This window comes from Miscanthus floridulus, unplaced genomic scaffold, assembly GCF_019320115.1.
Source record: "Miscanthus floridulus cultivar M001 unplaced genomic scaffold, ASM1932011v1 os_2412_1_2, whole genome shotgun sequence".
NCBI classification, from domain to species: Eukaryota; Viridiplantae; Streptophyta; class Magnoliopsida; order Poales; family Poaceae; genus Miscanthus; species Miscanthus floridulus.
In genome coordinates, this window is record NW_027098287.1 from 5,553 (window position 1) to 77,641 (window position 72,089).

The 72,089-nt window shown below is 43.6% G+C and overlaps 1 long non-coding RNA gene and 1 pseudogene across 18 annotated transcripts; one reads left to right on the forward strand and one right to left on the reverse strand.

The window, feature by feature from the left end:
* Positions 1 to 27,622: 27,622 nt before the first annotated feature.
* On the forward strand, positions 27,623 to 36,197 carry LOC136534929 (uncharacterized). Of its 18 annotated transcripts, none has more exons than XR_010778853.1 (8): positions 27,624 to 28,465; positions 28,569 to 31,568; positions 32,321 to 32,401; positions 32,668 to 32,781; positions 33,148 to 33,273; positions 35,359 to 35,438; positions 35,531 to 35,784; positions 35,868 to 36,197. It is a non-coding gene; the product is annotated as an uncharacterized lncRNA (long non-coding RNA). The 18 variants fall into 18 exon arrangements; XR_010778865.1 differs by having other exon boundaries at positions 27,625 to 28,465; positions 28,569 to 30,799; positions 31,496 to 31,568; positions 32,668 to 33,273; XR_010778850.1 differs by having other exon boundaries at positions 27,623 to 28,465; positions 32,668 to 33,273.
* A 3,565-nt stretch (positions 36,198 to 39,762) lies between these two features.
* On the reverse strand, positions 39,763 to 41,505 carry LOC136534937 (uncharacterized; annotated as a pseudogene).
* Positions 41,506 to 72,089: the final 30,584 nt, after the last annotated feature.

Genomic DNA, 72,089 nt, shown 5'->3' on the forward strand with positions numbered 1-72,089 from the left:
GAAGATCTCATAGAAGACGATTGGCAAGCAAGAGCTGAGTAACCTACATGAATTTGTGGTGGAGACACAAAATCAACTGGAGATGTATTTACCTCCTGCTTTTTTTGATATAATGCCACATCTCATGATTCACATGGTTCATCCGATACAGGCGCTGGGCCCTTACTACTTGCATGAAATGTGGTCCTATGAGCGGTTCATATCGGTTCTAAGTCGATACGTGCATAATCGAGTATACCCAGAGGGCTCCATGATAGAGGGTTACAGTACTGAAGAAGTCATCGAGTGCTATTAAGAGTACCTTAAAAGTACAGAAAGGGATTGGTAAACCCGATTCTCGTCACAAGGGTAGGCTGGCTGGGAAGGGCACCAGTGGTAGAAAGGAGTTCATCGACCATGATTACAAAGAGGTGAGTCGGGCGCATTACAGTATCTTGCAGAGTACACAACTAATGCAACCGTACATTGATGAACATTTGGCTATCATTATGGTGGAGAGAAATAGTCGTTTGGATGATTGGGTCATGAAACAACACAAGCAACGACTAACTACATGGTTGAAGGACCAAAACATACCGCCTGGGGAAACCATAGACTCTATTACCATTAGTAGGTTAGCAGAGGGGCTATCAAGACAAGTGACATCTTGGAATGCTTATGACATCAATGGATATACGTACTATACCCATACAAAGGATAGTAAATATGTGAACCAAAATAGCGGTGTTCGAATAGAGGCTATCGATGGATTAGGGTGAAAGATCCAATACTTTGGTATCATTGAAGAGATATGGGAACTTGACTATGGAAGGGATATAACGGTGGCCCTATTTTGATGTCGCTGGATCAAACAACACCAACTGAATGAGATCGGATTGAGAGTCCTGAACCTCGAGAACCTAGGCTACCAAGATGACTCTTGGGTGATCGCTTCACGTGTCGCATAAGTTTTCTATATGTCTGACCCACAAAGTAACCTCCCTCAAAGAAGAAGACAAAGTACGTGGTTGCCTCTGGAAAACAGCACATTATTGGAGTTGATGGCGTGGATGATGCTGAAGCTTACAATAACTACGATGAGATGCCGCTATTCACAGACTTTCCTAAAAGAATTAGTGTTGTGGAAAAGAACCTCCCCAAAGACATAATGCCATGTGAACGAAAAGGTGTTAAGGAGAAAGTCGTTACAGCGGGCTAGCTAGTTGTTGAACATGTAGTGTTTGTGTAAGTGTGTGTTTGTAAGACTTCGTTTATACATGCGTGTGAGACTATATATTACTACTAAAACTTTATGAGATCTTGATGAGTTATACAACTTTTATATCCATCACCTTTACAGCTGAAATCATTTAGTATTTGAAAATCAGGTTTGAAGCTATCATTTTCTAAAATTTAAAATTTGAATTATTCAAAATTAGTGACAAAGATAGATGACTAGACTAAAATGATAGAGCATGATTTTAGAAAATTTTAGGGAAAAACCATCATATTTGGAGTTAGTATGAGGGAGAAAAACTAGTTACAAGTTTCAGCTATAGATTAAAAAGAGAAATCACACTTGTTTATCATTGATCATCATGAACAGCTGTGATTTTTCTTTTTAATCTCTGGTTAAAATTTATAACTAGTCTTTCTCCCTCATACTAACTCCAAATGTGATGATTTTTTTCTAAAATTTTCTAAAATCTTGCCCTATCAAGTTAGTGTGTTGATTTGATCATTCTTTTCATTTGACAAAGTTTGAGCACTTCAAATTTTCAAATTTAAAAAAATTATAAGTTCGAACGAGATTTTCAACCATTAAATAATTTCAGCTAAAAAAGTGATGAATACCAAAGTTGTATAACTCATCAAGATTTACAACTTTTATTTTAATCATTTCTTCATCTGACAAAGTGATACTAAACATTGTTCATAAATCAACATGTTTCTCGTATAGTTCATGAAACTATAAGTCATATGTGAATTTATGAACAATGTTTATTAATACTTTGCCACATGAAGAAGTGACCAAAATAAAAGTTATAGATAGTGAGGATTTCAACAACTTTTATGTTCACAACTTTTATTGTTGAAATCATTTAAGGTTTTAAAATCTTGTTTGAAATTGCCATTTAGTGAAATTCAAAATTTCAACTGTTCAAATTTGGTCAAATGAAAATATGATCAAAATAAAAGTTGCACATATTGATGAGTTCTACAACTTTGATATTCATGAGTTTTTCATCTGAAATCATTTACTCTTTCAAAATATTTTTTCAAGTTGAAATTGTTTGAATTTCAAATTTTGAATCATTCAAACAAAGTCACATGATAAGATGACCAAAATAAAAGTTGTACATGTTGATGAGTTATACAACTTTTATGTTTACAACATTTTCATTTTATTTCATTTAATGTCATAAAATTGTAGTCGAAGTTTTAAAATTTAAATTTTTTATTTTTGTTTTTTGTTTTTTATATTGTTTTGACTACAAAATATAGAATTTATAATTTGTGCATATATAGAATAATACAAAATATTATATTTGTGCATATACATATTTTTTTATATTACTTTGTGTTTTTATGATATAAAAAATATAGAATTTATAATTTAAAAAACCGAAAATATTTGTAGGGGCGGTTGGATCAGAAACCGCCCCTAAAAATACATTTGTAGGGGCGGCTGGATCAGGAACCGCCCCTACAAATAGTACCGAGTATAAATAGCAAGAAGCGCACGGGAGTCATCGTCTGGGCGTTGTCTTCTTCCTCTAACGCCGACAGGCTGCCCGCGCCTAGGGTTTCCGCCGCAGGCCCCGCGCCCGCCCACACCAGCCCTCGACGCTCTCGGCATCCCGCACCCACGCCCGCCCCCGCGCGCCGACCTCCGGCGTCCCGCCCCCGCATGCCCCCGGCGCCCGCCCCCGCGCGCCGACCCCCGGCGTCCCGCGCCCGGCCCCCGACGCTCTCGGCGTCCCGCACCCGCACCCGCCCCCGCACGCCGACCCCCGGCGTCCCGCCCCCGCACGCCCCCGGTGCCCGCCCCCGCGCGCCGACCCCCGGCGTCCCACGCCCGGCCCCGGCGCCCGGCCCCGCGCGCTGACCCTCAGCGTCCCGCCCAAGCACTCCGGCGTCCCACCCCCACACGCCAGTGCACATCGTCCATCTGGACCAGTAAGTATCAGATCTTTGGTAATTTTTAGTTGATACATGTTAATATGAAGATGATGAGTATTACGTGCTATGCATTTAGTAGTACAAGCACACATTTGAAAAGCTGATATTCTTTTGTGATCAATTTTGTTAAATACTTTTACTATCATTATGTATATATTTGTGCTATATTGCTATTATGGTCCGTAGAAAATTATAGAGTGACCGATGTTGTTGACCTTTACTCCTACACCATTCCTGGGAGGCTTCGTCCAAAAAGAATGCACATCTCAAGTCAATTTTTCTTAAGTTTCATTAGAGATATATACACAAGAGGTAATAATAATTACAGTGCTTAACACTTAATAGTATCGATGGATAATATACAGATGTTGGTAATATTTTGTATAAATATATACCTTAAAATGCGACATGTATATTGTTTTTTGGCCGTAGGAAATAGCGTGTGCTAGTAGCTATAGCTAGGAAAAACAAACAGAAAGGAGTGGGATGCAGTTTCGGGCCATAGAAGGCATGATGTTCCCTGTGTCCCCATGTCTGTAGGCTTGAGATTCCAGGCAATGCAGTGCATAAGGAATTTTTACTGGATTCCTTGCTGTTGCAGCCACTACCTTTGCCCTTTGCTTGCTTGCTTGCAGTGAAATCCATATTCCATTATTATTCCCGGCAATGGCAGCTAGTAGTAGGCTTTCTCTCCCATCTGGTCATCAGGCCATGGCCATGGCCGACCATCCATGACATGAGCGAGAAGGCGAGTGCGATCAGAGTCCAAGAGGTTCGCACTCACAATATGATATAAATATTGTTCTCTCTCTTCCACGTTTACTAGCAGCTCCATGATAATTTATGAGCTAGCTAGCTCTAAGTATATTTTCTTCGGATTTTGATAGGAGAGAGAAAAGCTCGTTCTTCATCAAGAGCGAGGCTCATGTGTACATTTTAAGATTACACAAGAATGCCTTGCAGAACTATTCAGACGATGAGTCATGTGCTATTATTAGAGAAATTATGTTAGAGCTAATGTTATTAGCGTACCATCATCTGGCGTGACATGTGACGGACAGCCTACCTGTCACTGGCTCACTGCATGAGCTGTTGGGTCTACACGTGGGCCTGGTGCAGGCTCACGGCCCACCTGTCAGTGGCCCTCCCTTGTTGCCTTGTGTCGACCTTGATGCATGATGGAATGATGGATGGATGGGGCATGGAGCTTTCTGAATCCTGAGTGGGTAGATCAATCATCATGCTGTATTATTAATTCCAGCATGAAACTTAGATGGCTCTTAAACTCTTGAAAATAGACTATTTTATATATGCCAACAGTTTTAATATATGCTTATATATGCCCACTGTTTTATATATACACAGTGAGTCTTCTTGTTGCTGCTCTACTGCTGCAGTCCTCTTCTCTATACTCTTAGAAACTACTACTACTCTGTTGCTGTCCTCTTCCCTATACTCTGCTCTACTACTACTGCTGTCCTCTTCCCTATACTCTTAGAAACTACTGTCCTCCTACTGCTGCTGCTGTTCTATTACTACTCTATACTACTCTAGTGTTGGCTGCTACTCTGCCCTCTTCCCTATCTTTCATTATAGCATCTACTACTACCACTCTACTGCTACACTTACTCTACTCTACTACTTTCTACTCACTACTACTACTTGCTACTCCTAAGTGGCTGCTGCTCTTACTCTACTACTACCACTCCTTCTTTGTTTTTTTTTGCTTATATATTGCTGGTGTGTAGTGGCTGCTGCTACTACTACTCCTCCTCCTACCACTCCTTCTACTACTACTCCTCTTACTACTCCTATTACTCCTCCCTGTACTTGCTACTCCTAATGCTGCTATACTTTCAGTGATGCTCCTACTACTACTCCTAAGTGGCTACTGCTCTTACTCTACTACTATCACTCTACTGCTACACTTACCCTACTCAACTACTTTCTACTTACTACTCCCAAGTGGCTACTTCTAGCTACTAACTGTTGGCTGTTGTTGCTTTTTTTGCCAAATCTCCCAGGACTCGCCTAGGACTTGTTGTCCTGTCTTTTGCCATCAGCTGTTGCACTTTGTTTGCTAAGCAGCTGTTGGTTTTTTTGCCAAATCTCCCCTCCTCTCCTCTCCTTTGTTTTGTCGATGATGAAATTGTCCAAGTCCATACATTATATGAAATATGAGCTAATGATCAAGAACTTGTGAGGAACTTGGCATCATTAGCAGTCGCCCCTACATTACCTTCTCCTCTCTTCTTTGTTATGATGCATTGATGCTCCATGTTCAAGATCAGATGATAATTGACATGTTTCTGAGGCCTCTACCACTGCTACTACTCTTTTTTATATATATAATCTTTCATTATAGCACCTACTACTATCACTCTACTGCTACACTTACTCTACTCTACTACTTTCTACTCACTGCTACTACTTGCTACTCCTAAGTGGCTGCTGCTCTTACTCTACTACTACCACTCCTTCTCTGTTTTTTTGCTTATATATTGCTGGTGTGTAGTGGCTGCTGCTGCTACTACTACTACTACTACTCCTACTACTCCTCCTAGTGGCTTACACCACAATAATAAGATACCTCCGGACTACACTAGGGTTGAGGTGCATACAGTGAAGCCCGAGTTCATGCAGTGGAGGATAGACTACGCAACTCCCGAGGGACTGGTGTTACTCGGAGACGTTATGGGGCAGTTCATCCTCTAGCATAAACGGGACATTATATTAACTGCTTCTTCGCTGCCTCTCCCTCTCCCAAATTTGGAGCGAGTTGTTGAGGTCAGGGAGATATTTTCACCGTCTCGTGACCCCCACATTCCTGAGATGCCACATTCTTCCCCACCTCCTAGCGAGCATGTGCCTGATGAGATGCCACAACCTTCTCCAGCTCGTACCGAGCAAGTGCATCATGAGATACCACAGTCTTCTCAACCAGCACAGCCGATACATGAACAACAAGTGCCTCCTAAAGAAGCTGCAGCACAAGAAGATGAGGACGTGCCTAAATGGGAACTTCGAAAGAAGCATCCAATCACCATAAGGCCAGTTTATGTTCCAATCAAAGACGTCTCGTCGGTGTCCAAGTGGTATTCCCATGACCAGTTCAAGCCTGAGAACCAAGTTAAAAAAGTCCCATCACGGGGTTCTGAGGAGGCCGTCACTAGCAAACTCCACCAAATTACAAAGCAGTATCCAAATGTTGATGCCATTAAATGGTCAAAGGATTGCCCGAAAACATATGAAAGAGGCAAGGCTTTCCTATCAAACCGGGACATCTAGCGCCTACCACTTGGAATGAGAAGGTTCCATGATTGGTACTTGCGTGTTCTCTCAACGAGCATAGATATCATACAAGCATGCTTTCCCACCGGCATATTTGGAAGCCCAGCCGGGAAAATTGTCTTTGACTTCAATGACATGCAAACATACTTTCACCTGGGAGAAATGGAGATGAATCTAATTCACACGTGGTGCCTGTAAGTCCTTGTCATCTCGATATGATATGAATGTAATCTTTGAATTTTATTGTAACTAACCCACGCCATGATTTGTAGAATGCAAGTGCACATTGTCAAACAAATGCCAAGTGTAAAAGTCAGGTATGTGGACCCTCAAGCTATAGACCAAACAAATTTCAATTACCCTAAATGGTGGACACTTGATGCCAAAGAGCTAGCTGCCACAAAGACTCTTCGGGAGAAAGCGCACATCCGTACGGCGAAACTAAGGGAAGAGTCCCTTAAGGTTACGGCATACATTGCCCTGGCTTTTAAAAATCTCCAACAACACTCTACTATATGGCTACCATACAACTTCGAGTAAGCTCAACTCTATACTTAAAGCTTTGTTCGATATATTTTATTCAATGCAAAAGAGCTTATCTAGTTCTATGATTAAATCCATGCAGCAACCACTGGATTTGTATAGCTGTCGATGTCGGGAGGAGCATGGCATGGGTATTTGATTCATTAGATAAGGACCTGGCGACATACAAAGACTTCATATCGATTCTCAAGACGTATACATATCGACAATTCTCATTAGCTTATATGTTTATATACATACTTGTAACGTTCACTTTTGGATACTAACAAGTTGTATTTGTTAAAATAATTCGAACAGGGCATTTAGGTTCTATGTCACTAATCATCATGGAAGGCATGATCCAGCAAGGAAGGAAAAACTAGCTATAAAAACACTATGTGTGGTAAGTGTAACTTACTTCTTCAGTACTCCATTACATGGCTATCAAAAGCATTACTTAATATTTTCATATGCAAAACACACAGTGCCCCAAGCAGAAGCCTAGGAGTGTACATTGTGGATACTATATATGTTCTATAATGAGTAACGCCGATGCCTACAGGAGACACTCCTTAAGGGTAAGTTTGAACCTCTTCACCCGTAGTATAAAAACTTCGTAAATGGTATGAAATACTAAACCGAAACTTGTTCTCTTATAGTGGAGAGAAGAGAAAGGAATGAAAAGAGACCCATACAAGGATGACCAACTCTTAGAGCTCGTCGGTGACCTTTGCAACTTTATATTGGACCTAGATTGTACACGTCAGAGGCGCCTACCATGACCGAGAGTCTGAGTTAGGTACAAATCCTCAGTACCAACACCTTCGTGAGACTGAAAGACTAGCTCTAGGACGTTGATAACAATGTGTATGAAATTTATATATTTAATGATGGATTGTATATATTCTTGTGAATTGGACTTGTAATTGTAGTTTATAGAATACTCTTGTGCTTGTAGTCGCGGTTGCGGGGCGTTCGGCAACGCGAACACGGTTCGGAACGCTGGTTGCGGGGCGTTCGGCAACGCGAACGTGGTTCGAAATATTGGTCACGGAGCGTTCGGCAATGCGAACGCGGTTCGTAACGTTGGTCGTAGCACGTTCGGCAACGCAATTTCGAATTGTAAATTTGATTTTTTTTTTTTTGCGGAAAACGTACTGTAGGGGCGGTTCTAGATTGAACCGCCCCTATAAATACCTGTTTGTAGAGGCGGCCGGTAATACGAGCCGCTCCTACAAATCTATTTGTAGGAGCGGCTAGTAATACGACTCGCCCCTACAAATCGATTTGTAGAGGCGGCTGGAAATACCAGCCGCCCCTAAAAATCGATCTGTAGGGACGGCCTGAAAACCACTCCTACAAATACATGATTTGTAGAGATCCTTGCGTAGGGGCGGTTGGGCAAACCGCCCCTACAAATGGTCTACAACCGCTCCTAAAAACCATTTTTGACGTAGTGACAGCTCGTGAATTAGTGTACTTTTCCACATAAGTATAGGCATCTGCTGAAACTGAAAGAGCCTGAAAGTCCTTGGAACTCAATGCAGTGGTGCATGCATGAATATATAGTGCTAGCTATATATCTAGCTGCCATTTCATCATTTCTGCATTATTGTATTATTTGTGAAAAGTGACGTGTGAAAAGGAGACACCGCGGCCTTGATATCCGTTGGATGATACCGCATGAACCGGCGCCCACAATACTCACAGAATAAAGAAGGGAATATGTTCATGCATACTCCTATATCATATATCTCGTATACTGCTTTGCGGCTCCGTTCGAGCATGTCCATGCATGCATCATGGAATACTTATACTTATCTTTTCTGATCTGAAAATATATGCATGTTCCTTACTACTTTTTAATATATCTTTTCGAGCATTTTCTTTTGTTTCTTCTTTTTTATTTTTTGCAATATAGAAATGCTCAAAACCATCACGAAAATAATGTGTGGCAATCAACCATCACGCAATAAAACCGCACATGGTGACGTCCGTCCAAGTGCATCCCTCTGGACTCCGGTTCCCGGGCCTGTGCAGCTATCGTCGGCCCCTATAGGCCCGCTCTGCTTCACCATCAGCATGGTTTCTCAAAAAAAAAAAAAAGGTCAGCGACATTTCCTTTTTCCGCCGCTGCACGCATGCAATCCTTCCCCTACCTCCGCAGGCATGCAACCACCGCGAGCTCCTCCATCTTGCCACATGCATACGACCGCCACGGGAGCCACCATCGCGGGGTCCACTCTCCGCGGCCTTCTCCAACGTCGCAGCGTCGCACCTGGCCCCATCCCGCTCTGCTCCACACCCCGTGTCCCTTCCGTTACTCCTGCCGCCTGCCTCGCCTGCTCCTGCTCCTGCTGCGCCGTCACTGCTCCTACCGCTACTCCGCGTGCCTGCCTCAATGCACCTGCCATGGCTCCGTCGCCCGTCCCGCTGCTCCCGCTCTGCTCGCCTGATGATGCCGATAGCCACTGCCAGCGCAAGGAGAAGGATCGGACCCTGGCATGAAAGCCCTCTGGCCTCACTTTCTGCTATGGCTGCGGCGCCCCGATGCAGACGGCGGAGGATGCTGCACCAGAATACGATGCATGTTGCAAGCGCATAGTTCAAATGTTTTAGATGTTTTAAAGGTATGTTGCAATTATTTCATACGGATGTTGCAAAACTAGATCACGATGTTGCATATGTTGCAAGCGTTTGAATGTTTCATTTGTTTTTTAGACGTATGTTGCAAGTGTCTTTATTTGGATGTTGCATATGTTCCACACATGTGTTGCAAAGTGTTTTATCTGGATGTTGCGTAAGTGTTTTTCAAGTGTTTCAGACGCATGTTTCAATTATTTCATCTCTCTTTTTTGTATGTTGCAAGTGTTACATCTGAATGTTTCAAAAATAGATCGGGTGTTTCATATGGGATGAAGTGGGAGGGGGCGCAAGAGGTCCCCGCGGACGCTCGGTGAGGGTGATGTTCCGGCGGCGCGGGCCTGTCAGTGCGCGAGATGTAGGCGCGGGCGAGCGACGTCCGGACGATGCGGGCCCACGCGTGGACGTGTGAAAACGGACTGCCGCCGTGGACGTTCGGACACAGGCGTCCGTCTGCACGCTAGCAGTATCTTATCATTTTTGTTCTCATATACTCCCTCCATCCAAGTTTGATCGTCGTATAAGCATAACTGAAGAATTCAGCAATGGTACGCGTATAAGAATTGGTGGAGCACGTTTCTGGTTGAGCAGGGGCGAATATATATTGTAATTGGGCTAAAAAAGGAAAAAGATAGTTATCTTAACTAAAATTTCATCATGTATGCACCCTGTGGCACAAGTCATCCTCCTTGCAGTTTTGGAATGCGGTGCAAGTTCCAACACAGCAAGACTGGCCGGTGCAGGCACTCAAGGACATATCACCACCTGAACACATACCAAGCAAATACTTCAGTGCCTTCCTTCTCATATGCTCTTGGTACATCTGGAAGAGAAGGAATGCCAAAGTCTTTGGATCCGAAAGGACTTCGCTAATGGCGACATTGGCGGCGTGTAAAAGCGAAGCTTATCTATGGGGTAGCCGACTGCCGCGGGACGACAGGGCGATTGCTACAGTACAGAATGGTGTTCAATCTTGGCTAACGCAATGTAACGCTTTAGGCGACAATTGAAAACAAACTTTGTAACCATCATGGCTGTTTAAGAGCCAAATTATCAATATATCAATCAGGTGGGGGATTCCCCCTCCCCCCACCCCCCACCCCCGGTCGATTTATCAAAAAAAAAAGTCATCCTCCTTTAATTTTGTCCAGCTTCGCCACTGTAGTTGGAGTGGTACAACACGCTGGAATTAATGTATCTCCCTCTCCTGACCCATAAAGCCCATGCACACGACGATTTCTTCTTTTTTCCGCGATCAGGTCTGAGCCTGTTTTTATCTCACCGTGCCCACTCCACCGAGGCCATGTTTAGTTCTCTCCAAAACGTCAAATTTTTCAAGATTTTCCGTCACATCGAATACGAAAACGCATGCATGAAACATTAAATATAAATAAAAAATAAAACTAATTACACAGTTTAGACGAAATCCACAAGACGAATCTTTTAAGCCTAATTAGACTATGATTGGACACTAATTGCCAAATAACAACGAAAACGCTACAGTGTCGTTTTGCCAAATTTTTCGCAATCTAAACTGGGCCCAACTCAATCCGAAGCATCAACGGATTCTCGCAAAAAAAAATGAAGCATCAACGCAGCTCTTTGCATGTGGATTAAATGCGCGAGCGAGCGAGGGAGCCTTTGTTTTATATATATGGCCATGTTTAATAGAGCTCTAGCTCAAATATGTGGATTTCTTAGAGTTAGGTATTTGTAGCTATGAAATTCGGGATCTAGAGCTGGAGACATGTCAGTGTATTTATATGACTCATTTCACTTATAGTAGATTAAATATAAACATTTAAATCACTCTAGTTTATTGTACAAACTGGATATCCACACTGAATCCAGAGGTGGAGCTGTGTCAAACGGTCCATTAATATGGAGTATGCACTAAAACCAATTGGAGCTGGCTGTGCTCTTACTGAAGAACCTGGAACCTGAATTGTTCATGAATACTGTCCTAATGTAATGTAAAACAGGCTGGGACTAGGGCAAGGCCCTCTTCTAGCTCTAAATTAAAGGCAAAATATATGAATAATAGGAAACCTAAGGTGCAGCGACCTCGATCTGGACAGCGCTGCGCGCATGCACGCATATCAGCAAAAGGGATTTGCCGGGACTCATCCTTTCAAAGTTTCAATCAAGAAGGTTCTTCTGGCTCGCCGGCCTCCTCTCGTGACCTCGCTCACCTTGGATTCACCGTCATGGTGAAGAAAATAACCACTCATATCAAATATAATTCTGAGTTGAAAAGGACAGAATCATTGGTGGTTAGGAAGGAGTAGAATGCAGGGACACAGTACTCACACACTTACAATCCCAATTGTCAGTTTTTTTTCAGATAATGACAATCCCAATCAGTTGAGTTATTAGGCTAATCACTTACTTGAAAACAAGATAGAGATGCACATATATACTGAACTGCAGTACATGCATCCATGTTTTGCATCGCCGGTGACATACTGAACTGATGAAGCATCACACTAGCAGGTCACTAGCTAAGCTATAGTAATCTGTGTACAGCAGCACGAGAGAGATGCAAAGGCTAGCATGGGCGATAAGAGTGAGTCAGGGCTAGCCAAGGAGACTGCCCGTGAGACCACGTGCACCCAACAAGGCTCATCATCGATCATCGTCTCTGCTAGGCGACGACGACGACGATCGACATGATGATCCTTGAGGGAGATCGAGGCCGGCACACAGGCAAGTCATCCTTTGGCTACCAGAGCTACCACTCTGATCGCCATGTAAGCCTCGCTCTCTTTTCATCTCTCCTTCTTCTTCGTGGATCTTCTTCGTCCTCATCATCTTCGCTGTTGATTTAATTTTAATCATGTTGGCTGCGCATGCGTGCATGCATCGGTTGGTATGTACTGTAGTCTGTAGGAGTAGAAGCTTACTTATAGCAGCTCTCTCCTTGTTTGTTTGGGGCCTGGCAGTGGTGCTTGCATCCGGTGCTATTTATAGCTAGCTAGACACAGTACAGGAACTGCTGGATTCCCCGAGTGCCCGTTGCACTCGGGGAAGGCCCAGTTGCACTCGGGGAAGAGCCTCCGGGTCACGGGAAAGTCACCTTCCCCGAGTGTCAAAAATCGTGCACTCGGGGAAGGCTTTGCCGAGTGCCGTGCTGGCACTCGGGGAAGACTTGACGCCGTTGGCCGACGGCCGACGTCATTTTCTTTTCTTTTTTATTTTCTTCCCCGAGTGCAACACTCGGGAAAGATTTTTGAATTTTTTTTAAATACTCTTTGCCGAGTGCCGTAGTTCAGGCACTCGAGGAAGAAATTTGTTTTTTTTTAAATCCCTCTTCCCCGAGTGCCACAACGGCACTCGGGGAAGCCACCTCTAAATTTTTTTTTGTTTTTTTGCTTTTCCATGTAAACAACAAAGCATATATATATATATATATATATATATATATATATATATATATATATCACAAACCACAAATCAACACCAATATGTCACAAACCACATTTATATATCACAAACGATCAAATTTGTCCGAAATCCACAATATATTACAAACCACACGTTCAAAAGTACACACTATTCCAAGTTTACAAGTTCAATACAAAAAAAACGACTCCGAAGGCGGCTCACGGCGATTGTGAGGGGTGGGATGCCCCAGCGTGATATCCCGGCAACGGTCCAGGTGGGGATGGCCCGACGTGCGATGCCGGCGACCCTTCGACATGGTTCGACGCCCCACCCGATTGATGCTGCAAAAAAGAGAGGAGATTACACGTGAGTGACAAGATAAAAATGTAAGGAGTGTAAAGAAAAGTTGAAAATTCCTGTAGCATCTCCCCTGCACGGGGAGGTTTCCAAAACCTGCAAGAAAAACGTCGGCACGAAGGCCGACAACCACATTTCCGGCACGAAGGCCAACACATCAACAAATCCGGCACGAATGCCGACACATCAACAAATCCGGCACGAAGGCCATCACCAGGTTTGACACTAAGCATGAGCAAAGAAAGTAAAACATCCGTACTCATACTCACCGGAGTAGACTCTCGACGATATGGTGGTGGTGGTGCAAGCAGCTCTGCTGGGATCTCCCAACCTTGTTTCTGCCCAAGTTGTTGCACGAACTTGAGCAAACCATCTTGCTGGGCCTCCAAAGCTTGTACCCTCTGACGCTCGGACTCCCGCTCGGCCCGCTCAGCCTCCCGCTCAGCCAGCAAACTCTTTTGCTGAGCCCGAAGTTGCTGCAGCTCGGCCTGCAACATTTGACCCCAATGTTTCAATAATGCATAGCTAAGGAACGTAAAAATGAAAGAACGACGAATGAAACTAGAATACTTACCTGGATTGAAGCCACCGTTGTCGGCCGTTGGCTTATGGGCACGCTAGAGCTCGTGCTCGCTACTCGTAGGCGGTTGAGAGGAGGAGTATAGCCCGTCTCGAGGATGCCATCGCCCATGTAAAACCGTCCATGCTTCTTGCCTTGCCCAATCCTCATCACTAGCTCAGGATCAAGGCGCTCCTCGATCCTCGGATCGTAGTCCGACCCGTGGACTAACCTTGACGCCTCCATGTACGAACTGAGGCAGGTGTGGACGCTGGAGTTGGTGTATGCCTCTGGGCCCGCATCCGGGTTGTACTCGATGTTGGACTTTGTCGGGCCCATGTGGGCCAAAGCATACGCCGTGAGTTGGCCAATTGGCTGGCCACCGTGCACCTCCTCCTGCGAGAAAGACAACAACATGTGGTTAGGAATCATGCAGAATTGAGTGTGGCTAGATTAGACAAGTGGTGGAGACTTACATATGTCTTTTTGTATTTGCTGAGGGTGGCGCTGCCCTGATGGTGAGGTACACCTGGCATCAGCATACGGTGCTTGCTTTTCTCTTGGTGCGCCTTCTGCCAGTCCGCGTCCAACCATTTGTCCACTATAGCAGCCTAGCAATCGGGAAAGGTGGCGCACCAGCTCAGAATCACCTACAAGCCATCAGAAGATCAAATTAGGCATAGTTAATCTAAAAAGAGATCAATAGGAGATGTTTTCTATTTACCTGTAGGTACTGCTCCCTTGTCAGAATCTCTATCTCTCTTCTTGCCTGAGTTCTGTTCATTCTTCTATTACGGTAGGTGGCGTTGTAGTCAATGTGCGCCTAAAGGCGGGACTCGTGATACAAATCCGAGACACGCCTTCTACAGGAAGCGGCAGCCACCTCATGCGCCCTTAACTCCTGTCCCGGCTGGCATCTGAAGAAGTCCTGCATAAAGACACGAGGTATCCATTATTTTATTTCAAGAATGTCCAATGAATACAATGAATTGAGGGTCGTGGAGCGAGAAAGGCTTACCCACAACTCCGTAAGCACCTGATCCACCAAGTTTAGGTGCCCAGCGACGGGGAAGAGGGCGTAGTGGTCGAACAAGGGTATCTCTGGGTCCTCATCCTCCGACGTCTACACCAGGCCAGGGAAGTGTTCCCTACACAGAAGTCCTAGGATCCCATTGACATTGCGAGCCGGGACCCCCTCCTCCACAAGCATCCAGTTCCTGCACAAGTGGTTAACAATAGTTATTATTAGCTCTTATTATGATTTTTCAACATATCAAATGAAGAACATATGAAGTTACTTACCTATCCCCCTCGGGTGCAATCAGTGGGCGGCGGTCAACAAGAATCGGTCGCTTCAGGAGCTGGCTGGGACCTCGCTTATAGGGTTTTGAGGCTGCAGAGGAAGTCGAACCCCCTGCCCCCTCCTCGGACGTGTGCGGAACCCCCTCCTCGGACATCGTGTGGAACAGTGTCGTCGTACATCTGTGGAATGGCATCCTCGCCCACCATGGGTAGAGGTATGTCATCAGCCCTAGCAGAGCGCGAGGAGCCAAGGTCGTGGTCAGTCGGCGGTGGGGCCCCCCACCTAGGCCTGCCCCTCGGACGCCTCTTCCTCTTTGACGGCTCCGTCTCCATCTCCTCAGCCGCTGATGTGTCCCTCGGTCTCGAGTAAGTCGAGGGACAGCTCCTCCTAGTGGGTCCCATCACCTGCAATTAAAAAGAATAAACCATTATTAGTCATGATAAACGAGAAGTACTTAGCAAGGGATGCAAAATAAAGAAAATGTAATTACAAAATAACATAGTATTACATGTATTTCTAATATTCTTCATGATCGGGATTATCTGGACGATAGGTATCGTCATCACTATCAAGAGCCTCCAAATCGTCAACAGCCTCATCCTCATCGCTGTCTAGTTGTAGTCCGTCAAGCATTTTCAAGTCTCTCGGATCATGCACCTCATCTGCAGCTTGCTCGTCAACAACCCATTCCTCGTCTACTTCCATTTCAATCTCCCCGGTTAAGTCTATGTCAAGCATCCCTGGTAGTCCCTCGTCTTGTTGATAGAACTCCCCGTCATGCGTGGGTGGGTTCAAGTTGTAATCATCATCGTTTGGGCGAGGTAATTTACCATGTGGTGATACCTTGTGCACAATATACCAACCCTGAAGACGTGGGTCGGTTTTGCACGCATATGGACAATAATAAACTTGCCTGGCTTGTTGAGCCACAATATAGACATCATCTCCTTCATAGAAGGAATCCTGTCTAGTTTTGACTATTCCAAGTTTAGGGGATTTTCTCTGTACTGCATGTTTAAACCACTGGCATTTGAATACGACAAGCTTAGGTGCATTTTCACCATGGTATTCGAGCTCGTATATTTCTTCAACTATGCCATAATAGTCCTCTTGATCAGCGTTGGGCGTAACTACTCTGGGCGTAAATACTCCGGTATTCGTGGTCCTTGCATTGGCCCAATTCTTCTCATAGCCTATTGTGTGAAAGCGATATCCATTCACGTCATAAGCGTTAAATGACGAGACCTTACAGTAAAAGCCTTTGGCCACTTGTCATAATTCAGCACTTATAGACAAATCACTTTGGCACTACAAGATCAAGCAGGAGAGAAATGAAATTAGGCAACTAGGAATGCCAAACTTGGAACGAGCTAAGTTGGTTAGAAGGTACCTTTCTTTGGAACCATGTAATGAAATCAACCTTGAAATCAGGCGAACCATGTTGAAGAAGGGTATCTCGTTCATGGTCAGAAGGTGGACTTGGATGATGCCAGTATTGATTAAAAAATTCCCTACACCGACAAGCAACAAGGTTGTTGGATGTAGAAAATTTACAGAGTATGTAACAAGTTCATTGAGAACTTACCCCTAATACTTGTCGACTTCCTCAAGGTTCGTCAACACGTAGAGCATGATCTTGCGCCACTCTTCATTGGTCAATATTTTTTGGGCGCTCCACTTGATCTCCCACATTGCCCTTTGAATAGGCTAAGGGTCGATTCATTTTCGTCCTCATTGTAACGAGGGGGTGGATTATGCACGCTTGGAAGGTTCTCACTATAGTATGATGTTGTGAAGTTTGACACCTCCTCACAAATGAATGCCTCTGCTATGGAAGCCTCAATCCTGCCTTTGTTTCCACATTTCTGGTGAACAGTCTTTAGACATCTCTCTATTGGATAGCACCAACAGTTCTGCACAGCCCCCCCCCCCCCATTCGTACCTCATTCAGGAGGTGCAAAATCAAATGCTACATCGACAAGAAAAAGGCAGGTGGAAAAATCTTCTCCAACTTACAGAGCAACTCGGGTGCTATTTTTTCCAACTCCTCAACCACTCTCAGAGATATCTCCTTGGTACAGAGCTGGCGGAAGAAAAAGCTCAACTCTACCAGCACCTTCCAGACATGCTCAAGGACATAGCCTCGAACCATCGACGGAAGAAGCCGCTCAATCCATATGTGAAAGTCATGACTCTTCATCCCTAAGACTTTGCCAGTTTCTAGGTTCGCTCCCCTCCTCAGATTCGCTGCAAACCCATCAGGGACACTTAACATCTGCATCCATTATATCACTTCTGTCATGTGCTTCTTTTCCAAGACGTAATCAGCCTTAGGCCTTTTCCATGGTTTGTTGTCTCTTAGAGGCAGCATTTGTAGCTTAGGTCTATCGCATAGTGTTGCCATGTCTACTCTGGCCTTAGGGTTGTCCTTTGTCTTGTCAGGAATGTCCATGAGTGTTGCCCAAAGTGCTTCGGTGACATTCTTCTCAGTGTGCATTACATCTATGTTATGTGGAAGGAGAAGGTCATTAAAATAGGGAAGCCTCTCCAATCCTGGCTTATGAGTCCACATATGTTCCACACCATAGCCCACAAAGCGATCTTTCTTTGGCTTATCTTTCTTTGGATTACCTTTCTTTCTTTTACCCTTCTTTGGATTATCTTCCTGTGCTGGGACCACGAGAGCATCTATCTGAGCATGAACCTGGGCACTAGTCATCTTCTGAGGTGCACTAGTCATCACTATGGCACCTTTCGTGAAGTTCTTGGTGTCTCTTCTGAATGCATGGTCAAGAGGGAGGAACTATCGATGCTTGTCGAATGACGAGAACTTGCCACCCTTCTTCAACCAAATGAACTATAGAGCTACCTTACATACTTGGGCATGGATACTTCCCATGGACACACCAGCCGGCGAATATCCCATACGCCAGGAAGTCATGCATGGAGTATTGGTACCAAACATACATTTTGAAGTTCCTCCTTGTAGCTCGGTCGTAAGTCAATACGCCTTCATTCTAAGCCTCGATCAATTCATCATAAATAGGCTCCATGTACACACCCATTTTGTCTCCCGGGTGTCCAAGAATTATCAACGTCAAGAATATGTTTTGTCGTTGAAGTAGGTCCTCGGGGGGGGGGAGATTGAGGGGGATAGCGAACATGGGCCAACAAGTGTATGGGGCCGACATCATTCCATAAGGATTGAACCCATCCGTTGCCAGCGCAACACGTACATTACGGGCCTCTTCATCTTTTCCATGATGCTTGGCATTAAAGCTTTTCCATGCTTCACCATCTGCTGGATGTATCATCTTGTCTTTATTGTATCGAACACCATTCTTGTGCCATCTCATATGTTTTATGGACTCCTCTTTCATGAATAGCTGTTGGAGCCTCGGTATGATCGGAAGGTGTCATAGGACTTTCATGGGGATCCTCTCATTATGCTCCTTCTTGCCATCACCTTTGTCTACCTCCACATATCTAGAGGATTTACACTTTGGACTAGTACTTTGCATCCTTGTGTTCTTTCCTAAATAGGACGCACCCCTTTGGACAATAATGTATCTGGTCATACGGCATCTTCAGTGCCTGAAGGAGTTTCGTTGACTCGTACAAGTTTGGAGGCAGCTGATGACCCACCGGAAGCAGATCCCCAATAATTGACACCATATCATCGAAGCATTTTCGAGTCATGTTGTGCTGTGACTTCAACCCCAATAGGCGCCTAATGGCATCCAGTTGAGAAATCGTTGTCTTCTCATGTAGGAACTTCTGTGCTGATTCCAACATGTCCAAGAACGCCTTAGCGCTTGGCTCTGGCTCCTCCTCCCCATCCTCTTGCTCGTCCTCCGTAAGTCCTTCAGCGAACATCGCATCCGCATAGTCACCTAACCATCCTGCTACCCCGCCATCACCATCAAATGCCTCCAAGCCTCGTCTCACGACCTCCTCTCTAGGACGGTAGGGTTCACCATGATGCACCCACCAGGTATAGTTTGGCATAAATCCATATTTGCAAAGATGCTTCATTATGACTTCCCTTGTTCTTCTTTTCTTGTTTTCACATTTGCTGTAGGGACAGAACGTGTCTCTCGCTCCCTTAGCTACCTTAAATGCATGGTCCAAGAATTTCTCGGTCTTATCCATCCATTCACGGGTGATTTGAGACTGACTTGGGCGTCCCGTGTACATCCACACACAGTTATCCATCCTCTAGCATATACACATAACAGAGTAAAGTAACCATCAGTCGCATCTGCACAGCGTGCCTACTGTCTAATAGGTGAGGATAGGTCCTAATCCCACCCGCGGATGCGTAGATGAGATTAGTTTTCATGCTCTACTCCTGATCCTGAGACAGAATTTTGGCAGCACCTACCCGCTGCTCTCCCGATACATGTCCTGGAAGGGAGAGTGTGTATCCAGAGAACAACAGGGAGGTGGTGCCAAAACTCCATCTTGAATCCGAGCAGAACATGGAAACTAACCCATCTACGCATCCACGGGCTGTCCAATTACACCTGGACAATCCGAAATAGATACGGTCATAGATATGCGGAGATCCGCATACCTTCCAATCGTATCTGTTTTGGACGGGAGACGCCTAACTGGGCTACACCGATCTACGTACGACAACGGTAAGGAAAAGAGCTTAATTATACCTAGGGTGGCGGTGGAGAAAGGCTAGCGATGCAGTGGTGAGTTGGGGCAGTGGCGAGTCGGCGCTGTGCAGGCAGGACTGCAGCGCCGATGAAGACGATCGGGGTCACCTAGGTGCTCCTGATTCCCCTGTGACAGGTCCTGCTCTGCAAAAGAAGAAAAATAGCACTATAAGTACAAAATTTTGGTAGAACCTCCCCTGGATGGGGAGGTTTCGATAACCTGCAAGAAAAACCATCGGCACGATGGCCGACGTCCACATTTGGGGCACGATGGCCCACACATCCACAATTCCGGCACGAAGGCCGTCAACACATAAATGGCGCGATGGCCGACAACCAGAACAGGACGGTTCGTATACCTTGGGCATTGGCGGGACGTGCACGCGGAGAAGAAGATGCCGACAACGGGATAGGACGTGGCGACGGAGGCACCTCCTCCCCTTCTTCTTCCTCCTTCTCCTCCCCTTCCCCTTCTTCGTCTCCTTCTTCTTCCTCCTTCCTCCTCCTTCCTCCACCTACCTCCCCCTTCTCTGCTCCCTGACCAGCGCTAGGGGCCAGGCTCCACACGGATAGACGAACGGACAGGGGCTAGGCGGCTTGCCTCAGGGCCGGCCGCAGGGGCCAGGGAGGGGGCGCGCTGGTCGGACGGGCCCTGACGCGCAGGGACAGGGGCGCGCCGGCGGGGCCGCGCCACCGTCTCGGGCTACAGGGGTGCACCGGCGGGGCTTGCGGGGGTGCGCGGCGCTGCGGGGGCTGTGGGGGCGCGCGGCGAGGGCTGCGGGGGCGCGGGGGCGCTGGGCCGGTGAACGTTGTGGGGGCGCACGGCGAGCGGTAGCGGCGGAGGGAGTTGGCGGCGGCGGGGTAGCGCACGGGCGGGCGGGCTGGCGGGTGTGGGGTGGCTGGTTAGGTTTAGATAAGGCCTGCTGGCCCTTTTTTAAGTCTTCCCTGAGTGCCCTGTCCTGGCACTCGGGAAAGGGCCTCTTCCCCGAGTGCCAGGGAAGGCACTCGGGGAAGAATTTTTGTTTTTTTTTTGTTTTTTTTACCTCATTTTTTTTGTGAGGCCTTCCCACATTATTTAGAACTGCCTGTTCAAATTTGGGACAATTTTGACTTTTTCTGTTATATTTCGTTAGTTTTTTTGTTTCGTTGAATTTTTTTGCATACTTCGAATTTGAACTGCAGGTGCATTAAATAATGGAATTTGGTGATTCAAAAAATTATATTAATGATATTTGGTGTATGTTGATGCCTTATCTAAGAACTCGCATGAAATGTCGAGCATCTTGTTAACGTAACATGACGAACAACTTGCGGGAAAAGTGTATTTAAATTATATAAAATCTGAACGAAGTCCAAAAATCACGAAACTTGTCTCGACGTCGTGTTATCGCATGTAGAGGCTATGATAAAATATCGAAAGATGTCTGGGTTTTAGGCATCCGACATCGCAACTTCGTCGAAACCTTCTCGATTTTTTATCATAGCCTCTACATGCGATAACACGACGCCCAGACAAGTTTTGTGATTTTCGGACTTCGTTCGGATTTTATATAATTTAAATACACTTTTCCCACAAGTTGTTCGTCATGTTATGTCAACAAGATGCTCGACATTTCATGCGAGTTCCTGGATAAGGCATCAACATACACCAAATATCATTAATATAATTTTTTGAATCACCAAATTCTATTATTTCATGCACCTGCAGTTCAAATTCGAAGTATGCAAAAAAAATCAACGAAACAAAAAAAACTAACGAAATATAACAAAAAAAAGTCAAAATTGTCCCAAATTTGAACAGGCTTTTTTAAATAATGTGGGAAGGCCTCACAAAAAAAAATGAGGTAAAAAAAAACAAATCTCCGAGTGTCTTCCCTGGCACTCGGGGAAGAGGCCCTTTTCCGAGTGCCAGGACAGGGCACTCGGGGAAGGCAGCCTCTTCCCCGAGTGTCCTGTTCTGACACTCGGGAAAGGGCCTCTTCCCCGAGTGCCTTCCCTAGCATTCGGGAAAGAATTTTTGTTTTTTTTAAGTTTTAACAGGCGTGGGCGGGGTGAACCGTCAAGTAACATGTTTCTTTGCCAAGTGCCGATCTTCCCTGAGTGTTGCACTCGGGGAAGAGGGTCTTTGCCGAGTGCTGCTCTTTATCGAGTACCAGGATCTCTGCGGCACTTGGAAAAACCTCTCTTCTCCAAGTGCAATTATTCCCCGAGTGCAGTACTCGGGGAAGATTCTCTTTCCCGAGTGCCCGATTTTTGGCACTCGAGGAAGCCAGAGACACTCGAGGAATTTTGCCTCTCCCATAGTGACAGCGGCTAGTAGCAGGTTGCAAAATAGAACTCGTCGAACGGATGCATCAACGGGGCCATGCATCGTCTGTATCCATGCATATAGAATCTTTCATCATTGTCGCCTTTTTGTGGAGAACATATTCAAGATAATATCAACCCCGACATGCTGAATCAAATCAGGTCGGCATGCATGCTTAATTAAGCTTACCCAATGTAAGGATCAAAGAAAAAGGAAAAGTATTTTTGCTCCTTCGATTCTAGCTCCCTCTTATTTATAAAACCATATTTTTAACTTTTCAATTTTTGAAATCATTTGTTCCTGCACCTTGGACGGTTTTGGAGGGTAGTTTCGTTTGATGTGGCACTGCACCCCACGTCAACTGTCAAGGGGTAAATAGAACTTTTTTTTTGGCCTCTCTTATCTAGGTACAATTGTAATATCTGTTCATGAATCGAACTTTTTGTTGATAGTGGTAAACTGGACTACGAAATATTTTTTGAAAGTATATCAATTTTTGTATGCAACAACAAAATTCTAAAATCTAGCGTAATCTTAGAAAAATTGTAGAACATTTGTTTCAGCTTAGAAAATTATCAAACCATTTTTTTTTCTAAAATCATACTCTATGTTAAGGTGCCTAGATTGAATATTCCATGGACTCGTTTTTATGTTTATTTTCTAGCATTGTGCTCCTGTGTTATCTATTACAACTAGTCGATGTTGACCAATCGAACTACACAGAAATCTAGCTAATAAGTGACACAGACTACTCTCGCTTGTAGATACTGGCCCTGTTCGCTTGTCTTATGAGCCGTATGATTTCAGCGAACGAACAGTGTTTTTCTCTCACAACAAATCAGTGAACAATACTTTCAGTCATGGCTTTTCAGCAAAGCGAACAGTGCCACTCTCGCTAGCTATTAGCTTTTTGTTTTTTTTTCTAAATTTTGGTATTGTATTGCAAGTGTTTGTGGAGTGATACGGGTTATGCCATCGACACTTCGACAACAACACTCCATGCTTTCTAGTACTAACACAGTCATAGATAGAATCAAGTGACACTAACATGATCAAGTGACACTTGTGTTCATAGTAAGGGCTTTTTGGTGCAGTTTACTAGCTACTTATATATGGTCAAAAAAAACTAAATCACGAAGCCAAATGGCATGTCTTTTCGTAGCCTTTTTTGGCCACGCTTCTCCCCTAGCCCCATTTGTAGTAAAGATGCAGAAAATAGATCAAACTAGCTTATTATGGCTATTATTTTTCTCCATTTGTATAACTTCTGAGGGAAGCGCTTACTCCCACTTGTACCAACAAGGCCTAAATAGGATAAGTATGATATGGTTACATGACAATTGTGTTTTTTTCAAAGACACCTGAACTTTTACGTACTCCTGATCATCATTGAAGATTAATTATAATATATATGGTTTCTTCTACAAGCAATAAAAAGCAAAATAAGTCCATAGAAGACTCAAATACTTCCAGTCTAGGCGACAATTGTGTTGTCATCTGTAGCACCTGGTTTTAAGAATAAAATCAGATACACACCATATATGAGCCTTGGAAGTCAAATCTCACATATAGCTACAAATAAGGATAATATTAATAGACAATGCTCAATATATAACATACTTAGTATAAAGAATATAACCTTAGATAGCAAACAGCGGAAAGATAACTCCGATCTTCAGGTGAAGACTCTAATTCCACAAGAACAACTGACTGGTTGATCACAAGCCTAATTACTCTAAACTCTAGCAATCTGGTACCCATTCAGGATTTTTATCCAAATAATTGAAAAAGTAAAGTTAGTGTAAGTACATGTCGTACTCAACAAATATAACATGGGGTTCATGAGGCTCAAAAGGCTGACACTGGTTTAACTGCGATTAGCTTTTAATGAGTCATGATTTTAGCAATTGAGTAGCAACAAGTTTATCACAAGCCCATATAAACACATGATCAGGTAAATATGAATAATGAATAGCATAAACAGTAATCATTAGTAAGCATCTTTATCATCAGTATCATCAGTGTTCATCATATATTCCATAAGGGTCCAAGGCCGCTCGTGACCGTGAGCACAGCTGATATACCAGTTTTACACTCTACAGAGGTTGTACACTTTCACCGTGAGTCATGATTTACTCTTTCGCCCGAGGTAGCTAATCTCTTGACCCACTTCTAAGAAAGGTCAGCAGGGTTCACTATGAAGCCTCTCAAAGGTTCGTCTAACAAGTTATGGCCACTAGATTCACTTGGCAAATAGATGTAGAGCCCCCCTTTCCGATGGCACAATAACACGTAGCCTATACACAAGGGGACAGAAGCCGCACTATACCCGATTCGGTAAGCCATTCTTACGCCATAAAGGTAACCACTAACAAGCTAGACAATGTCCTCATACTAAGCTAAAGCCAGAGCCATGTAGCCCTCACAGCTGTATTGTAAGTCCCAGATGTTCGCTTACAGATAAGTCCTTAGGAAGAGGAATCTAGAGCACCATAAAACAGTCCAATGCTCTAGCCCCTTGTTCCATGTTGCTAAAAATATCTTTTAGTGTTTATTGCATAATCCATTAGTCAAGTTACAAGATCAGGGTTTCAGTTGAGCACTAGCAAAGCTACCCAATGCATATCCCATAGGAATCAAGGTACAAGATAATAGAGTACTAGGAAATCCTTAGTGGTAGTCAAGGTAGACACATACAGCATAAATTAAATGATTAAAGATAAATAGGACAACAAGGAAGATCTCATGCTATACTTGCCTTAAAACTCAGATCCTTCTTCTAGTCCAAACCTTCAAAGAAACTCCTTCTTGATCAACACGTAAAGCTCACCGACTGGACATGATCATAGAACACCACACAAGCATCCATACAATCATACACAAAGCAAATAATAGAACTAAATTAGAATAGTACACCAAATATAATAAACAGTAAGTAAAAAGATTTTAAAAATGTTCTACATGTTGCTACGAACACACAAACGCAAAAAGCACTCTAATCGGAGCTATAACGAAGAAGTTATGAATTAAACAAGATTTCCTTTAATAAAATAATAGATTAAATCTAACCTTGAATTTCAAAAGTTGAAAACATGTTTAATAGCAAGATAAACATGTAGATTACGTAATTACGAATCTAACAAAACTTGAACGGATCAAATCGGAGTTAAAACGGAGAAGTTATGGCCTAAACAAGGCTAGTGACAAAACTGTAAATAGATGAAAATGTATTTTGAATCTAACCGAAGGAGACTACGATTTCCAAAGAAAAAGACGTATTCTGGAAATATGCCATGGATTGCGGGTTCTATTACGCGAAACTATAGGGGCTCTTATGCAAAAGTGACCGGCCAAACCGATACGGGTGAATCTAGGTCGTCGGATCAAGATTGAACAACTGCAAATAGACGGGAGGGGGAGAGAGAGAGGCGCCATGGCCGGAGGTGCTCAGCTCCTCACCGGCGATCGTTGATACAACGATTAAGGCCATCATTAGGCACAGGAAGACCACGAGGAGAGAGAGGACGGCGAGGCCAACTCACCAAGGTAGGTCTTAGCGACGTGGAGTGGACGGAGGCGGCGCGCGGCGCGGCGGGGCGAACGGCGAGCACGGCGGCGGTGACTAGGGTTTCACAGCGGCGGTGGCAGTAGCTAGGGCATGGGGTGGCTATGCACGAGGCTAGATGGAGGCGGTGGGTGCTCGGGTTCGATATTTAAGGGGCGAAGCAAGTTGGAGCGCACGGCACGACGCGGAGGCGGGACGGCAGCGGACTCCAGCGGTGGTAGAGTCCGTGGAGGGGACGATGGAGGTAGGAGACGACCGACCGGTGGGTCCCAAATGATAGTGACTCAAGCGAGGAGGGAGGAGAGCGTGGGCGACTCGGCTGCTTGCTGGGCCGGCCCAAGGCGGAAACGCGAGGAAGGGGAAAGGAAAGAGTGGGCCAACGGGAATGGAAAAACAGAGCTGGGCCGCGGCTTGCTAGGTTTCAACGTTGGACTGGGGAGAAAGGAAGCGGGAGTAGGCCTTCAGGCCGAAGCCAAGAGAGAGGGAAACGGGCCTACGTGGCTTGGGCCACGGGGTGAGGGGAAGTAAGCAGGCCGGCTGGCCTACGGGCCGGGATGGAGGAAAAGGGAATGGTTGAGCTGGGCCTGCGCGAAATGGAGGGAGGAAAGGAGTGAGTGGCCTTCGGGCCAAAACAGAGAGGGAGTTTTTTTTTCTTTTCCAAAAGCCCTTTTCAAGTCATTTAAAAATGTTTGAAATCTTTTTAGACTTTGTTCAAAGCCACCCATTACAATAAATCCAATGCACCAGCATGTATGCACAAACAAGTTGCTAAACCTTATATTTGATTTTAAATTTTAACAAAGTTATCATTTTTTTCTAAATTTGCATGCTCACAAAAATGCATAATTAAATCATTTTAGCCTATTTTTAAAACATACAAATTTTAGGGTGTTACATCATCAAATTCACCTGAGCTTTTACATAGTTCATTATATCATTAATGTATACTAATTATTATAGATAATGTAGCTTATACTAGCAATGAAAAACAAAATGAGTTCATAGAAGACTTAAATAGTTCCAATTTAGGCATCATACGATAGAACATGATCTTAGGGAACTGTTGAACTAGTTTCATGATTTTTTTTGAAGTAAAACATTGTTTCTATGAATTTTATAAGATAACAAAACAAGATGTAGATTTTTCATTACATAAACTTTCTAGAAGAAAAATGAAAAAAAAAAAGTTGTTGTCCAATCCACCTCCCTAAACTATAAAGTCTAATTTACCCGGATGCCAAGTTACAGAACCACGTAGGATGCAAAAACAAGCGGTTTTAAAAGTTGAAGGGGGTTTTAAAAAATCCGGTTTTATAAATAAGGAGATCATACTCAAAAGGATTTTCTTTTTTGGCAAAGAAAAAGTTCGCACTGGCTGGCCGCTCGCGGATCGATCGGTAACGAAATGTAGAGCCCATGTTAGGCCTAGCGTATGTACAATTCAAATTGGGCCGGCTGGCACTGATCTTCTCCTCAAAACAGAAGGTGGCCCATATCCGAAGCAGGGCCAAGCCCATGCACGCGTGCATGCATCGCACAGTCTCAGTCTCACAGACTAATCACACAAGCAGATGCTTTGCAGCGTGCCCTGATGATGCTTGCTTCAGCCTGTCATCAGGCCAGGCCGTCAGTGCTGTCTCTTTCTCCTCTCTCTCTCTTTCTCTCTCTCTGGGAGTATCACAGCTGCTTAAAAAAGTGATATATCATTATCATGGTAGAGCGGTCGACAGGAGGACTTTATTTAATTAATTTCTGGTACGTGAGATTGATGCACTATATATATATATATATATATATATATATATATATATATATATATATATATATATATATATTTAAAAGCCAAAAAGATGGCCAGCTCCTCGACCGGAGCCACCCTCCACGTCGCCCCAGATCTTCGCACACGTTAGATCTTGTGATGGACGGTCCAGATCGTTTGGAGCGGATTTGATGGGAAGCGGCTTCTCGTGCTTCTCCAATTCTTCTGCTTCTATTCAGCTTCTCCGGCTTCTCGTCCGAATCCAGCCAAACAAATATATACCCAGCTTCTGCTTTTCCTTCCGACGCTTCTTCTCTCCCCCTCCGCTCTCTCCTCTTCGCTCTCTCTCTCCCGACCTCTCCCAACGCGGCTAGGGCAACGGCCACCTGCGCGAGCGGGCCGCGGCAGCGGCCGCCCTCCTCCTCCCCCAGCGTGCTGGCTGTGCCAGCACTGCCGGCTCACTGCTCCAGGCGCTGGCGGGGCGCGACGGTGCTCCCGGCCTGCGGCACGGCGCCGTGCGTGGCCACCGGCCGTCGTTGTCCCCGGCCACGGCGCGGCGCGATCGGGCCCCGACGGCGGCTGGCCGCTGGCGTGGGTGCCCCCAGCGTTGCCTCCTCCCGGCGGTCCGCGTGCGCTCGACCAAACCCTAGCGGCGGCGGCTCAGATCGGCGGTTGCATCTGCCGGTACGTCACCGTCTTCTTCTCCTACTTCCTCCCATGCCTCCTCCTCCAGATCCCCTCTCCCCAGTCCGATGTCGGCGCCGTGCAGCGAACGAGCTTGGCCCCGTGAGGCCCGCTCGCTTCACCTCCCCTCGCTCCGCCTTTTCCTCTACGCCCCGACATACGGGTGGAAAGAGCCATCCTCCTGGACCTCTCCCTGGCAGGACCGACCATGTGGTGGCTTGAGGAGGCGGAACGGCCGAACAGCGCTGTGGCGCGGGGCGGGTGTGTTCATCTCATTTATGCTTTTAATTGATGCGTTTTTAGATTGATTTGGTCCATCTACATTTGATTTGGTGAATCTGTATTTTATTTTGGTGGATTGCAGTTTGGTAACCGATTTGGCTCCTGCTGCACCGTGCTGCTTGGTCTCCTCTCCTTGCCTGAGGGCAATCCTCCATTTAGAACCTCCGTAGTCTGCAGTCTCCGACCTGTGCTGTGCGTTCTGGCTGCGACCATCGCATTTCTGCAGTGTCCTGTACCCAAATCAGCACCTATGTATGCGCCTTTGTGAGATTTTAGAAAGTAATGTTGTAAATTTGCTAGGGTCTGCTCATTAGCTATTCAAACCACAGTGCTTCAAATGAAATTAGGCTCATTATTTGATCATTGTTAACCACAAATAGAAGTACGACTATCAGGCTAAAAAATTCCTTTTCCCGCTATAAAAAAGGACCATCTGCTTAACATACTAATACTATCTAGGATATGTTAATTTTAGTGTCTGCAATTCTAGCTTCAATGCATTTTTTTATTAGAAGTTGTCCTGAATGTAAAGCTTCAGGGAAAAAAAATAGTGGCTTAGTATCCCAGAGGAAGCACAATGTTCTTAAAAGTGACAATTGTCTTGCTGAATTCTGCCGCAATGTCCTAACTTGGTGTTTCTCTCACATGGTTAGTAGTTTTGGTCTTGTCCTGCTACCATTCTTCTATGATCTTTCCTGAGCTGACAGATGTTTCCTATGAATCATGTGTCTGAATTGCTAATATGTCCATGCTTTGGTTGCCATGTAATGAAAATAGATCTCTTTGTTCCGTCTCTGCGGATCCATGGCATTAGCAAAGCATTATTCTCCCTTTTATGTTACAAAACCCATTAGCTCCTGAGATGGAAGCCGTGTCCACATCGGCAGAAATTTTTTTGACCGTTAGATCTCCCGATCCGACGGCCTAGGCCCCCAGCAAGAATTTTCTAGAATCGGCTTCGGATTACACTGTGGGCTTTCTCCAGCTTCTCCACAGATTTCTTGTGTTACGACCGTTCCCTCCTAGCTTGTCTACAGAATCATAGTCAGGATTCCAGCTTCTTCCGTCCTCGGCCCATACTCTTCCCGATGTTTCTCTTCCCGACCCCGACGTCTTCCCGCACCACGCCGCCTAGGCCGCTCCCGACGGTGCTGGGGCCCGGCAGGCACGCCGCGACGCCGGGGGAGAGGGAGAGGAGAGCCGCGCGGCGCGCTGCCTGGGCGACGGCGCAGCCGGTTTGGTGCCCGGCGGCGCTCGTGGACCCCGGCGGCAGCCGTCCCCACCATGGCACGACGCTAGCAGGCACCACCGGTGGCTGCCGGCGTGGCTTCCCCACGGCGCTGACTGCTCCCGCTGGTCCGCATGTGCTCCACGAAACCCTAACTCCCTGTGCTTGACGACCGCGAGCTGCTCCTGGCGACGCGACCGCTCGGATCCTCAGCATTGGACTGTTAACAAGTAATGTGGTCATTGAATTATTGGTCTCACAACAAATTCTGTACAGTTAGTCAGTCTGCTAATGGTCTGTAGTGGATCTTGTGTAGGTGCAATTTTTGCCTGACTATGGTGTATAAAATCGACTATTCAATTCTTCTGCTTTTATTTCAAATTCATTTTGTGTTCACGATATATCTAAATATCTGCCAACTTTTGATTGTAGGTGTGTTCCCAAGTTTATGAATTTTGAAACTTTGATTTCACATTGAGGCAGTTCATGTACACTTTTTTTATTGCACTATGCGATGTGCAACCGAATAAGACCTAAAATGAATAGCGTAGAGCATCGACCTGGCTCCATCTGTTCTAGCACCAGTTAATACATGATTTCATTTGTTCTGACTAATTTTATGTGTTCCGCCTAATTTATGTAATTGTTTTTTTATGTGTGCACAGGTTGTGCTGAATCTGCTTCCTTTGCAGAGCACTGTTGCTGCAAGTATACATATATGTGTTCAGCCTTTGTAAATATGCCCATTTATTGCTGAATGTTAAATAGCTATTGCACTTATTTGGGGACTTTTATACCATACACAGTACTGTTAATTTTTCTAAATTTTGCTTACAAGATAATCCATTTTGTTTTTTCATGTTGTCCCATTGTAACACATTATGATAGGATAGTTCCTGCGATTAATTGGTTCAGAGCCTTTTCAAACCAATTTTTCTGATAGTCTGCTACTTTTTCTTTTTTTTCATTTTCGACTGACCCTCCTCCCTTTAAAATATGATGTCAGATGAAAACAGTGCAGACTAAAAGGTGTCCGCGGAGAAAACTGTGCTAGGGACGGCAAGCACAAGGTGATTGATTTACAGGTTGGCAACTTGCTTAATGCCTCATTTGTAGTAAGGAATGCTTCTTTTCAATGCATGGTGTTCATACTAAGTACAAAAAATTCAGTCTCATGTCATCTAACAGTGGGGGCTTCCCCTGCTGTTTTCCTGGTTAGAAAAAAAAGGGTTCTGTTTTGATTCCTTATATTGATCTAAGTTACCTTATGTTACCAGAATAGGATGTTGTTTTACTACTTTGTGAGATTTTTAAAAGTAATGTTGTAAATTTGCTAGGGTCTGCTCATTAGCTATTCAAACCACAGTGCTTCAAATGAAATTAGGCTCATTATTTGATCATTGTTAACCACAAATAGAAGTACGACTATCAGGCTAAAAAAATCCTTTTCCCGCTATAAAAAAGGACCATCTGCTTAGCATACTAATACTATCTAGGATATGTTAATTTTAGTGTCTGCAATTCTAGCTTCAATGCATTTTTTTATTAGAAGTCCTGAATGTAAAGCTACAGGGGAAAAAAATAGTGCCTTAGTATCCCAGAGGAAGCACAATGTTCTTAAAAGTGACAATTGTCTTGCTGAATTCTGCCGCAATGTCCTAACTTGGTGTTTCTCTCACATGGTTAGTAGTTTGTCCCTATACAGTGATGCGCCTCAAAATTTTCCCATGCCTGTATCACTATGTTTTCTCATTTGGGGCTAAAGCAAACTCGGGTTCCAGCTTATGAAAATAAGTTGTCGGTGGTCTGGTGGAGGATTTCGCAACAACAAAGTGAAAAAGCCAGAAATGAAAGGTATGTGCTTCTCTCCATTATAATTCTTCACAGGCTCTTATTTCGTAGAGTTCCTGTCAGCGTCACATGGCCTTGTTACGAATTCTCCGTTCTTGAGATCATCAGGTTTTACGCTTTCGGCGCAAGCTAGAATGACATCGTTAATAACATGTCAAGCCCTTGTGAAAAAATCAGCTCTCCAGAAAGTGATTAGTGACACACCTGCTTTTTCTTTATCTTCTACACAGTTTTTCTTATTTTGTTATGACCTTCCATTTGCTTGAAATATTACGTGGTTACATGAAATAGATATCCATAAACAACCCTCAAAGGGACCTTCTTGATCTGGTTGGTACCAAGATTGAGGAGCCTAAGAATGGTTCTAATGTGTTTTAAGGAGTCATGTTCTAATGGTAGCTTTTAAAAAAGCGATGAGAATAGCAATTTAACGTTCTGCCTTACTGCTATGGTAACCTCTAAAAAAACGATGACTTTAGTGCTTTACGCTTGCGCATTACTGCCTCTGTAACTTATTGCTCAGCAGTATTGCAACTCTTCTGATGTCGTTCACACTTCCAGTGACCACACATTCCATATGTACTTATCCCTATGCAGGAGGCGACTTATAACCCTATTATTGGCCTACTCTACAAAAGCCTAATCTCTAAATTTAATTTGCACAACCTTAGCCGTTTACTTATCAACATCATCAGCCTCACAACATGTTTACATCTGTGGAGACACTTATAACAATTCCTCAATGGACACCTCAGACAACGACAATCAAGGCTGGGAACGCGGGATTTTTTACTGTGAATAAGGGTCTTCATAGCTCAATCCGGAGTGCGTAAATGGTAAGGGCCTGTTTGGAATGCGGGATTTTTCCCTGTGAAAATGAACTGATTCCTGTAGAATTCCTGCGCAATTCCTGTGAAATTCCTGCGTTCCAAACAGGCCCTAGGTGTTATAGCCTCAGAATAAATGTGCTTACACATGAAAATTGTTAGAAGGTGTACGTGTAGGGTAATTTAACAAATTCCTATCATGAAGGGAAGTACCTTACGGTTTACCACCCTGGCCACTATCAACGACTCACATGACCCCACTTTTAATTCTTTAGGCATTTCTTTGAATAAAGTTGGTACCAACCGTACGGGTGACAGCAAGATTGTTTATTTGCTGTCACTTCTCTTTGGATGGAAAGTTACTAGCTGGTGCTGCTCATAAGAAGGAGGTAAAATATTCTTTCAGATCCTACGTCTTGCTCTGTCCTTTGGTTTTTGACCCACACCTCCTCACGGTTCAATGCACTGTTTTGTTACACATGTATTGCTGCACGGGACTGATCATTTCTTATCTGAGTTGGGCTTTATCAGTTGATGAAGACCAGTGCTATGCCCCTGGGCTTTATCAATACAAGATAATTTCTATGCAGTTATTGTTCCCGAATGGTTAATCAGTGTGCCATATTTTTTCCTTTCCTTCTCAATTCTTGGAATTCCATCTGCCTGTCGTAATATAACTGAGAGCTTTCTCCTGCTCGTAACTATTTTTTATGGCCTCGCTTTTTATGATCTTATTTTTTTGCCATTTGGTACAGATAGAACAGTTAGCTTTTTTGGACATTCTGCAGCCACTTTCCTCTGATAACACATATCGTGTCCATATTGGAGGTGACAATTTCCAATTTGTATAAATCTCAAAGCTCACTTCCGAAGAATTCAAGGTGAGAATTTCCAATCTGTATAATTCTTAAATTTGATGCTACTTAGCATCATCTGTATACTGCTTGTCTTATTTCAGTAAGCCTTCCGTCCTAGAGTCCAGTTGAAGGTTGTGCCATGGCTTTACCATATCACATATAATAGCACAACCGCACAAATTATGTTCAAATCAAATCTTCTTTGCTCCAAAACTATTTTTCTATAAAAAGGAATGGATTAATCCCAACTAAATCTTAAGAATGTTTAGTTTTCTGATAATAGGTACCTTAGTTTTCATTGACATTTTCATATCACCTCATCGAATGCTTGGTACAACAAAGAGGAATAGAGTGAGCTCAAAGTACACTAGAATTAAAATTACAGTGTGGTTCTCTTTGTCAGATTCGTAGCCTTTATGTCATAGGATTGTAAAATTAACCTCTCCCTACTCTATATGCACAGTGGTAAACCATGTGTTTCATCATCAAAGATACCCAGTTTAGTACACCTTATAACATTCAGGCTACAGCTCGTTTGACATATGAGTTGTGCTTTCAGCTCACTTAGCACCATCCAAACCGAGTTGCATAGTTCTGGTGCAATGGTTTTTACTCAACATTTAGGCTACACTTCCTTTGGAAATGTTGGAAGCAAAAAAACAGTACCATGTACAGGGCTTTTAATACAGCACAGCAACACTTGCCAAACCAATCTTAGTCATAGATACTTGGCCAAAGAGGTAATTTCAGCCATGGATGACTCCAAACATAGTGGTCTCAACAAATGCGTTGACAACTCTTTTGCTGTGCATTATGACCTATGTAATTTCAAGGCATGATCAGCTACTACTCATAGAAGAAGATAAGAGGACTATAGAAAATCTACAGCTACATTCTTGTACTTCTACCATTCATTTATGATACCCAAATTCCACGTGTATTTCTATTGCAATGCCTATTTTCATGTAGTTCTATCAACCATTTATGCTTACCAATATAGTACGTTCCCAGGCAAGATACTACCACTATGCATTATTACTCGGCTTGTTCGGGTGTTCTTAAAAGCAACACTGCTGCAGCCAAAAGTCTCACAGTTCACTATACGAAAAGCAGCTGCTGCTTGTAAATTTCCCATTATATCTGCTGAAATTTCCCATCTTTTTTAGCAATATACTGTCTAAAGATCTATCTTACTCAGGTAAAGTATGAAGTCTATTCTAACATTGACACTAAATAAATTACATATAAGAAAATTACAGCTGTATTGTGGCTACTTGGGGGCAATTGTAGATGAGCACATTCAAATTATTAAGATTTATTGACCTCTGATCCCATAAATAAGCACATACATGATTAGTAGACTATTATTTTATAACTGTAAATGAAGAAAGCTTCAGTACAATAGAAAGATAACTAGCTTTTTAAACATCATGGGGTAGATGTAGAAGAGTTTAGCAGCTCAGATTGTGCAAATGTCTTCAGCTTAGTTTAATCAATATTCCATCTATTTATCCTTCTGTTTATTTGACAATCAAATATATACATGGTCAGCGGGACAATAGGAAGCATGCTGCTAAGCCTTCCAAGTTAGGTGACTGATTAGCTTCCCACATCCACATGTTCAGTTGACCAAATATTAACTGATTTGTTGCAGCTTATTGACATGGCATATTTACATAACGCAGATATAGATGTGCTTGCCTATTGTTAGTCCTGATGATTATAATTACAAATATTTTTTACTCTACACATGGATGTATTGTCTATTAGTCCCTTCTTTTAAAAAATGAAATTGCAGTATAGCACCCATTCGGTATTATAATGACATTCAAAGGAAAAATGACTGACAGGTTCATACTTGTTTTTCCCCTGTTTTCTATATGGAATTTCCCTTTTTCATTTTAATGTGTTATTTCTACACCTTACCACCCTGAAGCATTTATTTTTAGAGTGCTTCGCACAAACTTTGTTTACTGAACCACCCAAACCTTAAATGGCCTTCAGAGGTATTATCCTGTATTTATCGACTTCATCACACAACAAAACAATTCTACTGTTTAGATCTCCATGCTATTTTCCAATCCAGTTATGATATGTCTATATTTCTAGGTTGGGCTCCCTTGCTGATCTAGGAGCAACACTTTCTCAATCCTGTAGAGAACACCTTCCAAGTTCAGTTCATCCTTTGGGTGAGTTATCCTCTTCATTTGCCTTTCTTACATGTTATCCTGAGACTGTCATATGAACTTAATTGCTGTTGTGTGGTATTCGTCATGTATAGGCGCTGCTCATTGGTTTCCTGGATGGGTGGGATGACAGCCAGGGGCCTCAAGTCATCGCCCCAACCATCTGGTCAAAACTAATGCCGACCTCACACACCAGTTAATCTCATCTCTTCCAACCGAGTTTAGACAGGCAGCAGCTCATATACCACAGTCACAGGAACTATGCAATCCACTGGATGAACTAACCCTTACCATAGACTACTACCACAAAAACGTGCAAAAGCTGCATGGATACTACGAAACCAACAAGGTACGCTTCTAACATCCAGCTATGTGTCCCATCTACTACCGCTACCTCACGTATTCAGAAACAATGGATGCCTATGCTTTCAGCAAAAATACATCTCAACCAGACTGCAGACAGAAACGCCGAGCCTAGCAGGCAACCGCTGGGATTGGATGAATGCAACAGAAGAATGATGTACATCAGCATCATCATGCATCGCCTATCACCAGACCTTCACCAGCACCACCACACATCGACAGCGCTACTACCACCGAAGACAACTATTTGTGTACACCGGCTTAGAGATCAGCTACCGTGTATAGCTTTCCTACTATAAAATACTTATCCCTGTAATATATTTCAATAGACCTGTATAACCTCTTAACGTGCTACCGCGCGAGCGCGCGGAATCGCGCGCCAATCCACTAGTATATATATATATATTGGAATCCGTATGCCCAGAGCAGACGACGCTTCTGGAGTACAGCGCAACTGTCACGGCATCTTTATCACTAATCTGAGCAAATTAAGCAAGGCACCAGCAGCACTAACCCTAACCCAGCACCCAGCACCCAGCACCCATCCCATCTCATCCCATCCTACTAAAAGAGGCAGCTAGCTACGTGTATAATTAATAATAAATAATATAATACTCCTATGTGGTAATACCCCCAACATTAACCTAGCGCTCGTTTAGTTCCGCCGAATTGGCGGCGGCAGAACACTGTAGCGGCACTGTAGATACAGTGCCGCTTTGTTTTTATTTGGTAATAATTGTCCAAACGTTGACTAATTAGGCTCAAAACGTTCGTCTCGCAAAGTACAACCAAACTGTGCAATTAGTTTTTGATTTCGTCAACATTTAGTACTCCATGCATGTACCACAAATTTGATGTGACAGGAAATCTTCTTTTTGCATAGTGTAAAATTTGGGATTTCGGTGGAACTAAACAGGCCCCTAATGTAATGATGCATGCATTGTCCCCCAGTGGGCTAGCCAAGCCAAGGACAGCCTAAGCTTAATTAATTATTTATTTAGTCTATTCTGGCCGCCACTTGCTAGATCCAGCTAAAAAGCCGTATGTGTGTCAGCGCCCGGGTCCAATTATTTATATCGGGCTTCATGCATGCACCCCCTGTTTACGTCATGCGTGACCTCAATTCATACCACCATACCATTTTTTTTAATTGTTTTGTCTTATAAAAAAGAAATCTGTAAGTTTTCTTTGCCAAAGTGTTAGATAACGGCGAACTCTAAGCATAGCTTAGTTTATAAGTTATAAGACGTTTGGCTTTTCTAAATATATATTTCTTTAATTATGTATATAGACACAATTTATATCTAAATATATAGTAAAAAGTATATATGTAAAAAAATCAATACGTCAATAACGTTGTTTTCAAAACTTTCATATCATATAGAATGAAATGAAAAACTCTGAATGAAACACTCACTCTCAATGGAAACTTTTATTCTACGATTTTATAAATATTTAATTTCATAACTCATAGAAAGTTGACAACGGATCAGGAGAGTTTTATCTAAATAAAACTTACTTTATCTTTTTTCTTGAAAACATTGTCATATTATAAAAAATACGAATGTGACAGTCTATTTAAAGTAGACGAAACTTACACGAAGCTTTCATTGGAACTGATCTTAGCCTACAGCATGCAAGTGGAAATGCTTGTACTCCTTCATGATTATAAACTACTGTACGATGCAAGTAGGAGTACTATATATATAATACTACCTAAAAGTAGGGAGGATAACTAACACCTGGTTTGCTCGATGTATCGATGCTTATCAGTTATGATAACATAATACTTATAGATCATACTAGTGCTCGTACTAGTGATGTACTATTCAGCTTTTAGTTTATAGACAAGCAAAGTCCTGTTACCACTCTTGTACCCTCGAAGATGTGACCACAGCTTCGTGGACCCACTTGCCACAGCGACGACCCATATATAATAATAATAACAATAACGTTACACACCAGCGTCCGTACGATGCAAATGACCACACGTTCGTTTAATCATTTAGGTGGCTTATAAATTAGCTGCCGTTGTTTATTGCGAGAGAAAAACAATGTATTATGATCAATAAGCATGATTGAGCAAACAAGATGGACATTAGTAATTCATCTTTTATTTAGGGCGGATTAGTTTAAATTAAGTAGCGTGATTCTGTCGATCTTCAAGAGATATGGATGTACTGTTTGCATTATGTCGCTGTCTCCCCTCCCTGTGCTTAATAATATAATGACAATAATTAAACAAATAATAATGTGGTTTTTAAAAAAAAAACTGGTGTAAGGACAGCGAGTCCAGACGCTTCGAGGGAGAGGCAGGCCACGTGTGCCAGCTCGGCACGGTCCACGTAGTTCCTGTAGCAGCGCGCGCGGTCACCTTTATTCATTTCGGTGACAGCCTTTTGGTCCTACTCCTAGTAGAGGCTGCTGCACCGTGCGATGGTACGATGATGCACCCTATATGTTGTACCACCTCCGGCTCAAAAAAGTTTCTAGCAAATGAAATGATGTTCACATTTATAGCTCTAAATTAATTATATAAAAATACATTGTATACTGAATCTAATAATATTTATTGAGAATCATAAATATTAATATTATTATCTACTAGAATTATATATTTTTTTCTGCGACGAAGGGTCTATATCCGTGTACAATATTCTCATTGGTGTAATGCTGCAGTTTGGTAATATGCGACTATTTTAGGAGTTGAATGAATGAGCAGTTGTAGGCACTACGGCTGTACAGCCCGCTGAAGCGAACAACTATATATCTAAAGAAGTCAAAATACTCCAAAAAAAAATTCTAACGGGACTACTTATATTTAGCATGAAGTAGCAGGTGGTAATTAATTAATTTCCGTGCGTATCGTATGAGAGAGATGTATAACCAAAAAAATTCGTTGATAGAGAGACGCATGCAAACACAAATGGGAGGTGTTTATTTAGGTTGGGGAGGTGTTTATTTAGGTTGTGCCTCTGCTGTAATTTAAAATAGGCCTCGCATATAGATACTCTGTTGGAGACTGATACAGTAGCGTCCCAGACTCGTTTTGGGTTTGGATGCATGAATGGGTCATCTGTTGAAAACAGTCCAAGGACCATGCATTAAGACAGATGCTTGAAACCAATGGGCCATGCTATTACTATTATGGTCCAATGGCCAATGCTCTTGGGGGTGTGATAAGATATCTATGTACTGAACCAGTACCATATGGACGGTGCAAGTGTCATATTTGTGATAACGAAAGCGTCTAATCGCCAACCTCCTGAATTTGACAAGCACGATTGCTTCGAATTGGAGCACATGGTCAGAAAGGTACGCTATCGTTCGAAGCTGTGCTATTCTAGGGAGATATATAAGCTTACGTTTTTCTTCGGGCATGGAGAATAGTTCAAAGGATTTTGCATTGCACCAATAATATCGATTGAGCCTAGGATTTTTGTTTTATTTTTTTTATGATATTTTAACGAAGCAACAAAGGCCAAAACGTGCGCTCACCTAAACTTATTCAGTTGTATTGTCTTCATATGTCGTATATTTAATTACCTTGCACTAGGAAGATTCTTTTTTATATAATTTGGTCTCATAAACTCTGAATCATGCATCCCTTTTTGCCTTTTTGGTTTAAAAAAGAAACAGCCTCTGCTAACTTCTTCAAATGGTGGCTTTGTCGTGATAATCACGAATATAAAGAATAGTACTAGGAAGACCTCATGGAGATCAAGAAAAAATTTTAGGAGGGGCTCAACAAAAGTGCGACAGCAACGTAGCTTCACTATGCCCCCCCCCCCCCCCACACACACACAATAGTCAAATTTAATAGTTTGAAGTAGTCTTATATTAAAACATAGAAGAACAATGAAAATCACAAAATACATCATGAAAAATAAAGGATGTGGTTTATTCATACCGAAAGACGAAATTACGAAACTAATAGATGACGTGTGACGGTGACAGCCATTATTCATCCGAAGAAGAAATCTACACAAATAGACATAATTGATTAGTCAAACATATATGGACCTCCAAATTATGAATTTAGAAGAGAATAGAGCGTACCACTAATTTTTTAGGCAATAACATACGGCGTTTTTTCATCTCTTGAAACCGCTTTTTGATCTTTTTATTACCAATCTTTCTAAATATCTCCTTCTCGTTATAGCATATCATCAAGTCATTGAGCCATTCATCACCCATTTTATTACGCAAATCTATCTTTATAATGGACATGGCTAAAAATATCCTCTCAACTGAAGCCGTTGCCACAGGTAGTATCAAGGTTAGCTCAATGAGACGATAAATCAATTTATAAGATGTGTGCATATTATTCTTGACCATAATTTCAGCAACTTTTCCAAATTCAGTGCATCCAAAAAAATCTAGAGTTCTTCTAGCATGGTTGATGAATTGTCTAAGTTAATTTGGCAAAACAATAAGGTCACCAATATCAAAATCCTCGGCATAAATTTCAGCAAGCCTCACAAGTTTGTCCACATCAAAATTAGAGAAGTTGTTCCTTGGGTAAAAACAAGCCATGCATACTAACAACTCTGAACTAATTTCACTAAACCGATGATTCAGCTCAGTCAAGATGGCGTAAATGGCAACAAGAAAAATCTCAACATGATAGTAATGCTTGTTTGTTACCTTTTGCTTTCTACGTCTAGATGCCCCTCTAACATTTATTTCCTTATCCATATCTGGCACTTCAATCTCATTCTTCTCACAGAATGTTTTCACTTTTCTGAGTAACGGCTCCTATCCATTGTTCCTCATGTCCTGCAGGCCATCTTTCACATCAGTGATCAAATGCATCGCTTCAGCTATGTCTTGATCCTTCCTTTGCAAAGCACGTGACAAAATATCTGTCATGCTCAACAACTCTATCATCAAATGCAGGATGAACACAAAATCAAAGCTCTCCATTTTTCTAATTAAACCTAAAGCTCCACCATTACATGTTGGTTTAATGGAATCTTTCTTCACTATCTCAAGGACATCTATGATAGCCTCCCACATCACCAAAATGTGAAGCAAAGTTTTAAGATGTGAACCCCATCTAGTATCTCCAGGCCTAGCTAGGCTACTTTCCTGGTTCAAACCACTTTCAGTCATAATCTCACCATTCTCAATCTTTTCAAGCAACACATCATGATGCTTTGCAAGCAAGGTATCCTTTCTCATACAAGATGCACCCACATTATTGACTATTAAAGGAACATAGTTAAAGAAATCTGCAATGTCTGCACTAGATGTTGAAACAGCAACAACCACCAGTTGCAATTGATGGGCAAAACAATGCACATAGAAAGCATAAGGATTTTCATCACGAATCAATTTCTGGACCCCATTAAATTCACCTCTCATATTAGAAGCTCCATCATACCCTTGTCCACTAAGCATAGAGATTGACAAATTGTGACTTGAAAGCATACCGACCAAAGAATCTTTCAATGCAATAGCTATACAACTCTCAACATGCTGAAGTTCAAGAAATCTCTCCACCACTTTCCCTTCATCATTCACAAACCTGCATGCCACATTTCATTATGTGTTAGTATAACCGTAGAAATAGAGGTAATAATCTAGGCAAGAAAATGCAAGTATCGACTACTAACCTTAGAATCACCGCCATTTGTTCCTTAATTGATACATCTCGAGACTCATCAATAAGCACCGAAAATTTTCTTCCTCGAATCTCATCCATAATGACAGCCGTGACTTCCTCCGCACAAGCTTTTGTAAGGTCATTCTATATACGATAACATCTGACAATTTTTAGAACCTTTTTCATATGCCTCCTTCACTACCTCAACCTTATATTTGTACCATTCAACCATCTCTCTATAGTTTCCCTTGTTGAGGGAAGAAAAAGTCTCATCATGTCCACAGAAAGCATCCCCTTGCGATATGAGAAATCTTGCGACATCTAAAGAAGATGTCAAACGTATCTCATATCGTTTTTCTTCCTCCTTGCTTACTTCAACTAATTTTCTACCCACATTTGTCCTTTGGTTCATAAAGTCATCACATTTTAGCCTAGCCTCTACATGAGTCTTGCAAACACTGTGGTTACTTAAAGTATCCTTAGCTTTCTTCCAATTCACATAACCTTGATGGGCAAAGACAGAACTCCCAAATTTTTTAGACTTTGCCGAATTAAAGAAGAGATAGCAATATAAGCAATAAGCTGCATCCTTGGACTCACTATACTCTAGCCAATCAAATTTATCAAACCAAGTCTTTTGAAATGATCTCCATTCACCACCAATCCATTTACGAGGAAATTGAAATTCACGAGGTTGGGCTGGACCACTCAAAGCATATGCTCTCTTTACTTGGTCTCTAATTTCAGGTTCATAGTCATCAATTGGTTTGCGATTTCTAGGGTCTGCAATCATGTTCGATTGACTAAACTCTACTCTAGGTTTCTTTGGTTGAGTTGTGCTCTCATTAGCAGCCCACTGCTCATTACTGGTGTGTGGAGTTGATGGAGATGGACCACTACCACTAGAACTTGAAAAGTAATTGCGTAGAGTTCTTTTTGTCATTATGAAATCTAACATTCCAAATTTTCAATCAGCCCTATTTCCAATCACATATTCAATTCAGCAATGAAACAATCAAAGACAAATAAGGATTTAAGTTTGGTTCACAACTTCACAAATCACCTTGCTCTGCTAGTCTGCTTGCTGCTCGTTGCTCTGCCTGCTTGGCTTCGTGCTCGTGCAAGCAGCAAGCTACAATCCAGATCCAGCTGCCCTGGCACCCTAGCTCCTTTCTTTGCTGCTTGCATGCTTGTCGGCAACCGGCAGCCCCAGCGCGGCGGTGCCCCACTCCGTCCTACCACCGGCTGCCCCGGTGCCCCGGCCGGTGCTGCAGGCCGCTCGCCCGCTCCGCCGCTACCGCTGCCTGCGCGGACGTACGGCCACGCCTAGCCGCCTGCCACTCGCCGGGCCGCTGCGAAGGGGCGATGGCGCGACGCAGTCCGCCCGCTCCCGCTTCCCCGCCGACCGCCGCCAGAGGCCGAAGCAGAAGCACGCAAGCGGTGATTCACGATGCTCTCTGGAAGTTGGATGGGGAATAGGTTTTTTTGGGCCTTCATCCTTGGGCAGGCTGTCCTTGGGCTGCTTGGACCTAGACTAGTGGACTTGTCCTTGGGCCTAGACTAGTGGACTTAACTTTATGGGCCAAATGAATTGATGTTGCTGCCTGGCTGGCCAGCCCAACTCGTGAGAACGTCGTCGTGTATCTCCGATCTTAACTCTCAGCCCCACATACACAATAGAACTTTGTCCTAAAAATTTAGGGGGGCTCTAGGGGGCTCCACAGCTCTGGTATCGGTAGGAGGGGCTCAAGCCCCCCCCCCCCCCCGCCCCACTGTTGAGTCCGCCCATGGATGATACTGATGCTACTGATAGTGATCCATATAAGGCACCATCATGCCACATGAGTTTCTTGCTGGCATTGCATGGTGAAGCAGCTGAAACACAGTACAGACATCTCTATGGTTGTCTTACCATCTCGTTTATTGTCACTTACCCCCCCCTCCATCCCTAAAGATCACCATGAAGCTTCATCCAAAGTTAAAGTATCTTAAGCTATGTTACACACCAAATTATGGACAAGATTATTAACTTTTATGACACCATGCTAATAGGTACGAATCCCTCTGTTCTAAATTATAAGATGGTTTGACTTTTCTAGATAGGGTAAAGTGCATTTTTCAACCTTCAACTTGCACTAAAGTACGATTTTCAACCCTTAATTACGAAACCAGATACTGGACACCCTCCAATTGTCGAATTCGGATAAATTTGATCATCTAGCTAGTTTCAAAGGTGGTTTTCTATTATGAAAAATAATAAAACTTGTTTTAATCTCTAAAAATGCATAACTTACTTATTTTAAATAAAAAATGTGAAGCTAATACCATTTCTTCCCTAAAAATCATTTATTCATTGGTCATCTATTTGGAGTCATTTGAATCTTATTTGTTCATGTTTCTCATAAACCAGTCCACAAGCAATAAAACCATAGGAACAAAATTAAATAAGTTTCAAATAATTGTAAATATATTACCAACAGTTAGATAATATTTTTAGGAAAAATGTTATTGGTTTCTTTTTTTTATTTACAATACATAAGTTATTAATTTTTAGATATTAAAACAAGTTATTATTATTTTTTTGAAAATAGAAAACCACCTTTGAAGCTAGGTGAAGGGCTAAATTTATCCGATTTCAATAATTGGAGGGTGTCCGATATCCGGTTTCATAGTTGAGGGTTGAAAAACTGAACTCTCGTGCAAGTTAAAGGTTGAAAAATGCACTTTACCCTTCTAGATATAATAATTTTACTATATATGTATGTAGGCATAGTATATATCTAAGTGCATTACAAAAGTTATGTATCTAGAAAAGCTAAAATGTCTTATAATTTAAAACTTATAATTTAGAACAGAGAAATTGTATAATCTATTGATATATTTATTTGAATATCGTAATTATTGATACTTCTACAATAAATTTGGCTAAATTTAAAGTAGTTTGATTTAGAATAACCTTACTCTTTTTTGGGAGGAAGTCAAATTACTAGTTGGAGGTGTCACGTGAAGGAGAGAAGTCAAAAAACTTTTGAACCTACTCGCAAAAATAAAACTTTTGAACCAGCGTAGGGAGAAGAGCTAGGTTCTTTTGCGTGCCTCGATGCATGAAAGACATACCTCTACAATCTCTCTCTATGAATTCATGACAAGAAAAGGATATACGATGAAAAAGCTTTACATGTGGAACATATGTGATGAGATGTAAGGTGCATTCGGCAGATGAGAGAAACGTTTTAGCGGGTGTTTGGTTTTACGGACTAAATTTTAGTTCATATCACATCGGACGTTCGAATATTAATTAGGAGGACTAAACATGAGTTAATTATAAAACTAATTACACAGATGGAGACTAATTTACGAGACGAATTTATCAAGCCTAATTAACCCATCAGTAGCACATATTTACTGTAGCACCACATTGTCAAATCATGGACTAATTAGGCTTAAAAAATTCGTCTCGCAAATTAGTCGTAATCCGTGTAATTAGTTATTTTTTTAGTCTATATTTAATACTCCATGCATGTGTCCAAACATTCGATGAGACATGGACTAAAATTCAGTCTAAGGAACCAAACAGACCCTTACTATAATTGTTGCCAAAAATGCCATAAAGAGAGAAACATTTTAAGGGAAATCAATTGGAACTGATTGACGTTTTTTACTAGTCTAGAGAACAACAACAATTATCAAGGATAGGCTAGAATTAAAACTCACCAAAAACCCCAAGTCATAATTCAAACACTTCAATAGCTACTTTTCAAGCACTCCTATTTAAACATAGATCTCTATGTACATCTCAAGCTTTCAAATCTCTTTTTATTGTCTCTCCTCATGTCAATTTCGGTCTTTCCTCTACCTCTCCTCATATTATTAGTTCGGCTTAGGACTTCACAATGCACTGGTGCCTCTGGAGGTCTTCTTTGGACATGGCTAAACCACCTCAACCAATGTTGGACAAGCTTTTCTTCAACTGGTGCTACTGAAAGGTCCTTGTTTGATTTTGGTAATTGAGTGACAACTTAGGTGGACTAATTATGTTTATGTGAGATACATAGGTGATTAGTCCACAGGTACATGTGTGTGAGCAACATATGTCATGAAGGTGAAAATGGCTTGGAGATGTTGCAAAGCTCACACATGTGATGATGAAGGAGCTTACATGCACATGAGACATGACATTGAGTCATGTGATCAAGGTGGAGAAAATCAAGACAAGACTTGGCTTGATGGACCGGTTGCAAGCGTGAAGGGCAAGTCGAAGGCTTTGGAGTGATGGACCGCGTGGCGGTGAAGCTTGAGCAAGATTTGGCGCCGATGGACGATGGCAACGGTGAAGAGCAAGTAAAGTCAAGATTGATGAACCAATATGATCACGTGATGATATGAAGTGGATCATATCATTGTTGATCGTGTTGGTGCATGTGTTGCATCGACATTGGAGGAGATGGAATGGAATGCGTAAGGCAAAGATATAACCTAGGGCATTTCATTTCATCGGTCATAGGTGTGTAGAGAAGTTTATGACCGGGTTTAGGATAGATGGCCGTACTATCAAGAGGGGCAAACTTGTTTGCATATCGGTCATCTAGTGCCACTCGAGTAATCTAACTTTGTATTATCGCTAGGATCGAGTGGCGTGGCAAGTTGAGTGGCTAACATCCTTTGGGAAATGATTGTGAAAATGCTAACACACATACACATGGTGGTATACACTTGTTGGTGTTGGCACATTTATAAAGGAGGTGGTGTTGGCACATTTACAAGCTCGGCGGGATTCGGTGCTTTGGGGAAAATGGAATGCCTATTTTTTATTGCGCCGGATGCAAATTCTTGTGGTTGGCTCATTAGAGCAAGGGTGAAGAAGTTAGAAGTGAAAACGAGTTGATTGTGAAGACGCTGGCGTCGGTCAACTGACCGGACGCTAGGTCTGAAAGCACCGGACGCTGGCAGGGTGAGTCCGGTCAAGCTGACGTACGGTGACGCAGAAGCTGGCGTGTGACCGGACGCTGGGCTGCGTCCGATCACATGCGACCGGACGCGTCCGGTCGAAGAAATACGCCTTGGGGAGCTTACTGGAAACGACCGAACGCTGAGGATTCTGCGTCCGGTCAGTTGAAGCTGCTGTGTCCGGTCAGGTCAAGTGACCGTTGGAATCGGGACACGTGGCCGTCTGTGGGCGACCGGACGCTGAGGTCCAGCGTCCGGTCATCACGACCAGAGCGTCCGATCGGCCCGATTTTTGCCCAGTGAAGGAGTAATGGCTAGTTTAGCCCTTGGGACTATAAATAGAAGTGGCCTTCAGCCATGGCTGGTGCTGAGCACCTAAGGGGACTTAGTGTCCATGCTTGTGAGTGCTTGGGAGTCCTCCATCACACATATACATGATAGTGATCATTCGATTGTATGAGTGAGCGATTCTAGTGCGATTGCATCGTGAGATTGCATCGAGTGGCACTAGGTGATCGAGTTGCAAGCCGGTGGTGCTTGTTACTCTTGTAGGTTGTCACCTCCTAGACGGCTTGGTGGTGGTCTCCGTTGAAGCCCGCAAGAAGCTTGTACGGCGCTCCGGAGAAGTGCTTGTGAGGGGCACTTGTGCTCGCCCCGCGGGAGTCGCGAAGAGCAACTTTAGTAAAGCATGTCATTGAGCTACCCTCACTCAAGGGGTAGGTTCTTGCGGCGCCCGACGTGCGGGCTTGGCGGGTGATGTCAATTAGCCGCCGAACCACCAAGTGAGCGGTCGACACAACGGGGACTAGCGTGTTGGGAAACACGTGAACCTCAGGAGAAAAATCATCGTGTCAACCTTATTCTTCCCGTTGGTTTGCATCCCCGTTACATAAGCTTGCAATTACTTTTATACATATTAAGCTTGTGTAGTTGCTCTTGTAATTAGATAGCTTGTGTAGCTTGCTAATTACCTTCTTGCTTGTGTAGCATAGAAGTAGCTCTCTTGCGTGGCTAATTTGGTTTTAGTAACCTTGTTAGTCACATTGCTTAGTTTGTGTAGCTAAGTTTTTGCGCTCTCTAATTAGGTATTGGTTGCCTTGTTATTGAGCATTGCTAGTGAGCTTAGTTAGCTTTGTGCTTTTGCTTACTAGCATATGTAGGAGCTCTCTTGTTGCTTAAAGTACTAGTGGCATAGGTTTGTGTGATCTTACTTCTAGAATTGGTTAGGAGAGCTCTAACTAGCCCGGCACCTTTGTTGCATAATTGTTATCTTTGTAAGGTGCTAGTGAACATATATAGTGGGGATATAGTCTTGGCTAGACCGATAGTTTTAATTCCGTATTTGTATCGGTTAGCCGACACGATTAAGTTTTAGAAAAGACTATTCACCCCCCCTCTAGTCGCCATCTTGACCCTTCAGCTATCCCTAGACGATCACGTATATCATCGTTCCGAAACTCGGTCCATTCTTGTGTGACCACAAATCTATCGTAACATACATATTTCTGCAACACTCAGTTGTTGAACATGTCGAATCTTTGTAGGCCAACATTCTGCTCCATACAACATAGCCGGTTTAATAGTCGTTCTATAAACCTTGTCTTTTAGCTTTTGTGGTACCCTCTTATCACAGAGAATGTCAGAAGCTTGTCGCCACTTGATCCACCCTGCTTTGATTCTATGGCTAACGTCCGTATCAATATCTCTATCCCTCTGTAGCATCGATCCCAGGTACCGAAAGGTATCCTTCTTAAGCACTACTTTCTTTCAAACTCACATCTCCCTCCTCCTGTGCAGCTCCATCAAAGTCGCATATCATGTATTCGGTTTTAATTCTGCTTAATCTAAAACCTTTAAACTCAAGGGTCTGCCGTCATAACTCTAGTTTCCTATTTACTCTCGTCTGGCTTTCGTCCACTAACACTACATCATCAGCGAAACAACATACACCAAGTGATATCCCCTTGAATGTTTTTGATAACCTCATCCATTATCAAGGCAAAGAGATACGGGTTTAAGGTTGACCCTTGATGAAGTCCAATTTTAATCAGGAAGTAATCTGTGTTACCATCGTTTGTTTGAACACTAGTCACAATATTATTGTACATGTCCTTGATAAGGGTCATGTACTTTGATGGAACTTTATATTTGTTCAAAGCCCACCACATAATATTTCTTGGTATCTTATCATAAGCCTTCTCCAAATCAATGAAAACCATATGGAGATCCTTCTTCTGCTCTCTAAACCGCTTCATAACTTATCTTATTAAGAAGATTGCTTCGGTGGTTGATCTTCCGGGCATGAAACTAAATTGGTTTGTTGATATCTGTGTTGTTCCTCGTAGACGCTGCTTGATGGCACTCTCTCATAGCTTCGTAGTGTGGCTCATCAACTTAATTCCTAGATAATTAGTACAACTTTGGATATATCCCTTGTTTTTGTAGATTGGTACCAATATACTTCTTCTTCACTCCTCAGACATCTTATTTGATCGAAAAATATTGTTGAACATCTTGGTTAGCCATACTATAGCTATATCCCCAAGACATCTCCACATCTTGATTGGGATGCCACAGGGCCCATCACTTTACGCCTTTTCATCCTTTTCAAGGCTTCTCTGACCTCCAATTTTTGAACCATCCGCATAAAGTATCTATTAGTGTCATCAAACGAGTCATCCAGCTGAACGGTGGTGTTCTGGTTCTCACCATTGAACAATTTATCAATTTTACTAGTCTAGAGAAACACATAAAAATCTGATTTCTTCTTACTTTAATTGTAGTTTCAAAATTTCAACAAGCTAACTAAATGGCTTCACAAAGTGAATTTTTTCATTTATCATAGAAATGTTTCTGAAAAAAAATCTAGAACCAAAACATATGAGAATCTAGAATCTTACAAAACGTGCCAGTAATGCAAAAGGCTCATAGATTGAGATATCTTTGTGGTTTTTCATTGCAGCAGGTGAAAGGCAGCATAACATGCCTGCTGAGTGAAGTTAGTAATCAACAGTTGAAAGGTGAGGCACGGATGGAAAATAGATTAATTAAAGTTGACAAGAACGTGTCAATGTCTCAATTAGGTCTACGGGGGTGTTTGGATAACCCCTCCTAAACTTTAGTAGCTGTCACATCGGATGTTTGACACACTACCGGAAATTAGCACTTTGCCAGGTGCCAGAGGCTTTGCTGAGTGCATTTTATCGGACACTCAGTAAAGACGGTCTTTGTCGAGTGCCAAATAAAATACACTCGGCAAAAAAACACTCGACAAAATACGTCTTTGCCGAGTGCCTTTTTCTGGCACTCGGCAAATATGTATTTTGCCGAGTGCTATTTTTCGGCACACAACAAAATGCGTCTTTGCTGAGTGCCTTTTTTTTGGCACTCGGCAAATATGTATTTTGTCGAGTGCTATTTTTCGGCACACGGCAAAATGCGTCTTTGCTGAGTGCCTTTTTCTGACACTCGGCAAATATATATTTTGCCGAGTGCTATTTTTCGGCACACGGCAAAATGCGTCTTTGCCGAGTGCTTTTTTCTGGCACTCGGCAAATATGTATTTTGTCGAGTGCCTTTATTTTGGCACTCGACAAAGAGGCATTTTGCCGTATGCATTTGTTTGGCCCTCGACAAATTAGTTTTTCAAAGCAATTTTTTAGGCCCTAAATGAATTCAAATGAAAAACTTTTCAACTACAAAGTTGTATAACTTCTCAAGATCTACAAAGTTTAGTTTGGTCATTTCTTCATTTGACAAAGCGACAATAACGTTGTTCATAAAATCTACATCTACCATATCTCTCATATTAGTTTCATGAAAGTATAAGAGAGATATATAAGATTTGTGAACAATGTTACTACCACTATGTCGGATGCGAACGAGATTTTCAACCATTAAATAATTTCAGCTAAAAAAGTGATGAATACCAAAGTTGTATAACTCATCAAGATTTACAACTTTTATTTTAATCATTTCTTCATCTGACAAAGTGATACTAAACATTGTTCATAAATCAACATGTTTCTCGTATAGTTCATGAAACTATAAGTCATATGTGAATTTATGAACAATGTTTATTAATACTTTGCCACATGAAGAAGTGACCAAAATAAAAGTTATAGATAGTGAGGATTTCAACAACTTTTATGTTCACAACTTTTATTGTTGAAATCATTTAAGGTTTTAAAATCTTGTTTGAAATTGCCATTTAGTGAAATTCAAAATTTCAACTGTTCAAATTTGGTCAAATGAAAATATGATCAAAATAAAAGTTGCACATATTGATGAGTTCTACAACTTTGATATTCATGAGTTTTTCATCTGAAATCATTTACTCTTTCAAAATATTTTTTCAAGTTGAAATTGTTTGAATTTCAAATTTTGAATCATTCAAACAAAGTCACATGATAAGATGACCAAAATAAAAGTTGTACATGTTGATGAGTTATACAACTTTTATGTTTACAACATTTTCATTTTATTTCATTTAATGTCATAAAATTGTAGTCGAAGTTTTAAAATTTAAATTTTTTATTTTTGTTTTTTGTTTTTTATATTGTTTTGACTACAAAATATAGAATTTATAATTTGTGCATATATAGAATAATACAAAATATTATATTTGTGCATATACATATTTTTTTATATTACTTTGTGTTTTTATGATATAAAAAATATAGAATTTATAATTTAAAAAACCGAAAATATTTGTAGGGGCGGTTGGATCAGAAACCGCCCCTAAAAATACATTTGTAGGGGCGGCTGGATCAGGAACCGCCCCTACAAATAGTACCGAGTATAAATAGCAAGAAGCGCACGGGAGTCATCGTCTGGGCGTTGTCTTCTTCCTCTAACGCCGACAGGCTGCCCGCGCCTAGGGTTTCCGCCGCAGGCCCCGCGCCCGCCCACACCAGCCCTCGACGCTCTCGGCATCCCGCACCCACGCCCGCCCCCGCGCGCCGACCTCCGGCGTCCCGCCCCCGCATGCCCCCGGCGCCCGCCCCCGCGCGCCGACCCCCGGCGTCCCGCGCCCGGCCCCCGACGCTCTCGGCGTCCCGCACCCGCACCCGCCCCCGCACGCCGACCCCCGGCGTCCCGCCCCCGCACGCCCCCGGTGCCCGCCCCCGCGCGCCGACCCCCGGCGTCCCACGCCCGGCCCCGGCGCCCGGCCCCGCGCGCTGACCCTCAGCGTCCCGCCCAAGCACTCCGGCGTCCCACCCCCACACGCCAGTGCACATCGTCCATCTGGACCAGTAAGTATCAGATCTTTGGTAATTTTTAGTTGATACATGTTAATATGAAGATGATGAGTATTACGTGCTATGCATTTAGTAGTACAAGCACACATTTGAAAAGCTGATATTCTTTTGTGATCAATTTTGTTAAATACTTTTACTATCATTATGTATATATTTGTGCTATATTGCTATTATGGTCCGTAGAAAATTATAGAGTGACCGATGTTGTTGACCTTTACTCCTACACCATTCCTGGGAGGCTTCGTCCAAAAAGAATGCACATCTCAAGTCAATTTTTCTTAAGTTTCATTAGAGATATATACACAAGAGGTAATAATAATTACAGTGCTTAACACTTAATAGTATCGATGGATAATATACAGATGTTGGTAATATTTTGTATAAATATATACCTTAAAATGCGACATGTATATTGTTTTTTGGCCGTAGGAAATAGCGTGTGCTAGTAGCTATAGCTAGGAAAAACAAACAGAAAGGAGTGGGATGCAGTTTCGGGCCATAGAAGGCATGATGTTCCCTGTGTCCCCATGTCTGTAGGCTTGAGATTCCAGGCAATGCAGTGCATAAGGAATTTTTACTGGATTCCTTGCTGTTGCAGCCACTACCTTTGCCCTTTGCTTGCTTGCTTGCAGTGAAATCCATATTCCATTATTATTCCCGGCAATGGCAGCTAGTAGTAGGCTTTCTCTCCCATCTGGTCATCAGGCCATGGCCATGGCCGACCATCCATGACATGAGCGAGAAGGCGAGTGCGATCAGAGTCCAAGAGGTTCGCACTCACAATATGATATAAATATTGTTCTCTCTCTTCCACGTTTACTAGCAGCTCCATGATAATTTATGAGCTAGCTAGCTCTAAGTATATTTTCTTCGGATTTTGATAGGAGAGAGAAAAGCTCGTTCTTCATCAAGAGCGAGGCTCATGTGTACATTTTAAGATTACACAAGAATGCCTTGCAGAACTATTCAGACGATGAGTCATGTGCTATTATTAGAGAAATTATGTTAGAGCTAATGTTATTAGCGTACCATCATCTGGCGTGACATGTGACGGACAGCCTACCTGTCACTGGCTCACTGCATGAGCTGTTGGGTCTACACGTGGGCCTGGTGCAGGCTCACGGCCCACCTGTCAGTGGCCCTCCCTTGTTGCCTTGTGTCGACCTTGATGCATGATGGAATGATGGATGGATGGGGCATGGAGCTTTCTGAATCCTGAGTGGGTAGATCAATCATCATGCTGTATTATTAATTCCAGCATGAAACTTAGATGGCTCTTAAACTCTTGAAAATAGACTATTTTATATATGCCAACAGTTTTAATATATGCTTATATATGCCCACTGTTTTATATATACACAGTGAGTCTTCTTGTTGCTGCTCTACTGCTGCAGTCCTCTTCTCTATACTCTTAGAAACTACTACTACTCTGTTGCTGTCCTCTTCCCTATACTCTGCTCTACTACTACTGCTGTCCTCTTCCCTATACTCTTAGAAACTACTGTCCTCCTACTGCTGCTGCTGTTCTATTACTACTCTATACTACTCTAGTGTTGGCTGCTACTCTGCCCTCTTCCCTATCTTTCATTATAGCATCTACTACTACCACTCTACTGCTACACTTACTCTACTCTACTACTTTCTACTCACTACTACTACTTGCTACTCCTAAGTGGCTGCTGCTCTTACTCTACTACTACCACTCCTTCTTTGTTTTTTTTTGCTTATATATTGCTGGTGTGTAGTGGCTGCTGCTACTACTACTCCTCCTCCTACCACTCCTTCTACTACTACTCCTCTTACTACTCCTATTACTCCTCCCTGTACTTGCTACTCCTAATGCTGCTATACTTTCAGTGATGCTCCTACTACTACTCCTAAGTGGCTACTGCTCTTACTCTACTACTATCACTCTACTGCTACACTTACCCTACTCAACTACTTTCTACTTACTACTCCCAAGTGGCTACTTCTAGCTACTAACTGTTGGCTGTTGTTGCTTTTTTTGCCAAATCTCCCAGGACTCGCCTAGGACTTGTTGTCCTGTCTTTTGCCATCAGCTGTTGCACTTTGTTTGCTAAGCAGCTGTTGGTTTTTTTGCCAAATCTCCCCTCCTCTCCTCTCCTTTGTTTTGTCGATGATGAAATTGTCCAAGTCCATACATTATATGAAATATGAGCTAATGATCAAGAACTTGTGAGGAACTTGGCATCATTAGCAGTCGCCCCTACATTACCTTCTCCTCTCTTCTTTGTTATGATGCATTGATGCTCCATGTTCAAGATCAGATGATAATTGACATGTTTCTGAGGCCTCTACCACTGCTACTACTCTTTTTTATATATATAATCTTTCATTATAGCACCTACTACTATCACTCTACTGCTACACTTACTCTACTCTACTACTTTCTACTCACTGCTACTACTTGCTACTCCTAAGTGGCTGCTGCTCTTACTCTACTACTACCACTCCTTCTCTGTTTTTTTGCTTATATATTGCTGGTGTGTAGTGGCTGCTGCTGCTACTACTACTACTACTACTCCTACTACTCCTCCTAGTGGCTTACACCACAATAATAAGATACCTCCGGACTACACTAGGGTTGAGGTGCATACAGTGAAGCCCGAGTTCATGCAGTGGAGGATAGACTACGCAACTCCCGAGGGACTGGTGTTACTCGGAGACGTTATGGGGCAGTTCATCCTCTAGCATAAACGGGACATTATATTAACTGCTTCTTCGCTGCCTCTCCCTCTCCCAAATTTGGAGCGAGTTGTTGAGGTCAGGGAGATATTTTCACCGTCTCGTGACCCCCACATTCCTGAGATGCCACATTCTTCCCCACCTCCTAGCGAGCATGTGCCTGATGAGATGCCACAACCTTCTCCAGCTCGTACCGAGCAAGTGCATCATGAGATACCACAGTCTTCTCAACCAGCACAGCCGATACATGAACAACAAGTGCCTCCTAAAGAAGCTGCAGCACAAGAAGATGAGGACGTGCCTAAATGGGAACTTCGAAAGAAGCATCCAATCACCATAAGGCCAGTTTATGTTCCAATCAAAGACGTCTCGTCGGTGTCCAAGTGGTATTCCCATGACCAGTTCAAGCCTGAGAACCAAGTTAAAAAAGTCCCATCACGGGGTTCTGAGGAGGCCGTCACTAGCAAACTCCACCAAATTACAAAGCAGTATCCAAATGTTGATGCCATTAAATGGTCAAAGGATTGCCCGAAAACATATGAAAGAGGCAAGGCTTTCCTATCAAACCGGGACATCTAGCGCCTACCACTTGGAATGAGAAGGTTCCATGATTGGTACTTGCGTGTTCTCTCAACGAGCATAGATATCATACAAGCATGCTTTCCCACCGGCATATTTGGAAGCCCAGCCGGGAAAATTGTCTTTGACTTCAATGACATGCAAACATACTTTCACCTGGGAGAAATGGAGATGAATCTAATTCACACGTGGTGCCTGTAAGTCCTTGTCATCTCGATATGATATGAATGTAATCTTTGAATTTTATTGTAACTAACCCACGCCATGATTTGTAGAATGCAAGTGCACATTGTCAAACAAATGCCAAGTGTAAAAGTCAGGTATGTGGACCCTCAAGCTATAGACCAAACAAATTTCAATTACCCTAAATGGTGGACACTTGATGCCAAAGAGCTAGCTGCCACAAAGACTCTTCGGGAGAAAGCGCACATCCGTACGGCGAAACTAAGGGAAGAGTCCCTTAAGGTTACGGCATACATTGCCCTGGCTTTTAAAAATCTCCAACAACACTCTACTATATGGCTACCATACAACTTCGAGTAAGCTCAACTCTATACTTAAAGCTTTGTTCGATATATTTTATTCAATGCAAAAGAGCTTATCTAGTTCTATGATTAAATCCATGCAGCAACCACTGGATTTGTATAGCTGTCGATGTCGGGAGGAGCATGGCATGGGTATTTGATTCATTAGATAAGGACCTGGCGACATACAAAGACTTCATATCGATTCTCAAGACGTATACATATCGACAATTCTCATTAGCTTATATGTTTATATACATACTTGTAACGTTCACTTTTGGATACTAACAAGTTGTATTTGTTAAAATAATTCGAACAGGGCATTTAGGTTCTATGTCACTAATCATCATGGAAGGCATGATCCAGCAAGGAAGGAAAAACTAGCTATAAAAACACTATGTGTGGTAAGTGTAACTTACTTCTTCAGTACTCCATTACATGGCTATCAAAAGCATTACTTAATATTTTCATATGCAAAACACACAGTGCCCCAAGCAGAAGCCTAGGAGTGTACATTGTGGATACTATATATGTTCTATAATGAGTAACGCCGATGCCTACAGGAGACACTCCTTAAGGGTAAGTTTGAACCTCTTCACCCGTAGTATAAAAACTTCGTAAATGGTATGAAATACTAAACCGAAACTTGTTCTCTTATAGTGGAGAGAAGAGAAAGGAATGAAAAGAGACCCATACAAGGATGACCAACTCTTAGAGCTCGTCGGTGACCTTTGCAACTTTATATTGGACCTAGATTGTACACGTCAGAGGCGCCTACCATGACCGAGAGTCTGAGTTAGGTACAAATCCTCAGTACCAACACCTTCGTGAGACTGAAAGACTAGCTCTAGGACGTTGATAACAATGTGTATGAAATTTATATATTTAATGATGGATTGTATATATTCTTGTGAATTGGACTTGTAATTGTAGTTTATAGAATACTCTTGTGCTTGTAGTCGCGGTTGCGGGGCGTTCGGCAACGCGAACACGGTTCGGAACGCTGGTTGCGGGGCGTTCGGCAACGCGAACGTGGTTCGAAATATTGGTCACGGAGCGTTCGGCAATGCGAACGCGGTTCGTAACGTTGGTCGTAGCACGTTCGGCAACGCAATTTCGAATTGTAAATTTGATTTTTTTTTTTTTGCGGAAAACGTACTGTAGGGGCGGTTCTAGATTGAACCGCCCCTATAAATACCTGTTTGTAGAGGCGGCCGGTAATACGAGCCGCTCCTACAAATCTATTTGTAGGAGCGGCTAGTAATACGACTCGCCCCTACAAATCGATTTGTAGAGGCGGCTGGAAATACCAGCCGCCCCTAAAAATCGATCTGTAGGGACGGCCTGAAAACCACTCCTACAAATACATGATTTGTAGAGATCCTTGCGTAGGGGCGGTTGGGCAAACCGCCCCTACAAATGGTCTACAACCGCTCCTAAAAACCATTTTTGACGTAGTGACAGCTCGTGAATTAGTGTACTTTTCCACATAAGTATAGGCATCTGCTGAAACTGAAAGAGCCTGAAAGTCCTTGGAACTCAATGCAGTGGTGCATGCATGAATATATAGTGCTAGCTATATATCTAGCTGCCATTTCATCATTTCTGCATTATTGTATTATTTGTGAAAAGTGACGTGTGAAAAGGAGACACCGCGGCCTTGATATCCGTTGGATGATACCGCATGAACCGGCGCCCACAATACTCACAGAATAAAGAAGGGAATATGTTCATGCATACTCCTATATCATATATCTCGTATACTGCTTTGCGGCTCCGTTCGAGCATGTCCATGCATGCATCATGGAATACTTATACTTATCTTTTCTGATCTGAAAATATATGCATGTTCCTTACTACTTTTTAATATATCTTTTCGAGCATTTTCTTTTGTTTCTTCTTTTTTATTTTTTGCAATATAGAAATGCTCAAAACCATCACGAAAATAATGTGTGGCAATCAACCATCACGCAATAAAACCGCACATGGTGACGTCCGTCCAAGTGCATCCCTCTGGACTCCGGTTCCCGGGCCTGTGCAGCTATCGTCGGCCCCTATAGGCCCGCTCTGCTTCACCATCAGCATGGTTTCTCAAAAAAAAAAAAAAGGTCAGCGACATTTCCTTTTTCCGCCGCTGCACGCATGCAATCCTTCCCCTACCTCCGCAGGCATGCAACCACCGCGAGCTCCTCCATCTTGCCACATGCATACGACCGCCACGGGAGCCACCATCGCGGGGTCCACTCTCCGCGGCCTTCTCCAACGTCGCAGCGTCGCACCTGGCCCCATCCCGCTCTGCTCCACACCCCGTGTCCCTTCCGTTACTCCTGCCGCCTGCCTCGCCTGCTCCTGCTCCTGCTGCGCCGTCACTGCTCCTACCGCTACTCCGCGTGCCTGCCTCAATGCACCTGCCATGGCTCCGTCGCCCGTCCCGCTGCTCCCGCTCTGCTCGCCTGATGATGCCGATAGCCACTGCCAGCGCAAGGAGAAGGATCGGACCCTGGCATGAAAGCCCTCTGGCCTCACTTTCTGCTATGGCTGCGGCGCCCCGATGCAGACGGCGGAGGATGCTGCACCAGAATACGATGCATGTTGCAAGCGCATAGTTCAAATGTTTTAGATGTTTTAAAGGTATGTTGCAATTATTTCATACGGATGTTGCAAAACTAGATCACGATGTTGCATATGTTGCAAGCGTTTGAATGTTTCATTTGTTTTTTAGACGTATGTTGCAAGTGTCTTTATTTGGATGTTGCATATGTTCCACACATGTGTTGCAAAGTGTTTTATCTGGATGTTGCGTAAGTGTTTTTCAAGTGTTTCAGACGCATGTTTCAATTATTTCATCTCTCTTTTTTGTATGTTGCAAGTGTTACATCTGAATGTTTCAAAAATAGATCGGGTGTTTCATATGGGATGAAGTGGGAGGGGGCGCAAGAGGTCCCCGCGGACGCTCGGTGAGGGTGATGTTCCGGCGGCGCGGGCCTGTCAGTGCGCGAGATGTAGGCGCGGGCGAGCGACGTCCGGACGATGCGGGCCCACGCGTGGACGTGTGAAAACGGACTGCCGCCGTGGACGTTCGGACACAGGCGTCCGTCTGCACGCTAGCAGTATCTTATCATTTTTGTTCTCATATACTCCCTCCATCCAAGTTTGATCGTCGTATAAGCATAACTGAAGAATTCAGCAATGGTACGCGTATAAGAATTGGTGGAGCACGTTTCTGGTTGAGCAGGGGCGAATATATATTGTAATTGGGCTAAAAAAGGAAAAAGATAGTTATCTTAACTAAAATTTCATCATGTATGCACCCTGTGGCACAAGTCATCCTCCTTGCAGTTTTGGAATGCGGTGCAAGTTCCAACACAGCAAGACTGGCCGGTGCAGGCACTCAAGGACATATCACCACCTGAACACATACCAAGCAAATACTTCAGTGCCTTCCTTCTCATATGCTCTTGGTACATCTGGAAGAGAAGGAATGCCAAAGTCTTTGGATCCGAAAGGACTTCGCTAATGGCGACATTGGCGGCGTGTAAAAGCGAAGCTTATCTATGGGGTAGCCGACTGCCGCGGGACGACAGGGCGATTGCTACAGTACAGAATGGTGTTCAATCTTGGCTAACGCAATGTAACGCTTTAGGCGACAATTGAAAACAAACTTTGTAACCATCATGGCTGTTTAAGAGCCAAATTATCAATATATCAATCAGGTGGGGGATTCCCCCTCCCCCCACCCCCCACCCCCGGTCGATTTATCAAAAAAAAAAGTCATCCTCCTTTAATTTTGTCCAGCTTCGCCACTGTAGTTGGAGTGGTACAACACGCTGGAATTAATGTATCTCCCTCTCCTGACCCATAAAGCCCATGCACACGACGATTTCTTCTTTTTTCCGCGATCAGGTCTGAGCCTGTTTTTATCTCACCGTGCCCACTCCACCGAGGCCATGTTTAGTTCTCTCCAAAACGTCAAATTTTTCAAGATTTTCCGTCACATCGAATACGAAAACGCATGCATGAAACATTAAATATAAATAAAAAATAAAACTAATTACACAGTTTAGACGAAATCCACAAGACGAATCTTTTAAGCCTAATTAGACTATGATTGGACACTAATTGCCAAATAACAACGAAAACGCTACAGTGTCGTTTTGCCAAATTTTTCGCAATCTAAACTGGGCCCAACTCAATCCGAAGCATCAACGGATTCTCGCAAAAAAAAATGAAGCATCAACGCAGCTCTTTGCATGTGGATTAAATGCGCGAGCGAGCGAGGGAGCCTTTGTTTTATATATATGGCCATGTTTAATAGAGCTCTAGCTCAAATATGTGGATTTCTTAGAGTTAGGTATTTGTAGCTATGAAATTCGGGATCTAGAGCTGGAGACATGTCAGTGTATTTATATGACTCATTTCACTTATAGTAGATTAAATATAAACATTTAAATCACTCTAGTTTATTGTACAAACTGGATATCCACACTGAATCCAGAGGTGGAGCTGTGTCAAACGGTCCATTAATATGGAGTATGCACTAAAACCAATTGGAGCTGGCTGTGCTCTTACTGAAGAACCTGGAACCTGAATTGTTCATGAATACTGTCCTAATGTAATGTAAAACAGGCTGGGACTAGGGCAAGGCCCTCTTCTAGCTCTAAATTAAAGGCAAAATATATGAATAATAGGAAACCTAAGGTGCAGCGACCTCGATCTGGACAGCGCTGCGCGCATGCACGCATATCAGCAAAAGGGATTTGCCGGGACTCATCCTTTCAAAGTTTCAATCAAGAAGGTTCTTCTGGCTCGCCGGCCTCCTCTCGTGACCTCGCTCACCTTGGATTCACCGTCATGGTGAAGAAAATAACCACTCATATCAAATATAATTCTGAGTTGAAAAGGACAGAATCATTGGTGGTTAGGAAGGAGTAGAATGCAGGGACACAGTACTCACACACTTACAATCCCAATTGTCAGTTTTTTTTCAGATAATGACAATCCCAATCAGTTGAGTTATTAGGCTAATCACTTACTTGAAAACAAGATAGAGATGCACATATATACTGAACTGCAGTACATGCATCCATGTTTTGCATCGCCGGTGACATACTGAACTGATGAAGCATCACACTAGCAGGTCACTAGCTAAGCTATAGTAATCTGTGTACAGCAGCACGAGAGAGATGCAAAGGCTAGCATGGGCGATAAGAGTGAGTCAGGGCTAGCCAAGGAGACTGCCCGTGAGACCACGTGCACCCAACAAGGCTCATCATCGATCATCGTCTCTGCTAGGCGACGACGACGACGATCGACATGATGATCCTTGAGGGAGATCGAGGCCGGCACACAGGCAAGTCATCCTTTGGCTACCAGAGCTACCACTCTGATCGCCATGTAAGCCTCGCTCTCTTTTCATCTCTCCTTCTTCTTCGTGGATCTTCTTCGTCCTCATCATCTTCGCTGTTGATTTAATTTTAATCATGTTGGCTGCGCATGCGTGCATGCATCGGTTGGTATGTACTGTAGTCTGTAGGAGTAGAAGCTTACTTATAGCAGCTCTCTCCTTGTTTGTTTGGGGCCTGGCAGTGGTGCTTGCATCCGGTGCTATTTATAGCTAGCTAGACACAGTACAGGAACTGCTGGATTCCCCGAGTGCCCGTTGCACTCGGGGAAGGCCCAGTTGCACTCGGGGAAGAGCCTCCGGGTCACGGGAAAGTCACCTTCCCCGAGTGTCAAAAATCGTGCACTCGGGGAAGGCTTTGCCGAGTGCCGTGCTGGCACTCGGGGAAGACTTGACGCCGTTGGCCGACGGCCGACGTCATTTTCTTTTCTTTTTTATTTTCTTCCCCGAGTGCAACACTCGGGAAAGATTTTTGAATTTTTTTTAAATACTCTTTGCCGAGTGCCGTAGTTCAGGCACTCGAGGAAGAAATTTGTTTTTTTTTAAATCCCTCTTCCCCGAGTGCCACAACGGCACTCGGGGAAGCCACCTCTAAATTTTTTTTTGTTTTTTTGCTTTTCCATGTAAACAACAAAGCATATATATATATATATATATATATATATATATATATATATATATATCACAAACCACAAATCAACACCAATATGTCACAAACCACATTTATATATCACAAACGATCAAATTTGTCCGAAATCCACAATATATTACAAACCACACGTTCAAAAGTACACACTATTCCAAGTTTACAAGTTCAATACAAAAAAAACGACTCCGAAGGCGGCTCACGGCGATTGTGAGGGGTGGGATGCCCCAGCGTGATATCCCGGCAACGGTCCAGGTGGGGATGGCCCGACGTGCGATGCCGGCGACCCTTCGACATGGTTCGACGCCCCACCCGATTGATGCTGCAAAAAAGAGAGGAGATTACACGTGAGTGACAAGATAAAAATGTAAGGAGTGTAAAGAAAAGTTGAAAATTCCTGTAGCATCTCCCCTGCACGGGGAGGTTTCCAAAACCTGCAAGAAAAACGTCGGCACGAAGGCCGACAACCACATTTCCGGCACGAAGGCCAACACATCAACAAATCCGGCACGAATGCCGACACATCAACAAATCCGGCACGAAGGCCATCACCAGGTTTGACACTAAGCATGAGCAAAGAAAGTAAAACATCCGTACTCATACTCACCGGAGTAGACTCTCGACGATATGGTGGTGGTGGTGCAAGCAGCTCTGCTGGGATCTCCCAACCTTGTTTCTGCCCAAGTTGTTGCACGAACTTGAGCAAACCATCTTGCTGGGCCTCCAAAGCTTGTACCCTCTGACGCTCGGACTCCCGCTCGGCCCGCTCAGCCTCCCGCTCAGCCAGCAAACTCTTTTGCTGAGCCCGAAGTTGCTGCAGCTCGGCCTGCAACATTTGACCCCAATGTTTCAATAATGCATAGCTAAGGAACGTAAAAATGAAAGAACGACGAATGAAACTAGAATACTTACCTGGATTGAAGCCACCGTTGTCGGCCGTTGGCTTATGGGCACGCTAGAGCTCGTGCTCGCTACTCGTAGGCGGTTGAGAGGAGGAGTATAGCCCGTCTCGAGGATGCCATCGCCCATGTAAAACCGTCCATGCTTCTTGCCTTGCCCAATCCTCATCACTAGCTCAGGATCAAGGCGCTCCTCGATCCTCGGATCGTAGTCCGACCCGTGGACTAACCTTGACGCCTCCATGTACGAACTGAGGCAGGTGTGGACGCTGGAGTTGGTGTATGCCTCTGGGCCCGCATCCGGGTTGTACTCGATGTTGGACTTTGTCGGGCCCATGTGGGCCAAAGCATACGCCGTGAGTTGGCCAATTGGCTGGCCACCGTGCACCTCCTCCTGCGAGAAAGACAACAACATGTGGTTAGGAATCATGCAGAATTGAGTGTGGCTAGATTAGACAAGTGGTGGAGACTTACATATGTCTTTTTGTATTTGCTGAGGGTGGCGCTGCCCTGATGGTGAGGTACACCTGGCATCAGCATACGGTGCTTGCTTTTCTCTTGGTGCGCCTTCTGCCAGTCCGCGTCCAACCATTTGTCCACTATAGCAGCCTAGCAATCGGGAAAGGTGGCGCACCAGCTCAGAATCACCTACAAGCCATCAGAAGATCAAATTAGGCATAGTTAATCTAAAAAGAGATCAATAGGAGATGTTTTCTATTTACCTGTAGGTACTGCTCCCTTGTCAGAATCTCTATCTCTCTTCTTGCCTGAGTTCTGTTCATTCTTCTATTACGGTAGGTGGCGTTGTAGTCAATGTGCGCCTAAAGGCGGGACTCGTGATACAAATCCGAGACACGCCTTCTACAGGAAGCGGCAGCCACCTCATGCGCCCTTAACTCCTGTCCCGGCTGGCATCTGAAGAAGTCCTGCATAAAGACACGAGGTATCCATTATTTTATTTCAAGAATGTCCAATGAATACAATGAATTGAGGGTCGTGGAGCGAGAAAGGCTTACCCACAACTCCGTAAGCACCTGATCCACCAAGTTTAGGTGCCCAGCGACGGGGAAGAGGGCGTAGTGGTCGAACAAGGGTATCTCTGGGTCCTCATCCTCCGACGTCTACACCAGGCCAGGGAAGTGTTCCCTACACAGAAGTCCTAGGATCCCATTGACATTGCGAGCCGGGACCCCCTCCTCCACAAGCATCCAGTTCCTGCACAAGTGGTTAACAATAGTTATTATTAGCTCTTATTATGATTTTTCAACATATCAAATGAAGAACATATGAAGTTACTTACCTATCCCCCTCGGGTGCAATCAGTGGGCGGCGGTCAACAAGAATCGGTCGCTTCAGGAGCTGGCTGGGACCTCGCTTATAGGGTTTTGAGGCTGCAGAGGAAGTCGAACCCCCTGCCCCCTCCTCGGACGTGTGCGGAACCCCCTCCTCGGACATCGTGTGGAACAGTGTCGTCGTACATCTGTGGAATGGCATCCTCGCCCACCATGGGTAGAGGTATGTCATCAGCCCTAGCAGAGCGCGAGGAGCCAAGGTCGTGGTCAGTCGGCGGTGGGGCCCCCCACCTAGGCCTGCCCCTCGGACGCCTCTTCCTCTTTGACGGCTCCGTCTCCATCTCCTCAGCCGCTGATGTGTCCCTCGGTCTCGAGTAAGTCGAGGGACAGCTCCTCCTAGTGGGTCCCATCACCTGCAATTAAAAAGAATAAACCATTATTAGTCATGATAAACGAGAAGTACTTAGCAAGGGATGCAAAATAAAGAAAATGTAATTACAAAATAACATAGTATTACATGTATTTCTAATATTCTTCATGATCGGGATTATCTGGACGATAGGTATCGTCATCACTATCAAGAGCCTCCAAATCGTCAACAGCCTCATCCTCATCGCTGTCTAGTTGTAGTCCGTCAAGCATTTTCAAGTCTCTCGGATCATGCACCTCATCTGCAGCTTGCTCGTCAACAACCCATTCCTCGTCTACTTCCATTTCAATCTCCCCGGTTAAGTCTATGTCAAGCATCCCTGGTAGTCCCTCGTCTTGTTGATAGAACTCCCCGTCATGCGTGGGTGGGTTCAAGTTGTAATCATCATCGTTTGGGCGAGGTAATTTACCATGTGGTGATACCTTGTGCACAATATACCAACCCTGAAGACGTGGGTCGGTTTTGCACGCATATGGACAATAATAAACTTGCCTGGCTTGTTGAGCCACAATATAGACATCATCTCCTTCATAGAAGGAATCCTGTCTAGTTTTGACTATTCCAAGTTTAGGGGATTTTCTCTGTACTGCATGTTTAAACCACTGGCATTTGAATACGACAAGCTTAGGTGCATTTTCACCATGGTATTCGAGCTCGTATATTTCTTCAACTATGCCATAATAGTCCTCTTGATCAGCGTTGGGCGTAACTACTCTGGGCGTAAATACTCCGGTATTCGTGGTCCTTGCATTGGCCCAATTCTTCTCATAGCCTATTGTGTGAAAGCGATATCCATTCACGTCATAAGCGTTAAATGACGAGACCTTACAGTAAAAGCCTTTGGCCACTTGTCATAATTCAGCACTTATAGACAAATCACTTTGGCACTACAAGATCAAGCAGGAGAGAAATGAAATTAGGCAACTAGGAATGCCAAACTTGGAACGAGCTAAGTTGGTTAGAAGGTACCTTTCTTTGGAACCATGTAATGAAATCAACCTTGAAATCAGGCGAACCATGTTGAAGAAGGGTATCTCGTTCATGGTCAGAAGGTGGACTTGGATGATGCCAGTATTGATTAAAAAATTCCCTACACCGACAAGCAACAAGGTTGTTGGATGTAGAAAATTTACAGAGTATGTAACAAGTTCATTGAGAACTTACCCCTAATACTTGTCGACTTCCTCAAGGTTCGTCAACACGTAGAGCATGATCTTGCGCCACTCTTCATTGGTCAATATTTTTTGGGCGCTCCACTTGATCTCCCACATTGCCCTTTGAATAGGCTAAGGGTCGATTCATTTTCGTCCTCATTGTAACGAGGGGGTGGATTATGCACGCTTGGAAGGTTCTCACTATAGTATGATGTTGTGAAGTTTGACACCTCCTCACAAATGAATGCCTCTGCTATGGAAGCCTCAATCCTGCCTTTGTTTCCACATTTCTGGTGAACAGTCTTTAGACATCTCTCTATTGGATAGCACCAACAGTTCTGCACAGCCCCCCCCCCCCCATTCGTACCTCATTCAGGAGGTGCAAAATCAAATGCTACATCGACAAGAAAAAGGCAGGTGGAAAAATCTTCTCCAACTTACAGAGCAACTCGGGTGCTATTTTTTCCAACTCCTCAACCACTCTCAGAGATATCTCCTTGGTACAGAGCTGGCGGAAGAAAAAGCTCAACTCTACCAGCACCTTCCAGACATGCTCAAGGACATAGCCTCGAACCATCGACGGAAGAAGCCGCTCAATCCATATGTGAAAGTCATGACTCTTCATCCCTAAGACTTTGCCAGTTTCTAGGTTCGCTCCCCTCCTCAGATTCGCTGCAAACCCATCAGGGACACTTAACATCTGCATCCATTATATCACTTCTGTCATGTGCTTCTTTTCCAAGACGTAATCAGCCTTAGGCCTTTTCCATGGTTTGTTGTCTCTTAGAGGCAGCATTTGTAGCTTAGGTCTATCGCATAGTGTTGCCATGTCTACTCTGGCCTTAGGGTTGTCCTTTGTCTTGTCAGGAATGTCCATGAGTGTTGCCCAAAGTGCTTCGGTGACATTCTTCTCAGTGTGCATTACATCTATGTTATGTGGAAGGAGAAGGTCATTAAAATAGGGAAGCCTCTCCAATCCTGGCTTATGAGTCCACATATGTTCCACACCATAGCCCACAAAGCGATCTTTCTTTGGCTTATCTTTCTTTGGATTACCTTTCTTTCTTTTACCCTTCTTTGGATTATCTTCCTGTGCTGGGACCACGAGAGCATCTATCTGAGCATGAACCTGGGCACTAGTCATCTTCTGAGGTGCACTAGTCATCACTATGGCACCTTTCGTGAAGTTCTTGGTGTCTCTTCTGAATGCATGGTCAAGAGGGAGGAACTATCGATGCTTGTCGAATGACGAGAACTTGCCACCCTTCTTCAACCAAATGAACTATAGAGCTACCTTACATACTTGGGCATGGATACTTCCCATGGACACACCAGCCGGCGAATATCCCATACGCCAGGAAGTCATGCATGGAGTATTGGTACCAAACATACATTTTGAAGTTCCTCCTTGTAGCTCGGTCGTAAGTCAATACGCCTTCATTCTAAGCCTCGATCAATTCATCATAAATAGGCTCCATGTACACACCCATTTTGTCTCCCGGGTGTCCAAGAATTATCAACGTCAAGAATATGTTTTGTCGTTGAAGTAGGTCCTCGGGGGGGGGGAGATTGAGGGGGATAGCGAACATGGGCCAACAAGTGTATGGGGCCGACATCATTCCATAAGGATTGAACCCATCCGTTGCCAGCGCAACACGTACATTACGGGCCTCTTCATCTTTTCCATGATGCTTGGCATTAAAGCTTTTCCATGCTTCACCATCTGCTGGATGTATCATCTTGTCTTTATTGTATCGAACACCATTCTTGTGCCATCTCATATGTTTTATGGACTCCTCTTTCATGAATAGCTGTTGGAGCCTCGGTATGATCGGAAGGTGTCATAGGACTTTCATGGGGATCCTCTCATTATGCTCCTTCTTGCCATCACCTTTGTCTACCTCCACATATCTAGAGGATTTACACTTTGGACTAGTACTTTGCATCCTTGTGTTCTTTCCTAAATAGGACGCACCCCTTTGGACAATAATGTATCTGGTCATACGGCATCTTCAGTGCCTGAAGGAGTTTCGTTGACTCGTACAAGTTTGGAGGCAGCTGATGACCCACCGGAAGCAGATCCCCAATAATTGACACCATATCATCGAAGCATTTTCGAGTCATGTTGTGCTGTGACTTCAACCCCAATAGGCGCCTAATGGCATCCAGTTGAGAAATCGTTGTCTTCTCATGTAGGAACTTCTGTGCTGATTCCAACATGTCCAAGAACGCCTTAGCGCTTGGCTCTGGCTCCTCCTCCCCATCCTCTTGCTCGTCCTCCGTAAGTCCTTCAGCGAACATCGCATCCGCATAGTCACCTAACCATCCTGCTACCCCGCCATCACCATCAAATGCCTCCAAGCCTCGTCTCACGACCTCCTCTCTAGGACGGTAGGGTTCACCATGATGCACCCACCAGGTATAGTTTGGCATAAATCCATATTTGCAAAGATGCTTCATTATGACTTCCCTTGTTCTTCTTTTCTTGTTTTCACATTTGCTGTAGGGACAGAACGTGTCTCTCGCTCCCTTAGCTACCTTAAATGCATGGTCCAAGAATTTCTCGGTCTTATCCATCCATTCACGGGTGATTTGAGACTGACTTGGGCGTCCCGTGTACATCCACACACAGTTATCCATCCTCTAGCATATACACATAACAGAGTAAAGTAACCATCAGTCGCATCTGCACAGCGTGCCTACTGTCTAATAGGTGAGGATAGGTCCTAATCCCACCCGCGGATGCGTAGATGAGATTAGTTTTCATGCTCTACTCCTGATCCTGAGACAGAATTTTGGCAGCACCTACCCGCTGCTCTCCCGATACATGTCCTGGAAGGGAGAGTGTGTATCCAGAGAACAACAGGGAGGTGGTGCCAAAACTCCATCTTGAATCCGAGCAGAACATGGAAACTAACCCATCTACGCATCCACGGGCTGTCCAATTACACCTGGACAATCCGAAATAGATACGGTCATAGATATGCGGAGATCCGCATACCTTCCAATCGTATCTGTTTTGGACGGGAGACGCCTAACTGGGCTACACCGATCTACGTACGACAACGGTAAGGAAAAGAGCTTAATTATACCTAGGGTGGCGGTGGAGAAAGGCTAGCGATGCAGTGGTGAGTTGGGGCAGTGGCGAGTCGGCGCTGTGCAGGCAGGACTGCAGCGCCGATGAAGACGATCGGGGTCACCTAGGTGCTCCTGATTCCCCTGTGACAGGTCCTGCTCTGCAAAAGAAGAAAAATAGCACTATAAGTACAAAATTTTGGTAGAACCTCCCCTGGATGGGGAGGTTTCGATAACCTGCAAGAAAAACCATCGGCACGATGGCCGACGTCCACATTTGGGGCACGATGGCCCACACATCCACAATTCCGGCACGAAGGCCGTCAACACATAAATGGCGCGATGGCCGACAACCAGAACAGGACGGTTCGTATACCTTGGGCATTGGCGGGACGTGCACGCGGAGAAGAAGATGCCGACAACGGGATAGGACGTGGCGACGGAGGCACCTCCTCCCCTTCTTCTTCCTCCTTCTCCTCCCCTTCCCCTTCTTCGTCTCCTTCTTCTTCCTCCTTCCTCCTCCTTCCTCCACCTACCTCCCCCTTCTCTGCTCCCTGACCAGCGCTAGGGGCCAGGCTCCACACGGATAGACGAACGGACAGGGGCTAGGCGGCTTGCCTCAGGGCCGGCCGCAGGGGCCAGGGAGGGGGCGCGCTGGTCGGACGGGCCCTGACGCGCAGGGACAGGGGCGCGCCGGCGGGGCCGCGCCACCGTCTCGGGCTACAGGGGTGCACCGGCGGGGCTTGCGGGGGTGCGCGGCGCTGCGGGGGCTGTGGGGGCGCGCGGCGAGGGCTGCGGGGGCGCGGGGGCGCTGGGCCGGTGAACGTTGTGGGGGCGCACGGCGAGCGGTAGCGGCGGAGGGAGTTGGCGGCGGCGGGGTAGCGCACGGGCGGGCGGGCTGGCGGGTGTGGGGTGGCTGGTTAGGTTTAGATAAGGCCTGCTGGCCCTTTTTTAAGTCTTCCCTGAGTGCCCTGTCCTGGCACTCGGGAAAGGGCCTCTTCCCCGAGTGCCAGGGAAGGCACTCGGGGAAGAATTTTTGTTTTTTTTTTGTTTTTTTTACCTCATTTTTTTTGTGAGGCCTTCCCACATTATTTAGAACTGCCTGTTCAAATTTGGGACAATTTTGACTTTTTCTGTTATATTTCGTTAGTTTTTTTGTTTCGTTGAATTTTTTTGCATACTTCGAATTTGAACTGCAGGTGCATTAAATAATGGAATTTGGTGATTCAAAAAATTATATTAATGATATTTGGTGTATGTTGATGCCTTATCTAAGAACTCGCATGAAATGTCGAGCATCTTGTTAACGTAACATGACGAACAACTTGCGGGAAAAGTGTATTTAAATTATATAAAATCTGAACGAAGTCCAAAAATCACGAAACTTGTCTCGACGTCGTGTTATCGCATGTAGAGGCTATGATAAAATATCGAAAGATGTCTGGGTTTTAGGCATCCGACATCGCAACTTCGTCGAAACCTTCTCGATTTTTTATCATAGCCTCTACATGCGATAACACGACGCCCAGACAAGTTTTGTGATTTTCGGACTTCGTTCGGATTTTATATAATTTAAATACACTTTTCCCACAAGTTGTTCGTCATGTTATGTCAACAAGATGCTCGACATTTCATGCGAGTTCCTGGATAAGGCATCAACATACACCAAATATCATTAATATAATTTTTTGAATCACCAAATTCTATTATTTCATGCACCTGCAGTTCAAATTCGAAGTATGCAAAAAAAATCAACGAAACAAAAAAAACTAACGAAATATAACAAAAAAAAGTCAAAATTGTCCCAAATTTGAACAGGCTTTTTTAAATAATGTGGGAAGGCCTCACAAAAAAAAATGAGGTAAAAAAAAACAAATCTCCGAGTGTCTTCCCTGGCACTCGGGGAAGAGGCCCTTTTCCGAGTGCCAGGACAGGGCACTCGGGGAAGGCAGCCTCTTCCCCGAGTGTCCTGTTCTGACACTCGGGAAAGGGCCTCTTCCCCGAGTGCCTTCCCTAGCATTCGGGAAAGAATTTTTGTTTTTTTTAAGTTTTAACAGGCGTGGGCGGGGTGAACCGTCAAGTAACATGTTTCTTTGCCAAGTGCCGATCTTCCCTGAGTGTTGCACTCGGGGAAGAGGGTCTTTGCCGAGTGCTGCTCTTTATCGAGTACCAGGATCTCTGCGGCACTTGGAAAAACCTCTCTTCTCCAAGTGCAATTATTCCCCGAGTGCAGTACTCGGGGAAGATTCTCTTTCCCGAGTGCCCGATTTTTGGCACTCGAGGAAGCCAGAGACACTCGAGGAATTTTGCCTCTCCCATAGTGACAGCGGCTAGTAGCAGGTTGCAAAATAGAACTCGTCGAACGGATGCATCAACGGGGCCATGCATCGTCTGTATCCATGCATATAGAATCTTTCATCATTGTCGCCTTTTTGTGGAGAACATATTCAAGATAATATCAACCCCGACATGCTGAATCAAATCAGGTCGGCATGCATGCTTAATTAAGCTTACCCAATGTAAGGATCAAAGAAAAAGGAAAAGTATTTTTGCTCCTTCGATTCTAGCTCCCTCTTATTTATAAAACCATATTTTTAACTTTTCAATTTTTGAAATCATTTGTTCCTGCACCTTGGACGGTTTTGGAGGGTAGTTTCGTTTGATGTGGCACTGCACCCCACGTCAACTGTCAAGGGGTAAATAGAACTTTTTTTTTGGCCTCTCTTATCTAGGTACAATTGTAATATCTGTTCATGAATCGAACTTTTTGTTGATAGTGGTAAACTGGACTACGAAATATTTTTTGAAAGTATATCAATTTTTGTATGCAACAACAAAATTCTAAAATCTAGCGTAATCTTAGAAAAATTGTAGAACATTTGTTTCAGCTTAGAAAATTATCAAACCATTTTTTTTTCTAAAATCATACTCTATGTTAAGGTGCCTAGATTGAATATTCCATGGACTCGTTTTTATGTTTATTTTCTAGCATTGTGCTCCTGTGTTATCTATTACAACTAGTCGATGTTGACCAATCGAACTACACAGAAATCTAGCTAATAAGTGACACAGACTACTCTCGCTTGTAGATACTGGCCCTGTTCGCTTGTCTTATGAGCCGTATGATTTCAGCGAACGAACAGTGTTTTTCTCTCACAACAAATCAGTGAACAATACTTTCAGTCATGGCTTTTCAGCAAAGCGAACAGTGCCACTCTCGCTAGCTATTAGCTTTTTGTTTTTTTTTCTAAATTTTGGTATTGTATTGCAAGTGTTTGTGGAGTGATACGGGTTATGCCATCGACACTTCGACAACAACACTCCATGCTTTCTAGTACTAACACAGTCATAGATAGAATCAAGTGACACTAACATGATCAAGTGACACTTGTGTTCATAGTAAGGGCTTTTTGGTGCAGTTTACTAGCTACTTATATATGGTCAAAAAAAACTAAATCACGAAGCCAAATGGCATGTCTTTTCGTAGCCTTTTTTGGCCACGCTTCTCCCCTAGCCCCATTTGTAGTAAAGATGCAGAAAATAGATCAAACTAGCTTATTATGGCTATTATTTTTCTCCATTTGTATAACTTCTGAGGGAAGCGCTTACTCCCACTTGTACCAACAAGGCCTAAATAGGATAAGTATGATATGGTTACATGACAATTGTGTTTTTTTCAAAGACACCTGAACTTTTACGTACTCCTGATCATCATTGAAGATTAATTATAATATATATGGTTTCTTCTACAAGCAATAAAAAGCAAAAT